This window comes from Mobula birostris, chromosome 5 (assembly GCF_030028105.1).
Source record: "Mobula birostris isolate sMobBir1 chromosome 5, sMobBir1.hap1, whole genome shotgun sequence".
Taxonomy (NCBI): Eukaryota; Metazoa; Chordata; class Chondrichthyes; order Myliobatiformes; family Myliobatidae; genus Mobula; species Mobula birostris.
In genome coordinates this window covers 167,335,041-167,407,129 of record NC_092374.1, presented here as the reverse complement: position 1 = coordinate 167,407,129, position 72,089 = coordinate 167,335,041, and positions in this window count along the sequence as shown.

The following is a 72,089-nucleotide window of genomic DNA, read 5'->3' as shown; positions in this document are numbered from 1 at the left end:
CAGTGATGGCCACAATATCATACCTGCCAATCTGTAGCTGTACGACAAGATCATCCACCTTATTCCTTATGCTGCGTGCATTTAAGTATAACACTTTAAGACCAGTATTTGGTACTTTTTGCTTTGGTTGCACTGCAACTCATCCCAATGGTTGCAAATTTGCCCCATCACCTGCCTGTCTCTCCTGCTCACTATCTTAGATTTATTTCTGCTTTTCCCTTCCTCCGCTCTTTCATTCTGGTTCCCATCCCCCTGCCAAATTAGTTTAAACCCTCCCTAACAGCTCTATTAAACCTTCCCACCAGAATATTGGTCCCCTTGGTGTTCAGGTGTAACCCGTCCATTTTGAACAGGTCATATTCCCCCAGAAGAGATCCCAATGATCCAAGGATCTGAAGCCCTGCCCCCGGCACCAGTCTCTCAGCCACGCATTCATCTGACTGATCCTACTATACTTGCCCTTGCTAGCATGTGGCACAGGTAGCAATCCCGAGATTACTATCCTGGAGGTCCTTCTTCTCAGTTTCCTTGTCCTGGAAATCTCTCTTCAGGACCTCCTCCCTTCGCCTATCTATGTCTTTGGTACCAACATGTTCCAAGACAACTGGCTACTCGCCTTCTCCCTTGAGAATATTCTGGACCCGATCCGACTGCATTGGACTACATCCGACTCCAGCAGACTACTCGGCAGGAGTACAGAGTCTGCTGCGCTTCCATTTTCACGGAAACGTGGCTTAGCGACAGAGTTCTGGATGCCGTCATTCAGCTCGATGGGCTTGCTTTGTTTCGGGCTGACAGAGATGCAACTCTGTGTGGTAAGAGTCGCGGTGGGGGCGTGTGTATTTACATCAACACGGAATGGTGCAAGAACTCTGTGCTGGTCTCCAATTACTGCTCATCGCTAGTGGAGTTTGTGACAGTAGATGCAGACCATTTTATTTACCACGGGAATTCACCACTGTCCTTATAGTTGGTGTGTACATTCCCCCAGCGCTAATGCTAAGGAGGCGCTCTGTGAACTGTATGGGGCTATTAGCAAACTGCAGAACGCACACCCTGATGGACTGTTGTCGCCAGAGATATTAACCACGCGAACCTCAAGTCAGTGCTTCCCAAATTCCATCAGAACGTGGACTTTGCAACGAGAGGGGAGAACGTGTTGGACCTTGTTTACACAAGCATCCCTGACGCTTACTGGGCGGCGCCCTGCCCCCACCTCGGTTACTCAGACCACATCTCTGTTATGCTAATCCCAGCATACAGACCGCTCGTCAGGCGCTCCAGACCAGTTCAGAAGCAGGTGAAAACCTGGCCAGCAGGAGCCATCTCTGCTCTTCAAGACTGTGTTCTGCACACTGACTGGAACATGTTCAGGGAGGCTGCAACCGATGGTGACTCTACCAACTTAGAGGAGTACACGGCATCAGTGACTAGCTACATAAGCAAGTGCATTGATGACGTCACTGTGGCCAGACCATCACTACACGCTCTAACCAGAAGCCATGGTGACCGTGGAGGTGCGTGCGCTGCTGAGGACCTGAGACTCCGCCTTCAGAGCAGGCGACAAGGCAGCCCTAACAACAGTGAGGGCCAAGCTGTCCTGGGCCATCAGAGAGGCAAAGCGTGCACACGCCCAACGAATCCACAGCCACTTCCAGGACAGCGGCGACATGCGGCGCATGTGGAAGGGCATTCAGGACATCAACTACAAGACAACATCACCTGCCTGTGCTGGCGATGCCTCCCTCCCAGATGCGTTGAACAGCTTCTACATTCGCTTCAAGGTGGAAAATGACGTGGTGGTGAGGAAGACCACTCCTCCTCCAAATGACCAGGTGCTGTGTCTTACCATGGCCGATGTGAGGAAAACTCTATGCAGGGCCAACCCACGGAAGGCTGCTGGACCGGACAATACTCCTGGCAGAGTGCTCAGAGGATGTGCAGACCAGCTGGCAGAGATTCTCACTGACATCTTCAACACCTCCCTGAGCAGCGCCGACGTTCCTACGTGCTTCAAGGCCGCCACCATCGTCCCTGCGCCAAAGAAGTCTTCAGTGTCCTGCCTCAATGACTACCGTCCCGTTGCACTCACATCCATCATCATGAAATGTTTCGAGAGGCTCGTTATGAAGCACATAAAGACCCTGCTACCCCCCTCACTGGACCCCCTGCAGTTTGCATATCATCCCAACTGCTCAAAAGACGACGCCATTGCCACCACCCTCCACCTGGCCCTCACCCACCTGGACAAAAAAGACACGTACGTTCGAATGCTGTTCATAGACTTCAGTTCAGCATTCAACACAATCATTCCTCTGCACCTGATTGGAAAGCTGAAACTGCTGGGCCTGAACAGCTCCCTCTGCATCTATATCCTAGATTTCCTGACTGGGAGACCTCAGTGAACTGAGCACGGGGTCACCCCAGGGCTGTGTGCTCAGTCTACTGCTGTTCACTCTCCTGATCTGCGACTGTGCTGCAACACACAGCTCGAACCACATCATCAAGTTCGCAGATGGCACGGCCGTGGTGGGTCTCATCAGCAAGAACGATGAGTCAGCATACAGAGAGGAGGTGCAGCGTGTCTCTGAATGTGAAGAAAACAAGAGAGATGGTTGTTGACTTCAGGAGAGCATGGAGCGACCACTCTCCACTGAACATTGATGGCTCCTCTGTAGAGATCGTTAAGAGCATTAAATTTCTTGGTGTTCACCTGGTCGCTCAACACCAGCTCCATAGCCAAGAAAGCCCAGCAGCATCTCTACTTTCTGCGAAGGCTGAGAAAAGTCCATCTCCCACCCCCCATATTCACCACATTCTACAGAGGATGTAGTGAGAGCATCCTGAGCAGCTGCGTCACTGCCTGGTTTGGAAATTGCACCATCTCAGATCGCAAGACCCTGCAGCGGATAGTGAAGGCAGCTGAGAAGATCATCGGGGTCTCTCTTCCTGCTATTACAGACATTTACACCACACGCTGCACCCGCAAAGCTAACAGTATTGTGAAGGACCCCACGCACCCCTCATACAAACTCTTCTCCCTCCTGCCATCTGGCAAAAGGTAACGAAACATTCGGGCTCTCACGACCAGACTGTGCAACAGTTTCTTCCCCCAAGCCATCAGACTCCTCAATATTCAGAGTCTAGACTGACATCTACATCGTTTATTATTATATTGTAATTTGTCCTCTACTGTGCCTGTTGTCTTGTTTATTAGTTATTGTACTGCCCTACACTGTTTTGTTCACTTTATCTAGTCCTGTGCAGGTCTGCAGTCTAGTGCAGTTTTTATGTTGTTTTACATAGTCTCATGTAGCCTTGTGCTGTTTCACATAGTCTAGTGTAGTTTTGTGTTGTTTCATGTAGCACGAGGGTCCTGGAGGAACGTTGTTTCGTTTTTACTGTGTCCTGTACCAGCAGCTTATGGTCGAAATGACAATAAACTTGATTTGATTTGACCGTTTATTGCTGTGTATTTTAGTCCTGTGTTTTCACCTGTTTGTTGCCAAATTGTGCCAGTGAATTTTCCTGAGCCTTTCCAGCATTTGTATCTGTACTCTGTTCGTCTGAATATCGACTCTGCCTGTTTCCCAATTCTGGTTTTTGGATTTCTCTGGAATTTTTGTTCTCTGCCTGAAAATTGACACCGACTTGGTTTGCACCTCAGGATTTGCTACTCAATAAATATCACAGTGTGCACAGTACTTGGTCTGCGATCGGGTCCCTGCTTCAGCACCCTGACATATTCAGAGTTGGTTTAAACAATTTGAATTAAGAAAAAAAATCCTAGCATCGATAATAGAGAGAGTAAACTTAACAGACAACCATAAAACTCAAAGCAACACACACAAAATGCTACAGGAACTCAACAAGTCAGGCAGCATCTTTGGAAATTAATAAATAGTCAATGTTTCAGCCTGAGATCCTTCTTCAAGAGATGCTGTCTGACCTGCTGAGTTCCTCCAGCACCTTGTGTGTGTTGCTTTGGATTTCCAGTATTTGCAGACTTTCTCAGATCCATCAAGCGAGGATGAAGTGTTTGGCGGGAGCAGGAGTAGCACAACGCGCAGGTGTCCAACCTGGTGAGACGAAGGAGGGGCCAGGCCCAGAGTCACCCCATAGTGCCCGGAACCTCCAAGTGTTGCAAACTAATCCCTCTAACATGAAGTCCAACAGGAGGCGGATCAAATGGCCTGCAGCTAACATGACTTCACTGTGGAAGCAGTTTGATGAAGATGTTAACCAAATTCTGGAGGCAACAGCGAAGGGAGGGGTTGATAGGAAGCTGCAAGCCATAACAACAATTATTGTCAGTCAGCAACTGTCAGCAGACTGGATGGAGAGTGAGGTGTCTCCCAGCGGAGGTTGGTTGTAGGGGATTCGTAGCCCATTCTTTAGTTAGAGCCTTCAGCATTTTGGGCATCGAGGGAGAGAGGAAGAGGAGAGCCATCCGCAGTACCACCGATGCGGCAGAGAGGGCCTCAAGATGGCTGTGGCTCAAAAGAGGGGAGCCATGGAGTCATAAGTAGCTAGCCATCTGGACACAAGCTGGGGTCTGATCAGCCCTGGCTGGATCACCTGGAGGAGGTTGTATGATGTTGAAAGACCCGAAACATCTGATGATTCCAGGAACATCACTGAAGATGTGTCCAGAAGCAACAATAGATGTATGTACACTGCAGGTTTGTACTATAAAACCCATCTGAATTATACATCATTAGAAGTATGGAATTACCTATTACTTTTCCCCTGGGCACTCATCTGTTGCAGTATCAGATGCAGAGAGTCCTGTACCTTTAATTGCAGGGCTGACAATGGTAGGTGAGTTGGGGTTGTCTGGTAAGAGCACCTTCCTCCTTAGCTTCCCATTAGTTCTTCAGGGTGGGTATCAGTGACTCTAGATGTGGAGAGGGTCAGCAGCTTTAAATTTCTGGGTGTTACTATTTCAAAGGACCTCTCCTGGGCCCTGCATGTTAGTGCATTTGAGAAGAAAGTACAGCAGCAATTCTACTTCCTTCGAAGTTTGTGGAGATTCGCATGGTATCTAAACCATTATCTGTAGATGTGTAGTGAAGAGTAGATTGACTGGTTGTATCACAGCCTGGTATGGAAACACTAATGCCTTTGAACAGAAAATCCTCCTAAAAGTAGTGACTTTGGCCCAGTACATCACAGGTAAAGCACTCCCAACCATTCAGCACATCTACATGAAACACTGCCATAGGAAAGCAGCATCTATCATCAGAGATCCTCACCACCCAGGCCTTGCTCTTTTCTCACTGCTGCCATCAGGTAGAAGGTGCACGAGTCTCAGACTTGCACCAGCAGGTTCAAGAGCATTTACTACGCAACTTCACTTGCCTCATCATTGAAAAGTTCGCACAACTAATGGTCTCACTTTCAAGGACTCCTTATCTCATTATCTTATGTTCTCCTTATTTATTGCTATTTATTTATAATTGCATTTGCACAGTTTGTTGTCTCCTACACTCTGGTTGATCTTTCATTGATCCTGTTATATTTACTAATCTATTGATTCATTGAATATTCCCATGAGAAACTGAAACTCAGGGTTATATATAGTGACATATATGTACTTCGGTAATAAAATTTACTTTGAATTTTGAGCAATAGTCTGGTTAGTTGGCCCCAGGCATAGCCCCACAAGCCACTGAGTTCTACCTGTCCGCCACACAGAGTCCCAGATAGAGAGTGTCCACTGCATTTCCAAGGGGTAAATAGGATAGGCAAGTAATGCTGGCAATTCCAGCAACATCCATATTCTATGAATTAATAATAAAACATCCCATGAATTCTACACACTTCCCTATTTGAACATAAGAATGTAAGAACATAAGAGATAGGAGCAGAAGGCCAGCTGGCCTGTCGAGCCTGCTCCGCCATTCAATAAGATCATGGCTGATCTGGCCATGGACTCATCTCCACCTACCTGCCTTTCCCCATAACCCTTAAATCCCCTGCTACGCAAAAATCTATCCAACCTTGTCTTCAATATATTTACTGAGGTAGCCTCCACTGCTTCATTGGGCAGAAAATTCCACAGGTTCACCACTCTCTGGGAAAAGCAGTTCCTCCTCATCTCCATCCTAAATCTACTCTCCCGAATCTTGAGGCTATGTCCTCTAGCTCTAGTCTCTCCTACCAGTGGAAACAACTTTCCTGCCTCTATCTTATCTATCCCTTTCATAATTTTTAAAATGTTTTTATATGATCTCCTCTCATTCTTTTGGATTCCAGTGAGTACAGTCATAGGCGACTCAATCTCTCCTCAAAGGTTAATCCCCTCATCTCTGGAATCAACCTGGTGAACCTTCTCTGTACCACCTCCAAAGCCAGTATATCCTTCCTCAAGTAAGGAGAACAGAACTGCATGCAGTGCTCCAGGTGCAGCCTCACCAGTACCCTGTACAGTTGCAGCATAACCTCCCTGCTCTTAAATTCAATCCCTCTGGCAATGAAGACCAACATTCCATTTACCTTCTTGATAGCCTGCTACACCTGCAAACCAATGTTTTGTGATTCATGCACAAGCATTCCCAAGTCCCCTTGCTGCATTTTTTTACCATTTAAATAATAATGTGTTCTTTCATTTCTCCTTCCAAAGTGGATGACCTTGCATTTACGAACATAGTGCTCCATCTGCCAGACCCTTGCTCACTCACTTAACCCATCTATATCGCTTTGCAGACTCTCTGTATCTTCTGCACAATTTGCTTTTCCACTCAATTTAGTATCGTCAGCAGACCTGGATACACTACACTCGGCCCCTTCTTCCAGATCATTGTGAACAGTTGCAGGCCCAGCACCAACCCCTGCAGCAAGCCACTCACCACTGATGCCAACCAGAGTAGCACCCATGTATCCCAACTCTCTACTTTCTATCAGTTAACCATTTCTCTATCTATGCTAACACATCACCCCCAACTCTATGCATCCTTATCTTATGGATAAGTCTTTTATGTGACACCTTATCAAATGCCTTCTGAAAAACCAAGTAACCAACGTCCATCTATTCCTTTGTATCCATTCTGCTCGTCATATCCTCAAAGAACTCCAGCAAGTGTGGGTTTATAACTACCTTTAAAAATATGGACATTTAGAAAAATCCTCACTTGTGCAACTTCTGTGCGTTCAATTTATTCCTTGAGCATCCCAAAGCAGTCAGCATAATCAGAGACTCCTCTACCCACCTGGTTATTCTTCCATTGGGCAGAAAATAGAAAAGCAGGTACCATTAGATTGAAGGACAACTTCTAGCCCGCTGTTTTAAACCTATTGAATGGTCTCTTAATCTCACAATTATTATGGACTTTGCACCTCATTGTCACTGTGCTTTCTCTGCAGCAGATTATCCTACATACTTTTCCCTTGTACCACCTCAATGTACTGATGTAATAAAATGGTCTGTATGGATGGCACACAAAACAAAGTTTTTCACAGTACTTCAGTATATGTGACAATCATCAACCATCAACCAATTTACCAAATGTGTTGATGTGCTCCAGAGATGTTGCACAGCAGATAATGAGTCAGAGAATCATTATCAGAGAGAGCCATAGAGAACAGTTTCTTTGGTCCGTCTTGCCCATTATCTAAGAGCTATACTAATCCTAGATCTGAGTCAACTCAGTGTGGTAGGCTGGATACTGGGATTAGTATAGCTCAGAAGTTCCTAAAATAGGATGCATAGACAATGTTCCCTCTAAGGGGGTAGGTGGGTGGGTGGGGGTGTGTGTGTGTGTGTGTATGCGCACACATCTTTTGTTACTAGCGCACTAAGGAATTTAAACTGCACGCAAAAGGTTGCCAAACTAATTTGTTAGTATGTTAAGTATAGTTCATGATCATGCATAGTCACATTTCCTTTTCTGGTTTCTGATGCGGACGGTGTTGACAATATGGTGTTTGCGATGATTTGTCTGCAGATTTTAGAACCGGTTTATTTATACTGTTTCTATTGAAGAAATTATTGATTCACTATGTTGAATTCTGCTGGCTGGTGGTGTAGTGGCATCAGCACTGGACTTCGGAGCGAAGGCTCCCAAGTTCGAATCCAGCCGGCTCCCTTGCATACTTTCCATCCATGCTGGGTTGACCGTCGAGCTAGCAACTTGGTTTCATAAAAATAAGAAAGCCTGCTAAAAAAAAAATGCCGTCATGACAGTGTCCCGATGACTCCACTCAGAGTTGAAGGCTTTCTTCTGTTCTTCATGTCGAATTCTAAAGAAGCAAACAGCGCAAGTGCAAAACAACTGCTAGTTCGTTTAAAGTTGAATGGCTGAATGAAATAGTAGAAACTGCTACACTGTAAGCTCTTGAGAAAAGAAAGCGTGCAGCTACGAGAAATACTTATGTACAATACAGAAACTGGTTTCACCTGCGTGTATTGTCACAATGCAAAAGTTGTTGGAGAATTTGAAAATGCAAAGAAGTGGATTGATATTTGGAAACTTGACTTTTTAAAGTGTAATTTAGCAAGTAAATCACATATAGATGGTGTGCAAAAGCTTCAGTGAGAAAATCCTTCATAATCTGCTATAGTCCGCTGACATTTTTTGTGAGAGCGCAGATGAATGAAATTGAAAATGATCAAACCCAGAGGAGATCCAAGTTCTTATTGATGCTGTTTTGCTATCAGTTAAAAGAATACCTCTATATATAAAAATCAGTGCACACTTGTTGTCACTTGTCACCGGGCAAAAAAATTGCACAGTACAAGATTTTTGCGCACGCTTGTCATTACAGATTACAGGGAATGTTATCCATGGACACTTTGGTTAATGGTAGGGGTCCATCACTTAAGAAAGGTTGGGAACCCCTGGTTTAGGGGTTTCTTGATGGTTTGTAGCCTACTAAGCTTGATCATTTCCAGTACAAATCTATTTTCGTGGATATTCACAAACAGGATTTAAATGCCATGAAAATTAGATTTTAGCAATAGCACAATACAGTTCAAGATAAGGGCAAAAATAAGTTGGCATACATTTAAAGTAACGTAAGTCATATATAACTTGTGTGTGCAAAGTAAACAATAACGTAATCATGATTTTAGAGTAAGATTAAGAAAAGGAATAGAATTATATTCTGAGGCAGGGTTAAGTTTTTTCAGGTCAATTGAAGAACCTGAAGACAATGGGGAAAGAGCTATTGTTGAAGTGTGGGTCTTCAGGCTCCTGCTCCTCCTCCCTGTTGGCAGCATTGAGTAGAAAGCACAGTCCCTGATGATGGATGTCACCTTCCTGAGACAATTCTTGGCTAGATGCTTCTTAAATTCTCTGAAGTTAACATTCTCTGCTACCATCTCGGCCACATTAGACTAGTGGAAGTCCATGTGATAAAGACTAGAAAACTTATTCTAAAAACGCTGAAGTACTGATAGTGGGATAACTATTGGGCAACATATAGAAAATTGAGCAGAGAAGATAAAACAGTACAGCACAGTACAGGTCCTTCAGCCCACAATGTTTAACCAACCTTTTACCTTACTCAATTTCAACCTTCTATCTCACATAGCCCTCCACTTTTCTTTCATCTGGTGCCTATCTAGGTCTCTTAAATGTTCCTAATGTACCCCCAACCCTGGCAGAGTATTCCATGCAATTAACACTTCAGTGTGCAAGGGAGCCAGCTGGATTCGTGCTGGGTTGAGCGTCGAGCTAGCAACTCGGCCTTGTAAAAATAAGAAAGCCTGCTAAAAAAAATGTCATCAAATGACGGCGTCCCAATGACTCCACTCGGAGTTAAAGGCTTTCTTCTTCTTCTTCTTCCTCCACTTTCAGTGTAGTAGTAAAAAAACTACTTCTGAAATAGCTCGCACAAAATGTTCTATGTTCTAAAATGCTGGAGGAACTCAGCAGGACAGGTGGCATCTATAGAAAAGAGTACAGTTGATGTTTCGGGCCCAGCATTTTGTATGTTCTGCTTGGATTTCCAACATCTGCAGTTATTCTCTTGTTTCTGATATCTCTCCTGTACTTTCCCCCAAGCACCTTGAAACTATCTCTTCTCATATTAGACATTGCTACCATGGGGAAAAAAGCAATGGCTGTCTACTCTATCTATGCCTCTTATTACCTTATACACCTTTATCAAGTCACCTCTGATCCTCCTTCACTCGAAAGAAAAAAGCCCCAAAGTGCTCAACCTTTTCTCATAAGTCTTATTCTCTAATCCAGCCAGCATCCTGGTAAATTTCCTCTCTGTCTTCTCTGAAGTTACCACATCTTTCCTATAATGAGGTGACCAGAAATGAATACAATTCTTCAAGTTGGTGTAACCAGAGTTTTATAAAGTTGTAACATTATTCCGCAGCTCTTGAAAGCAATCCTTGAATAATGAGACCAACACATCATACGCTTACTTAACTTGTCTGGCAAATTTGAGGGATCTATGGACATGGATCTCAAGATCCCTCCGTTTCTCTACACAGCTAGGAATCCTACCATTAACTTAACCATATAACAACTACAGCACGGAAACAGGCCATCTCGGCCCTTCTAGTCTGTGCCGAACGCTTACTCTCACCTAGTCACAATCTACCTGCATTCAGCCCATAACCCTCCATTCCTTTCCTTTCCATAAACCTATCCATTTTTTTTTAAATGACAAAATCGAACCTGCCTCTACCGCTTCTACTGGAAGCTCGTTCGACACAGCTACCACTCTCTGAGTAAAGAAGTTCCCCCTCGTGTTACCCCTACACTTTTGCCCCTTAACTTTCAACTCATGTCCTCTTGTTTGAATCTCCGCTACTCTCAATGGAAAAAGCCTATCCACGTCAACTCTATCTATCCCCCTCATAATTTTAAATACCTCTATCAAGTCCCCCCTCAATCTTCTACGCTCCAAAGAATAAAGACCTAACTTGTTCAACCTTTCTCTGTAACTCAGGTGCTGAAACCCAGATAACTTTCTAGTAAATCTTCTCCGTACTCTCTCTATTTTGTTGACATCTTTCCTATAATTTGGTGACCAGAACTGTACACAATACTCCAAATTTGGCCTCACCAATGCCTTGTACAATTTTAACATTACATCCCAACTCCTATACTCAATGCTCTGATTTATAAAAGCCAGCATACCAAAAGCTTTCTTCACCACCCTATCCACATGAGATTCCACCTTTAGGGAACTATGCACATTTATTCCTAGATTCCTCTGTTCTACTGCATTCTTCAATGCTCTACCATTTACTATGTATGTCCTATTTTCATTATTCCTACCAAAATGTAGCACCTCATATTTATCAGCATTAAAATCCATCTGCCATCTTTCAGCCCACTCTTCTAACTGGCCTAAATCTCTCTGCAAGCTTTGAAAACCTACTTCATTATCCACAATGTCACCTATCTTAGTATCATCTGCATACTTACTAATCCAATTTACCACACCATCATCCAGAGCATTAATGTATATGACAAACAACATTGGACCCAGTACTGATCCGAGGCACACGACTAGTCACTGGCCTCCAACCTGACAAACAGTTATCCACCACTACTCTCTGGCATCTCCCATCCAGCCACCGTTGAATCCATTTTACTACTTCAATATTAGTACCTAACGATTGAACCTTCCTAACTAACTTAGTACACTGTCTTCAAGTTTGACCTTCCAAAGTGCAGCATTTCACATTTTTTCAGGTTGAACTCTATCTGCTACTTCTCAGCCCAGCTCTGCATTGCATCAATGTCCCATTGTAACCTATGGCAACCTTCCATACCATCCACAGCACCATCAAACTTCATGTCATCTGCTAGCTTACTGACTTACCCGTCCTCTTCCTTATCAAAGTCATTTACTAAAGTCACAAAGAGCAGGGATCCTGATACAGATCTCTGCAGAATACTTCTTGTTCAGACCTCCAGGCAGAATACATTCCATCTACTACCATCCTTTGTCTTCTTTGAGCAAGCCAATTCTGAATCCAGGTAGCTAACAGTCCCTGGATCTCATGCCTCCTGAGCCTACCATGGGGAACCTCGTCAAACACATAGACACTGAGATAATCCTCGTTCTTCATCAAAAGAGATCTATGGGATTTTGTACTTTGACCGGTGAGAGACAATCGGGTCTAGATTCTCCTTTGAAATGTGTCGATCCACCAATGGATCAACACTCCCTAAGTGTCTCTTAAGGAATCAACCTAAAGTTTAGGCTCTAGTGTTTGGATTGGGACATGAATTTACAATCTAGGTCAGAGGAAAGTATGAAGTATGACACCACTCAGTCATGGGCAGCTTAGAATATGCTGGATTCATAACCTTAGCAATGTACTCAAAATATCAAGCAGCATCTGTAGAAAGAGAAACAGTGTTCATGCTTTAGGAGAAACACGCTTCTCGTTTTCACAATCTCTTTCTTACCCTCCACATAAACAACGTATGTTTGAAACTCAGTGCATTTTCAGAATGAAGCTGCCACCTTATTGGCTCCAAACAGAGTCAGGAATTAGAGAAGAAACAATCTGTCGACTACAATTGTGCAGAGCCATTTATTAGACCCAAACTTGACAGAGATAATTTGATTCCATTTCCATATGCCTTCAAATTACAATCATTTACCCTTACCCTAACATTGTGGAATAAGTTTTAGCAAATTTCAAATAAATACCACATAAACGAGTCGACAAATGACATATTACATTTGTCATATGATTCACTTAATAGCTAGAGTTGATAAATCTTCCCACAATTACTTTGAATATCCGTGAAAGAAATGTATGCAATATAAATTCTGTCCAGAGGCACATTATGATTTCCCCAGTGATTATTAATCAACATAACTTGACAACTTCAAATTGAATATTGCAGTATTTAGAGGCTGCATTGTAAGGCTTCCACTTTTTTTTATCAGGAACTCTAGTTTCTACATAATAGAAAAACAGAATTTAAACAGAGTCCAGCTTTATCAAGGTATGCTAATCCTGGTGTAAAATGTACACCCAGTTCATATGTTAGGAAGTATAATTCAAGGAATTAAGTAACTTCCTGTTCTGCTTCAAAACTGCAACTTCCCACATAAAAGTACATAGGACATCTATTTAGCTGATGACTTTAAATGTAGCACTTCTTTTTAAAATTTTTTTTATTAACTTTTTAATGCATTTCTACAATGAGACTACAAAGGGAAAACCCGACAACAAAATGGAGATTTACACAGTGTGAAACAAACAAATCCAATATGTAATTCATAACAATAGGAAAAATAACCCAAAAGAGAATTATGTAAAATTAGTATCCACCCCAACCTCCCATTGAAAAAGAAAAACCCAGGCCAACCATTTCTGCATATAAAAGAAAAAAAAATCAATTGAAGCATTCAACCCCAGAGACCTGTAAATATTCGTAGGAGAAAAGAAAGTATAATGCCAACTACCAAAAGTATAATATAATTCACAACAAAGAAATGTATATAACTTACAAAAAAATGTATAACTTACAAAAAAAGCTGAAAGTAAAGGATTGTAGCATACAAAAAAAGGATGAACTTACCCTAAAGAAGAATTATGAAAATATTCAAGAAAAGGTCCCTACACCTTATGAAACTTTATGTCCGAATTAAGAAGTAAATAATTAGTCTTTTCAAGGTCTAAACAGGCCATAATATCACTAAGCCATTGAGCGTGAGTGGGTGGGGCAGTATCTTTCCACCTAAGAAGAACCAACCATCTAGCCAGGAGAGAGGCAAAAGATAATGTTCGACATTTAGTCGGGCTCAAGTGCTTATTTACTTCACCCAAGGTGCCAAAAAGAGCAACCAGAGGGTTAGATTCTAAATGGCAATTAAGAATATGAGATAGGGTTGAGAAAACTTCTCTCCAGAATTTCTCTAGACTAGGACAGGTCCAGTACATATGAATAAGGGAAGCCTCAGCCCCTTTACACTTATCACAGACAGGACTAATGTCAGGATAAAACCACGATAATTTAGTTTTAGACATATGAGCCCTGCGTACAACCTTAAACTGCAACAAGCAGTGGCGAGCACATAGAGAGGTTGAGTTGACTGATTTAAGAATTAAATCCCAAACCTCATCAGATAAGGAGATATTTAAATCTTGTTCCCAGGCAGTACTGATTTTATCGAAAGGAGCACGTCTCAAAATCACTAACTTATCCTGAATAGCAGATATTAAACCTTTACCCAATGGATTGATACAAAAAAACAAGTCCAGAACATTTTTTTCAGGCATCTCAGGAAAGTTTGATATCGAAAGATTAATGAAATATCTAATTTGAAGATATCTAAAGAAATGACTATTAGGTAGATTAAACTTTACAGACAGTTGTTGAAAAGTTGCATAACAATTATCTATGAAAAGATCTTCAAAGCGCCTAATACCCTTTCTATACCAGTCGTAAAATGTTGAATCCCGCATAGAAGGTAGGAAAAGATGATTGTGTAAAATAGGGCTAGAGAGAGAAAAACCATGAAGACCATTACATTTTCTGAACTGAGCCCATATTCTTAAAGTATGTCTGATAAGAGGATTGACAATAAGTCTGGGCAAATGACAAGGAAGTTTAGAACCGAGAAGTGCAGAAATTGGAAGATCCTTAGTAGAGTTCAACTCCATTGCCACCCATTTTGGGCAGTCAGACTTATTATGGAAGAAAGACCAAAAACTTAGACAACGAATATTGGTTGCCCAATAATATAAGCGAAAATTAGGCAAAGCCATTCCACCTTCCTTTTTAGATTTTTGAAGATGAGCTTTATTAAGTCTAGGGCGTTTACCCTTCCATAGATAAGATGAAATAATAGAATCTAACCCATCAAAAAAAGCTTTAGAAATAAAAATTGGTAAAGGCTGAAATAGATACAAAAATTTAGGAAGGATATACATTTTAATAACATTAATACGACCTACAAGAGACATAGACAAGGGTGACCATTGTGTCAAACTCTGTTTTGTAGAGTTTAGAAGATTGGTAAAATTTTCTCAAAAAAGATCCTTAAAGTTCCTTGTTACTGTAATACCATGATAAGTGAATTGATTATTAACTACTTTAAAAGGGAGGTCATGGAATACTGAAGCTTGTGCTTCTCTATTGATTGGAAAGAGTTCACTCTTATATAAATTAAGTTTATAACCAGAAAATTGACTAAATTTATTAAGAAGTGAAAATATTGAGGGTAAGGAGGTAGTCGGGTTCGATACAAAAAGTAGAAGATCGGCAGCATAAAGGGAAACTTTATGCTCAACACCTCCCCTCCAAATCCCCATCACTTCAGCACAGCTACGAAACGCAATGGCAAGTGGCTCTATAGCCAAATCGAAGAGTAAGGGACTTAAAGGGCAACCTTGACGAGTGCCCCGTTTAAGGCTGAAAGACTGGGATAGCTTAGAGTTGGTCAAAACAGAAGCAGTGGGACATGAATATAGCAATTTAATCCATGTAGTAAAACTTTGTCCAAAATCAAATTTTTCTAAAACCACAAAAAGGTACTTCCACTCGATGCTATCAAACACTTTGTCCGCATCAGGAGAAATAACACATTCAGGAATCCCAGCTGAGGGTGAATACAAGATATTAAATAAGCACTGTATATTAAAAAAATGGAAGACAATTTTTGATAAAACCAGTTTGATCTTCAGAAATAATTGAGGGTATAACGTTCACTAATCTACGAGCCAAAACTTTAGCCAAAATTTTAACATTGATATTTAATAAAGAAATAGGCCTATACGAAGAACACTCTGTTGGATCTTTACCTTTTTTGGCTAAAAGAATGGTATATGCCTAGTTAAATGATGCAGGCAGTTTATCATACTTAAACGAATCCGATAGAACTAAAAATAATAGAGACGAAAGCAGTGAAGAAAATGATTTATAAAATTCTGCTGAAAAGCCATCAGGTCCGGGAGATTTACCCAACTGTAATACAGAGATGGCAGATGATATTTCCTCTAATAATAGTGGTTCATTAAGTTTTGCTTTAAAATCGGGGGAGAGCGAAGGAATATTTAAACTATTTAAAAAATGCTCAACCGAGATATTCTCATTTAGAGATTCAGAAGTATAATGTAGAGAATAATAAATGTGTCATTGATATCAAAATAATTTGAAGTAATGTTCCCATTTCCCATTCAAATTTTTGTAATTTGTTGTTTAGCTTTAGAACGTCTTAGTTGGTTAACTAAAATCTTACTGGACTTATCCCCATGAATATAAAATCGGCTCTTGCTTTCAAGAAGTTGGCGTTCAACCGGGCGAGTGGAGATCAAACTTAGTTTGAAGTTCTATTCTCTTCTTATACAATTCAGGATTTTTGGTCTGGGCATATAATTGGTCTGTTGCTTTGATTTGACCAATCAAGTCTAAACACTCTAAATAGGTCTTTCTTTTCAGATTCACAGTATATGAAATTATTTGACCCCTCAAATATGCTTTCATAGCATCCCAGACAACCGGGGATGAGATTTCAGGTAACATGTTAGTACTTGAAAAAAAGTTATCTGGTCCTTCATAAATTTTACAAAAGCGTTATCCGACAACAAGGTCGGATTAAAACGCCAATGTTTGTTCATTTGAGGAGAGCCAGGGAAATTTATGGACAGGGTAACTGGGACATGATCCAAAATCATTATACTCTGATAATCGCAAGAGCGAACAGATGGAATCAGCTGATTATCCATTAGGAAATAATCAAGTCTAGTAAAAGTATGATGGACATGTGAAAAAAAGGAATAATCTCTCTCAGTAGGATGCAAAAAAGGCCACACATCAGAAATACCATAATTAGAAAGGAAAGAGTGAATAGATAAAGCAGATTTACTAGGGAGTCTAGGAACAGAAGAAGATCAATCCAATACTAGATCTAACCAACAATTAAAATCACCACCCAATATGAGGGAATATAAACTCAAGTCAGGCAATAAAGAAAAAAAAATCAAAAAAATCCACATCATCTGAAGTGGGAGCATAGAGGTTAGCCACGATTACTCTATTATTATACAGCACTTCTAACGTAGTACTTCTAAATGCAGCTTTCCCTCAGGAGAGTTATAAACATATCAGCCTAGGTAACTGAGGTAATTGTTGCAAGAATTGAAACCATGGTCTTCTGACCCATGGACAAGAGGGTTACAAAATCATCGAGTACTGCAGCACAGAAAAGGCTCTTTGGTCCATCTAGTCCAAGCTGGCCTGACCTCCTGCCTAGTCGCATCAACCTGCACTGGGTCCATATCCCTCCAAACCCCTCCTATCCATATACCTATCCAAGCTTCTCTTAAATGTTACTGGTAAATCCACATCTAGCACTTCTGCTGGCCTTTCATTCTACACTCACATCACTCTCTGTGATGAAAATGTTTCCCCACCCAGATTCCCCTTAAAGATTTCACTTTTCACCCTAAAACTATCACCTCCCGTTCTAGTTACAGGGCAAGCTACATCTGTGAAGGTAGGGTGGGAGTTTGGAGGGGCATTGTCAAAAAGAAGATGGGTTTTTCCTCACTGTTGAGTTGGGCCTTATCCTAACAATGCAGGTTTGCAGAACCAAGGCATGGTTTGCTACACAGATCACCCTTGCATAATCAAAGAGCAGAGTGTCTTTCATAGGAATAAACTGAAGAAAATCTCCAAACCTTTAAGGCATCCAAGATGCAAACTGACTAAACTATTACCAGTAGTCATTGCAATTGCACTAATAATTCAAATCAATCACATAACATAACTCCTCTGGCAAAGTCAGCATTTAAAACTCTCTGCTCATCTCAGGATGGACTTAGAAACATAGAAAACCTACAGCACAATACAGGCCCTTCGGCCCACATGCCAAACATGTTCTTACGTTAGAAATTACCTGGGGTTATCCATAGCCCTTTATTTTTCTAAGCTCCGTGTACCTATCCAGGAGTCTCTTAAAAGACGCTATTGTATCCACCTCCACCACCATCGCTGGCAGCCCATTCCACTCACTCACCACCCTCTGCTTAAAAAAAACCTACCCCTGACATCTCCTCTGTACCTACTTCCAAGCACCTTAAAACTGTGCCCGCTCGTGCTAGCCATTTCAGCCCTGGGAAAAAGCCTCTGACTATCCACACGATCAATGCCTCTCATCATCTTATACACCTCTATGGGATCACCTCTCATCCTCCGTTGCTCGGATTTGGGGCATTTCAGAGAACATTTAGCAGTCACACAGGAGAATTCACAGAGAGAACAGGTTAGGAGAGGATATCCAGCTTTCCTTCTGTAAAGAATGACAGTGAACCGGGTGGGTTAAATACTAAAAGACAATCTTATTGTTTTATGTTAATAATAGATCTCCCAGCTGAACTTCTACCTCTGGTTAATGAATCCACACTAGTCTCTGATTTACTAACTCTGCATCAGAATGACCACACCACTATGGACCAGACCACAGCATGATATAGTTCATTTCAAGAAAACTAGAGTGTAATAACAGGGATGTAAAGGGACAAAGGTGCGAAGGGGTTTAGGAGTCTTCATGCGAGAAGGTTAATTAAAAGGCTGAGTCTGTAGTAAAGAAGGCAAATGCAATATTGGCATTTATTTGAAGGGGAATAGAATATAAAAACATAGAGATAATGTTGAAGCTTTATAAGCCACTAGTCAGGCCGCACTTAGAGTATTATCAACAGTTTTGAGCCTCTTATCTCAGAAAGGATGTATTGTCATTGGAGAGTCCAGAGGACATTCACGAGGATTGTTCAATGATTATGGGAATGAAGGGGTTGACATATAAAGATCATTCGGCAGTTTTGGGCCTGTACCTACCGGAATTTAGAAGAATATGGGGGAGGGGGGAATCTCATTCAACCTACGGAATGTTGGTAGAACTAGATAGGGTGGATGTGGAGAGGATAGAAACATAGAAACATAGAAAGAAGGTGCAGGAGTAGGCCATTTGGCCCTTCGAGCCTGCACCGCCATTCAGTATGATCATGGCTGATCATCCAACTCAGAACCCTATACCAGCCTTCCCTCCATACCCCCTGATCCCTTTAGCCACAAGGGCCATATCTAACTCCCTCGTAAATATAGCCAATGAACTGGCCTCAACTGTTCCCTGTGGCAGAGAATTCCAAAGATTCACCACTCTCTGTGTGCTATTTCCTTTGGTGGGGATATCCAGAACTAATGGGCACAGCTTCAAAATTGAGGGGTGATCTTTTAGAACAGAGATGAGGAGGAATATTTAGCCAGGGAGTGGTGAATCTGTGGAATGCACTGTCACAGACTGCGGTGGAGGCTAAGTCTATGGGTATACTTAAAGCAGAAATTGATAGATTCCTTATTGGTCAGGGTATCAAGGGATATGGTGAGATGGCAGGTGTAATGGGTTAAATGGGATGTAGGATCAGTCATGATGAAATGGCAGAGTGGACTCAATGGGCTGAATGGCCTAATTCTGCTCCTATGTCTTATGGTCTTATGATGTACTGAAGAAAAGTTCTGGCCTGAAACATCAACTGTTTATTTCTTTCCATAGATGCTTCCTGACCTGCTGAGTTCCTCCAGCGTTTTGTGCTTTGCTAAGGATGTACTGCTGAAGCTTTATACACATTTGGAAAAGGACATGGTATTGAAGGCAGTTTTTGTATCCCAAAAGAATGCCCATCTGCTAACGATAAGATCTTTCCTTTTGAGGAACAGCAGGAGCCAGCATATTGGAGAAATCATCAGTGGAAAAAAAATGACTGGAAATACTCGACAGATCAGACAACTACTGACAAGAGCAGAAAAAGTTAACATTTCAGGCTAAGGTCTCTTTGTTTTACAAACAAGAGAAAATCTTGCAGAAGCTGGAAATTCAAGCAACACACACAAACTGTTTTATTTGGTTTATTTCATACTTCCTGCATCTGCAGAATTTTTGATTTCGACTTACTGATTCAGAAACAATTGTTCATAGTATGTTTTCCTACAAAACAAGGAGAAATATGGTATCATATGCTCATGTTCAGATATATATTCTGAATGTAGGCTCGTTGATCCATGGTCCTCTGATTTTCTTTCGATTAGTTTTTGGAGTTAAAGAACATAACTGTGATGATTAGGAAGTATTATAATAAACCTGAGCCAAATACCCACCTGTTGAAGTGCAGTGAGATGGTCAAAAGTTAAGAAGCAAGCACAGCACCTTTCTATTCGGATAGGGGGAGAGAGGAATGTCCAAAATTTTAAAAATAGCTCAGCATGCTTTTCTCTTTACAAGGGAAGAGAAATGGTCGAGTTAAAAAAGGGCACAAAATGGATGAAATTCACAGGTTCATAAACAATGAGTACTAGGTGATAATAATAAGTTTTAAAAAGCAGAAACATCAGATCGATTTACACATTCCATTATACACATAACAGGCTGATGCATACTGAATGAATCTTACAGCAAATGGAACAGCCAAAAAAGAAAAGAGTTCTAGTTTTGCTGTGATCAATTAGTGGAAAAGCATAGGTTGCTCAGAAGTTTGACTGCTCCAACCAAATCAGCTGAAATTAGCTTTGTTGATATCGTAAAAGTAATGTAGGAACATTTAGAACAGAAAGTATTTTTGATTAAAGAACGCTTTAGCTTTCATAAGCAGAATCAAAAGATAGGGGAGTCCGTTTCACCTCCGGAAACTGAATTGAAGAGATTGTCGGTTCAGTGCGAAGCTTAGTGATGCACTGCAAGATCACTTAGTTGTGGAATCTTACCAGAAAACATTCAAAAATAGCTCCAAACAGAAGAAAAACTCGAATTTAAAAGAGCAGTTGAAATCACTGTATCGATGGATACAGCAGCCAGAGATGCAGTTGAGTTGCAGTCAGAAATGAAAGTGAACGTGAACAAAAGTGCAATGGCTGGCTGAACAAAATGTGTACTATTGTGGCAGGGACTCACGTGCATCAAACCAATGCAAGTTTAAAGGTGCAATTCACAGAAGATACACTAAATAGGCCATATAGAAAGAGCATTTCGGGCAGACAAAAATGAACAGGGAAGAGAAAAAGATAAAAAGTCAAGTTGCAGTTTCAAAAAGAGCACTAATCTGCAAGTTGGTGATGAAAAATCTGACAATGAGAGTGACACAGAATTGGGTAGCCTTGAGATTTACAATATGCAAATTAACAATTGACACGCAATATGGCTTTCACCAGAAATGAATGGCAAATTAATTAAAATGGAATTGGATACTAGCTCGACTATTTCAGTCATTCCACAAAATTAGTTTGAGAGGCATTTCAAAAATGCTGAACTGAAGCATGCAGATATACAACTAAGATTTCATACTGGAAAAAAAGATAATATCTGTGGAAATGACATTATAAAAGTGAAATACAACAACCAAGATGTCACATTGGCCTTGTATGTGGTTTGCGTCATGATTAATTGAGACAACTGCAATTTGACTGGAGATCTATCAACAATTTGTATGTCACATCCCCTGCAATAGATTTAACTGAGAGCATGTAAAGATGATACTGGATGATGCCACAGCAGTGTTCAATGATGATATTGAAAAATTCAAATACGTCAAGTGTAAAATATTGCTAAATAGATACCTTTGCAATCTTTTCTGGGGGAAAACATTTCAGCAAAGTACATTTAGCAGAGGCAGGTGGAAATAGAAGAGTCCAAAGAGTTTCTCACCATATATGCTCATGAAGGGCTTCATCACTATAGCAGGCTTATGTCTGGAGTAGCATCTGTACCTGCACTCCAGCAGAAAGCAATGGACCAGGCACTCAGAATTATCTAGATGACATGATTGTTACCAGTGAGGATGACAAGGAACGTCTCCAAAATCTCAAGACAGTGTTAAAAAGGTTACAAAATTGTGGCTCAGAGTATAATGCAACAAGTGTGAATTCGCAAAACCAAGCATCACTTAATGTGGTACAACACTGGCGCACAAGAATTACGCAAGTGTGCTGAGAAACCTAATGCAGTGGTGGATCCCCAAGCCATTATATATATATCACAACTGCAGTCCTTTTTAGGATATGTCAGCTACTATAACGGTTCCTGCCAAACCTGGCTACTTTGCTCCAGCCTTTGAACTCGTTACTGCAGATTGGGGAGAGATAGCATTGGACAAAGCAGTGTGAGGTGGCATTTAAAAAGGGAAAGGAAATAGTGATGTCAGACACTGTACTCACACATTATGATTCATTCCTGTCTTGGATCCTGCTTTGTGTAGCTGGATCCTGGACTTCCTGTCAGATCACTGGCAGGTGGTAAGAGCGGGCATCCTTACCTCTGTCTCCCTGATCTTCAACACAGGAGCCCTTCATGCTGTGTCCTAAGCCCCCTCCATTATTCTCTGTATATCCATGACTGTGTCACCACCCACAGCTCCAATCTGCTAATTAAGTTTGCTGATGATACTACACTAATTGGCCTAACCTCAAATAATAACAAGGCAGTCTACAGAGAAGTCATCACCGTGACACAGTGGTGTCAAGAAAACAACCTCTCCCGCAATGTTGCAAAAACAAAGGAACTGGTTGTAGACTACAGGAGAAATGTAGACAGGTTAACCCCGATTGACATCAATGATCTGGGGTTGAGAGGGTGAATAGCTTTAAGTTCCATGGCATAAACAGCACTGAGGATCTCACGTGGTCTGTACGTACCAGCTGTGTAGTGAAGAAGGCACAACAGCGCCTCTTTCACCTCAGATGGTTGAAGTTGTTTGGTATGGCCTCCCAAAATCCTAAGAACTTCCTACAAGGGCACAATTGAGAGCATCCTGACTGGCTACATCACTGCCTGGTATGGGAGCTGTACTTTCCTCAATTGCAAGACTCTGCAGAGAGTGGTGCGGACAGCCCAGCGCATCTGCAGATATGAACTTCCCACTATTCCGAACATTTACAAAGACAGGTGTGTAAAAAGGGCCCGAAGGATCATTGGGGACCCGAATCACCCCAACCACAAACTCTTCCAGCTGCTACCATCTGGGAAACAGTACCCCAGCATAAAAGTCAGGACCAACAGGCTCCGTGACAGCTTCTTCCATCAGACCATCAGACTGCTTAATTCATGCTGATATGACTGCATTTCAATGTTATATTGACTGTCCTGTTGTACACACTATTTATTATAAATTACTACAAATTGCATATTGCACATTTATACGGAAGGATACAAGTCATAATAAAGTCAATTCAAAGTTAATTCAATCATCCTGTGAAGCTTGTCTATGAAGTCTCGCCTTAAACCATAGGTGTAATTGTGTCACATGTAATGAATGATGGCCTTTGCATTAAATTTCCTTACCGCTGTACAGAAAAATTATGCAGAAATTGACAGAGTGACCATGAGTCTTGTTTGGACTATAAAACACTTCAATCAGTACTTGTATGGGAGTGAGTTTACCCTCATCACTGATTACCAACCACTAGTGTCCATTTTCAATCCACTGAAGGGTATTCCATTATGCAGAGATGGGCTGCTCTTGGAGGGTGCAATTACAAAGTCGAATTCAAGAGGGCAAGCAATCATGGAAATACCTGAAAAAATTCACAAAAGAGGTCACTCCTCTTGACGTATCCTTCCTAACAGAAGTTGTAAGTCTCTCTATTACCGCAGAGAGACTCTATTGCAGTCTATTACAGAGAAGACCCATGCAGTCTCAGTTCTACATGCAACCTACAATGGCAGAAATGTGTATCAGAAGTGTCAATTTCCCCCATTTTTACCTAGTGCCAGAATGTACTTGCCCTTCACGGGTTTACCTTATATGGGGACTGAAAGTTGTTGTACCATTCAAGCTAGAGCTGAAGTGTTGGAGGAGCTACATGCCGGTCATCTAGGCATCATAAATTGAAAACTTTGGCTCAAAGCTTTGTCTGGAGGCCTGGGATAGATCAGCAAATGGAGCAGCTTGCCAACCACTCTATGGGGAGCCAATATGTCTATAAGGTGTCTAGAGTAGCGCGTCTCCATCCTGGGATAGCCTATGTTGCCTTTGTAGAGGGTTCTTGTGGATTTTGCTGGAGCATTCATGGGCACAAATTTCTTGGCAGTAGTGGATGCAGCTACAAAGAGGCCAGAAGTGTTCCCGATACCCTCCAAAACAGATTCACACATCACTGATGTGTTGAGAAGCCTCTTTGCAAGAACTGGTGTTCCAGAACACTTTGTCAGTGACAATAGACAACAGATTGTTGCAGAACTATTGCAGTCATTTCTGAAAACAGATGGAATAAGCAGAATCAAATCAGAATCAGAATCAGGTTTATTATCACCAGCATGTATCGTGAAATTTGTTAACTTAGCAGCAGCAGTACAATGCAATACATGATAATACAGAAAGAAAATCAATGAATTACGGTAAGTATATATTGTTACGTACCCCGTAACTGGGTTGCCAAACCAGCAGAAATGGATCACTCAGTTGGAGAGTTGGAGTCTGGATTACTAGAACTAAGAAAGTTTTATTAAAGAAACAAGCAACACAGAACTCTAATCAAAAGGATAATGAATGGAACAGTTCAGCAATGATAAACATACATGTACACAGAATTAAGACAACAGGATCAGTCAAGCTCTATCGTTGTCTAGGGGTAAATGACCAGTTTCAAAGTGATGCAAAGTTCAGTTCAATTTAGTTCAGTTCAGTTCGCAGTAATCGCTGCCATGGGAGGTGGACCGTGTGGGGGGAAGGAGAGAGAGAGCAAAACGAATGAATATTCAAGGCTTCCACACAGACCTTCGCAGTCAGCTTTCGGGCGAGTCCTTTGTGATGTCAACTGAGGTCACCGACCATGACCCCCTCCGTTTCCAGATACGATCATTTCTCTGCGGTGAACCTGGCACCCAGGCAAGGGTGGACACACACCAGGTTCCCGCCGATCGTGCCTTTCCACCGACTTGTGAGAGATGCACCGCTTCCAGGGTCTCGTTACCTCAGGTGTCGTGTGTGTCCTGCCTTAGCGAACCTGTCCCTTTTTATCCCCCTGCTGGGGTATCGCCTGTCCATCACTTCAAACAGTTCAGGGTTCAAAGGGGGAGCCGACTCTTGACAGCTCTCCTTCCTTCATTAACATCTCCAAATGCTGCTCCATTGTTTTCCTTATCTCTCTCACTCCTGAAGATAGGTGGCAGACCAACTGCTGATCCCACTGGTGCCAGCCCAGGCCAGCTACATCTTAATCTATGTGTACTCTTGTCACAATATGTATATTGAATAAATTCAAAATAGTGCAAAGCAGAAATAATATAAAGAGAAAGTCGCGTAGAGTTCATGGATTCAATTTCCATTTAGGGATCATATGGCAGAGGGGACGAAGCAGTTACTAAATCACTGAGTGTGTTCTTTCAGGCTTTTGTACCTCCTTTCTGATGATAACAATGAGAAGAGGGCATGCTCTGGGTGATGAGGCTCTTTAATAATTAATGTCACCTTTTTGAGGCACTGCAACTTGAAGATGTCTTGGATACTACGGAGTCTGGTACCCAAGATGGAGATGACTAATTTTACAACTTTCTCTAGCTTCTCTCAGTCCTGTGCAGTAGCTCCCCCCTCCTCCCCCATACCAGACAGCGATGCAAACTGTCAGAATGATCCCTGTGGAACATCTGTTATATTTTCAAGTGTTTTAGTTGATAAACCAAATCTCTTCAAACTCCTAATGATATGTTGCCGCTGTCTTGCCTTCTTTAAAGCTCTATTGATATGTTGAGACCAGATTAAATCCTGGGAGATCTTGATACCTAGGAGCTTGAAATTGCTCACTTTCCCCACTTCTGATCCCTCTATGAGGATTGGTTTGTGTTCCCTCATATTACCCTTCCTGAAATCCACAATTAGCTCTTTCATCTTACTAACATTGAGTGCAAGTTTGTTACTGTGACATCACTCAACTAGCTGGTATATCTCACTCCTGTACACCCCCTCATCCCCATCTGATATTCTACCACCAATAGATGAATTATCAGCAAATTTATAAATGTTATTTGAGCTCTGCCTAGCCACACAGTCATGGCTATAGAGGGAGTAGAACAGTGGGCTAAGCACACACCCCTGAGGTGGACCTGTATTGATCGTCAGTGAGGAGGAGATATTATCACCAATCCACACAGGATTGTGGTCTTCCAGTTAGGATGTTGAGGATCCATTTGCAGAGGGAGGTACAGTGGCCCAGGTTCTGTAGCTTATCAATCAGGAGTGTTCAATGATGGTGTTAAATGCTGAGGTATAGTCAACGAACAGCATCCTGACATAAGAGCTTGTTTTGTCCAGGTGATCTAAGGCCGTGTAAAGAGCTATTGAGATTAGGTCTGCTATGGACCTATTGTGGCAATAGCCAAACTGCAGTGGGTCCAAATCCTTGCTGATATATTACGTCTACATCGTACCTCCCAGCCTGAAATGGCTTTGTGGAAAGGTGTGTCCAAAGTCTATAACCACTCTGCGAACAATGTCAGCAGAACACACTGCACTGATACTGAACCAGAAGCTCATGAATTTCCTCCTAGCATATCACAATGCAGTACACTCCACAACCAAAAACTCACCAGCTATGTTGTTCTTGGGTTGTCCCTTACGCTCATGCTCATGTTTGGATCAAACCCAATTGCAGAAGGAGTATACAGGACAAACAGCTGAGATAAACTGAGCACTCCTCGAACAAGGAGGTTCAATGTTTCACTCCTGGAGAAGTAGTCCTTTCGAGGGATTACAGAGGTGATCAAAAGTGGGTACTTGGGAAGATTAAGGACAGAACTGGACCATTCCCCCACACAATGGAGATTGTGTCTGATGTTATCTGAGACAACACCTTGATTAGTTTCCCCCGGGATCAACGAAGTATGACTATGACTAGTTGAGGAGAGCAGAGTAAATTGTTAGATAAGAAAGTTGTCCAGATCTGTCATAACTACTTCCTGCACTCCCAGTGTCAACTCCTACAACCACCACGGAGGAGGTCCCAGAACATCAGATTGTTTCACAGCCACAAGTCTCTCGTTCCAAGCAGAATGACACCCCCTACCACTTATCAGGAAAGATGTTATCCCACAAGAGCAAGGAATCCTCCACAGCGATTAAATCCTTATATCTGGATATATGTATACTGTAAATAAGTTGAGATGCATTCTAAATTGAGTTGAAGTTATAGCAAAGCAGGGAGGAATGTTATATATTTAATACGTCTTTGATTAAGCATTCTTTGTTTGTTTACATAATTCATTGCAGGTTATATGTAAAAGTACGCAAATGGTATACGTCATTACACCACTACGTCACATGTGCGCGCCTCACTAAAAGATAAAATGAATTAGGCATGTTTATCGCCGGACCCGTGTTTTACTTTATGGAGTTACAAACATAACAATAGGATTTTGAGTAGTCAGGGTTATGGGGAGAATGAAGATGATAAAAAAATCAGCCATGATTGATGGTGGAGCAGTCTCTGAGTGGTCTAATTCAGCTCCAATAACTTACGGACTTAATGGAGTGATTGAAAGGTGCAATAGGAAGGCAACTCCCCCATTAGTGAAGGAACTCTTTTCCCTAAGCCATCTATAAATACCGTGAAGCTTCTGAGAACCAGACACATCTCAGCCACAATTGATATCCCCCCCACTCCAGCTTTGACTTTTAGGTCAGAGCCATTAAATTGGTTTTCCTCTAGAGGACAATAGCAAAACATATGTGTTATCATCACAATCTGGTAGTTTTATGACTATCATTACTAAGTTTATCTTTTAAATTCCACCATTCTTAAATCAATTAATTACCAATGTCTAAACTTGCAACCTTTATATAGAGAACTGAAACTGAGCTTGCAGATTATTAATTCTGGCCCTGATTTGCTAGAATGGTAATTCAATTACAGTCCCACCTTTAAAAAAAGGTCAGTCTTTTTTTCATTTGTTAACATTTTTGGAAGTTAAGTTATCTACACTCAGGCATTAAAATGTCTGCAGAGACTGAATAAAACACTAGTGCAAATGTCGGGATTGTTTACACATCCTAGCTGATGACCGATTCTGTCTTTTAACTCTTCAATTAGGTGCAGAACTTTCTTCTGTGTTGTTAAATTGCACTGAGAAAATGCCTTGTTTCCAAGCTGAGAGTCTATTACATTGTACTCGGAGTTTCCTGTCACAAGCAATATTTCTTCAGAAGCACTGAACAGAGAAGCTACAGGAAGAAAAGTCAGAAGGATTAAACATGGGCTCTGCGAATATTTTGGCTTGATTAACTGGATGTTTGGAATTTGAGGTTGACCGCAATATGTGAACAAACTACTCCAAAAATGTCTTAACACCCCAGCAATACCTATATATGTCAGAGATACAGAGAGGCCCAGATCTGTGAAGCATAAAACTTTTTCATTCATCTCAATCAGTAAAAGGTATAGTATGTTTTTGTCCAGATTCCATTTTTATATAAATTCTGGTGAAAGAAGTGTTAAAGCTAAAATTAAATTGCATTTACTTATATTCCAAATATAATAACATGTGACATCAATGTCCTTTCAAAGAATCCAGAAGCAAAATTGTCCAGGATACTTGCTAACCAGACCCTTCCTTTTCCACTCATCTACCCACAGGGAGAAGATGCAGCAGCTTGAAAACAGATGACCAGGAAGGCGGCAGAAGCCAGAATAAGAAGGGTGGGGAAGGAGGAGGAGTAGTACAAGCTGGCAGGTGATAGGTAAGGGGGAATGTCGGTGAGGTTTGTGGTCCATTAAGAAAGAAAAGGAAGAGGGTGAGAGGGGAAGCAGAATGGGAACTGGAAAAGGAGAGAGTGGAGGAAGGGGAGAAATTACCAGAAGTTAGACAAATCAATGTTTATGTCAACAAACTGGAGGCTATCCAAATAGAGTATAAGGCTCTTCCATCTTGAGCGTAGCCTCATCATGGCGAGGAGGCCATGGACCAAAATGTCAGACTGGGAATGAGAAGTTGAACCAAAATGGGTGGTCACTGGGAAATTCCACCTTTTGTAATGGACTTAGAGAAGGCACTCAATAAAGTGGTCTTCATAAATCTCTTCTGCATGCTTTCCACTTTTGCTAAGGTATCGCTTCCAGACATAGAGATAGCAGTTGTAGTTGAGCCTGTATGTTAAAAATATTTCATCACGACTTCCAGGCTCTTACACTCAATAGCTCTGTCTCTAAAGGCCAGGATCATGTGTACCTTTATTAAATACTGTTGTGCTATTGCCCCAACCCTGGGTCACCTGAGCATTGGGTTGCACCACTGTGCTGCCATATTACTTCCTTATGTTTTTAACACCTCCATTTGTTTGCCTCAACCACTCCCTGTGGTAATGAGATCTCCACTACATTCTAGTAAGGAATTGATGTGTTTGAGCTCGCTGTCAATACTTTGTTACAGATACTGTGGGTGATCTCACTGTCTATAGAGACTACCATTTACCAGTTTGACAACTGCAATATGTCGGGCAGGAACAGTAAGGAAGCACTGAGAGGGTCAATGTAAAACATGCTGAAGAGTAACAAAACCTAAAGGAATTATTAGAAGCTGATCAACACTAAACCAATTAAATCAAAGTTCCTTTTTCCCAGAGACTGGGTGAAGTGGAGGGACATGGAACTCACTCCACAGCCATTAGAACACAGTCATTTGAGAAAATACGGCACAGGAACAGCCCCTTCAGCCCGCAGTACTGTGCAAAACTAATTAGACTAGTCATTAAACATAGAAATAAACTACTCCCTTCCACCTGTACATGTCTATATCGCAATAGTCTCTGCATATTCAGAATCAGGTTTAATATCACCAGCCTATGTCGTGAAATTTGCTAACTTGGCAGCAGCAGCAGTAAATTGCAATACATAACATAGAAAAAATATAAGTAGGTGAATTAGTCAGTATTTATACATTCATATTAAATACTTAAAATAGTTCAAAAACAGAAATTTAAAAAATGAGTTAGTGTTCATGGATTCACTATCTATTTAGCAATCATATGGCAGAGGGAAAGAAGCTGTTCATGAATCACTGAGTGTGTACCTTCAGGTCACTGTACCTCTTTCCTGATGGTAACAATGACAAGAGGGCATTTCCTGAGTGATGGGGCTCCTTAATGATGGATGCCGCCTTTCTGTGACTCCGCTCCTTGAAGATGTCTTGGATACTACAGAGGATAGTACCAAAAATGGATGGAGTTGACTAATTTCACAACTTTCTGTAGCTTCTTTTGGACCTGTGAAATAGCTCCCTCCCCACCCCCCAACCCCCCATACCAGACAGTGATGCAGCCTGACAGAATGCTCTCCATGGTATGTCTGTAGAAGCTTTCAAGTGGCTTAGGTAACACACCAAATCTCCTCAAACTCCTAATGAAATATCGCTGCAGTCTTGCCTCCTTTATAGCTACATCGATATGTTGGGACCAGGTTAGATCCTCAGAGATTTCGACACCTAGGAATTGAAATTGCTCACTCTCTCCACTTCTGATCCCTCTATGAGGATCCTTCATTCTACCCTTTGTGAAGTCCACAATCAGCTCGTCAGCCTTATTGACATTGAGTGCAAGTTTGTTGTTGTGACACCACTCAGCTAGCTGGTATATCTCGCTCCTGTACGTCCTCTCGTCTCCAGCTGAGATTCTGCCAGAGGATGCAGTAAGAATTGTGTGCAGTAGAAGCACAATCATGGAGCAGTTGAGCTGAATAACCTCCTCCTGTGCAGAACCTCTTAAGCGATTCTAAGAAGCAAAGAGTTTGACTACAAAACAACGGTGAAAGCAAACATAATTAGTTTGCTATCGGCCAGTCCTCATTGTAGGGGATCGGAGGTGGAGAGGGTGAGTGACTTTAAATTTCTTGGTGTTATTATATCAAAGGATCTGTACTGAAATCAGCACATAAGTGCCACCACAAAGAAGGCATAACAATGATTTTGCTTTTTAAGAAGTTTGCCTGGATTTGACATGTCATGTAAAATGCTGACAAACTTTGATAGATCCACAGTGGAGAGTATCCTGACTGGTTGCATCACGGCCGGGTATATAGCACCAATGTACAAGAACGGAAACTCCTACAAAAAGTGGTGGGCAGAGCCCAGTCCATCACTCTCCACCACTGTGCACATGTACGAGGAGCGCTGCCTGCAAGAAAGCAGCATCCATCATCAAGGACTCACACCATCCGGGCTGTACTTCCTTCCTTCGGCTGCATCAGGAAGGAGGTACAGGAGTCAGGAACAGTTATTACGCTTCAAGCATCAGGCTCCTGAAACACCATGGATAAATTCACACACCTCAACTCTGAACTGATTCCACAACCAAAGGACCCTTCAAGGACTCTACAACTCATGTTCTCAACATTATTTTTTTATTTTCACAGTTTGACTCCTTTTGTGCATTGGTTGTTTCTTCATCTTTGTGTGTAGTTTTTCACGTAATCTATTGTATTCCCATGTTCTTCTGCCAATGCCTGCAAGAAAACTAATTTCGAGGTAGTATATGATGACATATATGTACTTTGATAAGATAATAACTTTGAACTTTGAACTAGGAAGATATAACTTTGGAAGCTGGAATGAAATGGCTGAGGATTGAGCTAACTGCTGCCATCCAATCTAAACTTGCTTCTACATAGAAACCATAGAAACTACAGCACAGAAACAGGCCTTTTGGCCCTTCTTGGCTGTGCTGAACCATTTTCTGCCTAGTCCCACTGACCTGCTCACGGACCATATCCCTTCATACATCTCCCATCCATGTATCTGTCCAATTTATTCTTAAATGTTAAAAAAGAACCCGCACTTACCACCTCATCTGGCAGCTCATTCCATACTCCCACCACCCTCTGTGTGAAAACCACCCCCCTAATGTTCCCTTTAAACTTTTCCCCCCTCACCCTTAATCCATGTCCTCTGGTTTTTTTCTCCCCTTGCCTCAGTGGAAAAAGCCTGCTTGCATTCACTCTATCTATACCCATCATAATTTTATATACCTCTATCAAATATCCCCTCATTCTTCTAGGCTCCAGGGAATAAAGTCCTAACCTATTCAACCTTTCTCTGTAACTGAGTTTCTCAAGTCCCGGCAACATCCTTGTAAACCTTCTCTGCACTCTTTCAACCTTATTTATATCCTTCCTGTAATTTGGTGACCAAAACTGAACACAATACTCCAGATCTGGCCTCACCAATGCCTTATGCAACCTCATCATAACATTCCAGCTCTTATACTCTCAATACTTTGATTAATAAAGACCAATGTACCAAAAGCTCTCTTTACGACCCTATCTACTTGTGACGCCACTTTTAGGGAACTTTGTATCTGTATTCCCAGATCCCTCTGTTCCACTGCACTCCTCAGTGCCTTACCATTAACCCTGTATGTTCTACCTTGGTTTGTCCTTCCAACGTGCAATACCTCACACTTGTCAGTATTAAACTCCATCTGCCATTTTTCAGCCCATTTTTCCAGCTGGTCCAAGTCCCTCTGCAGGCTCTGAAAACCTTCCTCACTGTCTACTACACCTGCAATCTTTGTATCATCAGCAAATTTGCTGATCCAATTTACCACATTATCATCCAGATCATTGATATGGATGACAAATAACAATGGACCCAGCACTGATCCCTGTGGCACACCACTAGTCATAGGCCTCCACTCAGAGAAGCAATTCTCTACTACCACTCTTTGGCTTCTTCCATTGAGCCAATGTCTAATCTAATTTACCACCTCTCCATGTATACCTAGCGACTGAATTTTCCTAACTAACCTCCCATGCGGGACCTTGTCAAAGGCCTTACTGAAGTCCATGTAGACAATATCCACTGCCTTCTCTTCATCCACTTTCCTGGTAACCTCCTCGAAAAACTCCAATAGATTGGTCAATCATGATCTGCCACGCAGAAAGCCATGTTGATTCTCCCTAATAAATCCCTGTCTATCCAAATGCTTGTAGATTCTGTCTCTTAGGACTCCCTCCAATAACTTACCTACCACCGACATTAAACTTACTGGCCTATAATTTCCTGGATTACTTTTCAATCCTTTTTTAAACAACGGAACAACATGAGCCACTCTCCAATCCTCCGGCACCTCACCTGTAGACAGCGACATTTTAAATATTTCTGCCAGGGCCCCTGCAATTTCAACACTAGTCTCCTTCAAGGTCCGAGGGAACACCCTGTCAGGTCCCGGGGATTTATCCACTTTAATTTTCCTCAAGACAGCAAGGACCTCCTCCTTTTCGATCTGTACAGTTTCCATGATCTCACTACTTGTTTCCCTTAATTGCATAGACTTCATGCCAGTTTCCTTAGTAAATACAGACACAAAAAACCTATTTAAGATCTCCCCCATTTCCTTTGGTTCTGCACGTAGCTGACCACTCTGATCTTCAAGAGGACCAACTTTATCCCTTACAATCCTTTTACTCTTAATATACCTATAAAAGCTCTTTGGATTATCCTTCACTTTGACTGCCAAGGCAACCTCATGTCTTCTTTTAGCCCTCCTGACTTATTTCTTAAGTATTTTCTTGCACTTCTTATACTCCTCAAGCACCTTATTTACTCCCTGCTTCCTATACATGTCATACAACTCCCTCTTCTTCTTTATCAGAGTTGCAATATCTCTTGAGAACCAAAGTTTCTTATTCCTATTCACTTTGCCTTTAATCCTGACAGGAACATACAAATTCTGCACTCTCAAAATTTCTCCTTTGAAGGCTTCCCATCTACCGATCACATCCTTGCCAGAGAACAACCTATCCCAATCCATGCTTTTTAGATCCTTTCTCAATTCTTCAAATTTGGCCTTCTTCCAGTTAAGAACCTCAACCCTAGGACCAGATCTATCCTTGTCCATGATCAAGTTGAAACTAATGGTGTTATGACCACTAGAAACAAAGTGCTGCCCTACACAGACTTCTGTCACTTGTCCTAACTCGTTTCCTAACAGGAGATCCAATATTGCATCCCCTCTAGTTGATCCCTCTATATATTGATTTAGAAAACTTTCCTGAACACATTTTACAAACTCTGAACCATCTAGACCCCTAACAATATGGGAGTCCCAATGAATATGTGGAAAATTAAAATCCCCTACCACCTCAACTGTATGTTTTCTGCAGTTGCCTGCTATCCCTCTGCAGATTTACTCCTCCAATTCTCGTTGACTATTGGGTGGTCTGTTTTACAATCCCACTAATGTGGCTATACCTTTCCTGTTTCTCAGCTCCACCCATAAGGACTCAGTAGACAAGTCCTCTAATCTGTCCTGCCTGAGCACTGCTGTAATATTTTCCCTAACAAGCATTGCTACTCCCCCACCTTTCATTTCTCCTCCATTCTGATGTTTGGTCTGAACAACCACTGAACCTCTTGACTATGTCTGCATGCTTTCGTGTATTGACTTGCTAGCACATGATTGGGTGATGAGATATTTTGTATTAACAAGTAGGAGTACAGTGTACCAAATAAAGTGGCCACTGAGTGTATATTGACTGCAGTAATCGATGTTGTGAGTTCTATGTTGATATTCTTTCACCTTTCCCATGTATAGCACATAGTCGCATGTGCATTTGTATTATTTTCCATACAGTGGCACGTAATAGTTTGGCAAGGTAGACAATTTGAACAGTGCAACCATTACTTCAAAATTGTTTTTAATTTGCCACTGGCAGTCTCTTAAGATGTGATTGTGCAATAAATCAGAAGCTTCTCCCTTTAAGTGAGGGGATTTAATCCCACATATTAATGAATCGTTTCTTAAATTCCACAAGGCAAAATAATAACGCCTTCGCCTGTCACAAGGAAATCTAATCATACATTATGCTTCACATTTAATACAATAGGTAGCATTCATTCTAAATAAAGCACTGACAATTCCTTGTATGAGAAGGATAACAGAATTATTGGCTCATGTTGAAGTCCCATTTGAGGATTTCAAAGATTCAAAGTATATTTAATATCAGAATGTATAAATAATACAACCTTGAGATTTGTCTGCTTACAGGCAGCCACGAAGCAAGAAACTGGACAGAACCTAATTTTTTAAAGAAGACAGACACCCGATGCGCAGAGAAGAGAATAAAACATAACTCATGCAAACAATAGAAGCGAGCAACAGCATTCCGGACCAGATGCCAATCCCTGGAGCAGCCCAGAGTAGGCCATAATACCATAAGACCATAAGATATAGGAGCAGAATTAGGCCATTTGGCTCATTCCCTCTGCTCCACCATTTCATCATGGCTGATCCAATTTTCCTCTCAGCCTTAATCTCCTGCCTTCTCCATGTATCCCTTCATGCCCTGACCAATCAAGAATCTATCAATGTCTGCCTTAAATATATATATAGACCTGGCCTCCACAACTGCCTGTGGCAAAGAATTCCACAGATTCACCACTCTCTGGGTAAAGAAATTTCTCCTCACCTCCATTCTCAAAGGATACCCCTCTATTCTGAGGCTGAGTCCTCTGGTCTTTGCCTCTCCCACTATAGGAAACATCCTCTCCACATCCTCTCTATTAAGGCCTTCCACCATTCAATAGGTTTCAATGAAGTTATCCCTCCTTCTTCTGAATTTCAAAGAGTACAGGCCCAGAGTCATCAAACGGTCTTCACATGATAGACTATTCGATTCTGGAATCATCTTTATGAATATCCTTTGAACCCTATCTAGTTTCAGCATATTCTTTCTAAGAAAAAGGGCCCAAAACTGCTCACAATACTCCAAGTGAGGCCTCACCAGTGCTTCATAAGCCCAAAGCCTCGGTCTCAGTTCATCATATTAGCAGGGCAAATTGCTTCGAGCTCACAGACATGAAGCATAGCAGCCGGGGCTGCCTTACAGCCTCAGCACAAAATCTGCCTAACCCTTGCCTCTGGTACCGACATCCTGACTTTCCAGTCTCTCTGGGCCAGAGTTTCAAATGTCCAAACAGTGCATCGTGCGTCACATTAGGACTTGTCCCTGCCACACCAAAACACTCCAGGCCTAGACCACACAGCCCAGCGATTTGCTCTAGGCCTAGATCTCGCCGCCCAGCTCGGAGCCATTCTCGGCCTCTCTGAATTGGCTCAATGCTTGAAGTGATCCAAACTCACATCTGATTCAATGGGACGGGCGTCGAACCTCTGCCTTGGCTCCTCCTACCCAAATCGCTCACTCCAACTTCAGCTGCATCAATTTTGCAATGCACCATCACGGCTCATTTCTCAAATTCCCTTTACCTTTGCTTGCCTCATCACTGTTTGCGGTGATAGCTTATCACAACTGATTGCAGAAAAGGTGCTGTTATTAATGTTTATAGTTGAATTTCTGACCTTTCGAGCCAACAGTAAACTGTCGCTGGGCTTCAGTAGCGCCATCTTAAACCATCAGAATTACCAGTTTCTCATGAAGGATCTGTGATTTGAAAGGTTAAATCTGTTCTTTTTCCCACATATGGAGACTCATCTGCTGATTTGTTTAAGCATCTGCTGTTTTTAGTTTAGATTTTCAGCATCAACATCTCTTTATGATTTTCACATGCACGATTTCTTTCTGAGTAGTTCTGGGTGTGAGCAGTCAGGTCCTCAGTATCATTCACAAGCCTCAGCTGTGGAAATGAGAGCCTGGCATGGAGCACAGCCCACGGAGAACCACTGAGGCACAGCAGGCACTACAAAAGCAGTCAGGATAGATCTATTCCCTCTGGAGACTTTGGCAGGCTAATTAGTTGTTATGCATTCTAAGAGACAGAGGAAACAACTGTTGATCAATTGAACTAACCTTCCTTTATTACCACAAATGTATATTCAATAAATTTGTCACTTGTATAGTTGAAGCATATTTCCAAGCGTTCTGTGACACTTACGACTGCTTCTTGAAATCAAGTTTTTCTAATTTCTCTACTCACTCTTTTTTTCCTCCTCTGCTACTTTTATACCTTGCCAACCTCCTCTCAGGCTCCAGCTAATGACATAGAGACAACGAATTCTTCCTCCCTGCAGAAGAATGCCAGTTCATCCCATCGAGAGCATCTCATTCCTCAAAGTGCTGCAAGTCAATATCTCAATGGCTGTTGAATCTATCTCATTTGAAAGCTCTGATGAACTTTGATCCCATCAAAGCTCTGATCCCATTACCCTTACAACTGCACCCTTCTAGCTCTCCAAATTTTAAATTCTTCCTCACTTTTCCTCCATATTATAGTTATCGTGTGATGCAGCACAGAAACAGGCCCCTTGGCTGACCAAATCCACTACATTTTTGCTAACACACACAAAATGCTGGTGGAACACAACAGGCCAGGCTGCTTCTTCCTACAGATGCTGCCTGGCCTGCTGTGTTCCACCAGTATTTTGTGTGTGTTTTGCTTGAATTTCCAGCTTCTGCAGATGTTCTCATGCTTACATTTTTGCTAATCCCATTTGCACACATTGAGTCAGTGAAGTTCTCTGTTTGCCTGTTTAGATGCCAGTCTAAATGCCACTTTACTGTACCATTTGTATTTGATTCAAACACATCTTCTGGTGTTTGGTTTCCGGTATTATTGGGTAACATAATTGGGAGAAATGTACATAATTCACAACATCTGACACTGAGGTGGGGCTTCACTTTAATCGGCTGTGCTGACATGATGACGTGGTTACGTAAAGAGTTTTGTCTGTAGGTCTTGGAGTTCAATAAAATGTGTTACGGGTTTCATTGAACATAAAACACGCTACTTTGTTTTATTTTCGTAAAACCACTTTGGTGACCACAATGCTCTAGGACAATTCAGTTATGGAATATGACGGCTAATGCAGTCACTTTGAAACTGCCGGAGCTTTGAGAGCAAAATGCCATTGCCTGGTTTGGACAAGCTGAGGCGCAGTTCGCTCTGTGCGAAATCATCACTGACGACATCAAATTCTACTACGCCGTAGCGTTGCTTGAACACCTGCCTGAACACGATAAATACCAATCGCTGAAAACTCACCTTTTGCAGACTTTTGGACTATCAGAGTCTGAACACGGCGAACGGTTGCTCTCCTTGCCTGGCCTCAGCGATTCTAGACCTTCTGAGCTAATGGACCACATGCTGTTTCTCTTGGGAAATCACCATGCTTGTTTTATTTTTAAAGAGCTCTTCATACGGCAAATGCCTGATCAAGTTCGGATAGACCTCGCTAATGCACCCAGGAAGGACTATAGGGAGTCTGCTAAAATGGCTGATAGTCGACACTCAGCTAGACAGCTGTGCATCATTCCTCCTCCTTTGTCTACCACCACAGTCCCGATCAGCAAGGCCTCTAACATGAGGTGGTCCACGGTTATGAAACAGACGGCACCAGGCCTATGTTTTTAACCACACTCACTTTGGTATGAACACTAGGAAGTGATGACCACCTTTCAGCTTTGACAGTGCCAGCACATCGAGACATCAAAGGTCTGTGAACACTGCGGGTTCAGCTGCCAGGGTCGACTGCTGTTCTTTATAGACACCCTTTCAGGGTGATGTTTCCTGTGTGGCACGGGTGCTTAAGTGAGAGTGCCTCCAGTATCGCCTATTGATGAGAAGGCAAAAAATGAGGGAACCTCGCTGGAGGTTGCCAACAGCAGTGAGATCCGGACTTGAGAGTGGGTGACACTCAGCTGCAGAGGGCAACGTTACACATGGGACTTCATCCTGGCTAAAGTGGCTAGACCTCTGCTTGGTGCAGATTTCCAGTGTGCCCAAGGGCTATCAGTCGATCTTAAGAACTGCTGGCTTGTGGATGTCAAGGGCATTGGTTCATTACCCTGCTCCCCCAGTAAGTTCTCCATAACAACTCTGTCAAATGCATGCACCACCACATGTGAGCTTACTCGACTGGTGGGTGATCTCTCAGACCTCAATATGCCCACATTCTCTACTACAGTCGCAAAACATGGGGTTGAGCACTACATTCCCACAATTGGCCCGCCAGTCCATGCCTGGGCGCAGACTGGACCCAGAAAAGCTGGCAATCATGAGGACTGAGTTAACCAAAATGAAAAGACTTGCACTGTATGCCTGTCAAATAGCCCCTGGGCTTCCCCCCTCCATATGGTCCCTAAGTCCGATGGTGGTTGCTAACCATGTGGTGATTACCGTTGCCTTAATGAGGCCACCACTCCCAGTTGTTATCTGGTCCTGCACATTCAAGACTTTTTGGCACATTTAAGTCTATCCAGTTAGTCACTAACATCAGGTGCCTGTGTGCTCAAAGGAGATTCCCAAAGCAGCTGTGATAACCCTGTTAAGTCTTTTTGAAGTACTGCGCATGCCTCTAGGATTGAAAAATTCAGCACCGACTTTCCAAAGACTGATGGACTCTGTATGAAAAGAATTTGATTTTCTTTCTGCTTACCTGGACAACAAACTTGTTGCCAGTGCATCCAAATCTAAACACATATCTCATTTCCGCACACTTTTTGCGCGCTTAACCTGACACAGGTTCACTATTGATCCTGTAAATGCCAGTTTGGTTTGTCAACCATTGACTTTCTCAGCAATTCTATCTTCCCAGAAGATGTAAAACCCTCCCATCAAAATAGCTGCTATTATGGATTTTCCACCACCCTGCAATACAAAAGAACTATAGGAATTCCAAGCACATGTACAATTAAATTTACTACACACAACAGAAAATGATATTTCAGGGCAATATACTTTTCAGAGGACATCTGAAAACAAAGGGGAGATTTGATCACTTTAGCTGTGCTTACCTGGGCCATTTTTCATGACTTCTATGTTGGAAGAAGGGAGCAATGGGCAATGGTTCTGCAAACATGCTCAGTGAAAGATCGTCAATAATCATCAAACAATGGAAAAAGTAAAGATAATTCAAATCTCTGGAAACTGTTTATCTGCACAATTTTAATCAATGTTTATAGTGCTGATCGATCTACAGTACATTTCCAACAACTTCTGCATGCATGTTAGAGCTTTGAGATAAGAGGCACATCACTATCACAACTGGATTAGTTCAAATCCCTCTGAGGGCACTTTGAGATAAGCAGATGTCACTTATCCAATGGAAATAGAATAAAAACCTGCAGATGCTATAGATCTGAAATAAAATGAGATAATACTGCAAGCACCCAGCTCCTGTAGAAGTGAAAGAAAATCATTTAATGCATCAACTGAAATGCGGGTCTCGCTTCTGTCACCACTGATGGTAACTAACCTGTTCTGTATTTCTAGCGTTGCTTTTTTATGACGATAACTCAGACGTAGAACCTGGTTTCTCATCCAAAAAAATGATCCCTTTGCCTCTCATTTGCTAAACTCCTGAATTGCTACTCTAAATTCTCCACCTACTTGCCTTTTTCATCTCCTTTAAGAGATGACTTAAAAACCTTGATGTAAGCTTCCTACATCGTTACCACTCTCCTCCCTCCTTCACCTGCCTGACAGCCCTTCCCCTAATCTGGATCCACCTATCACCTCCAGCCCTTGTTCCACCCTTACCCTCTATATTTTTGTACTAGCTACGTCTTCTGTTCCTTTCCAATCCAGATGAATGGTCTCAACCTGAAATATCTGCTATGCCTTTCCCTCCATCCACTGAGTTCCTGTGGCTTCTTTGTGTATCATTTAAAACCTACCTTTTTAACTACAGTACTGTATCTCATTATATAGCTGGGAGCTAGATTTTTTGTAAAGATTACCAAAAGGAATATCTTATGATATTAAAGGGAAGTTATTGAATCCCAAAAGAATATCTATCTGCCGATGGCAGGAGCCAGTATATTGGAGAAATCATCACTGAAATAAAAATGGGAAACTTCCACGGGTCAGGAAGTAAGCATGGGGAGAGAAATAAAGTAATATCTACAAGCTGAAGACTGTTTTATTGCAGATTATTACAGAGCAGAGAGCAACTTGACCTCACATCTTCAGTCTGTATTCTCAAAACTGAAAATATGTTTGGAGGAGGCAGGACTGTAGAATTAATGTGCTTACTTTAATAAACTTTTCACTTTCTGATGCTTTGCAACTTGTTGCTTGGCTAACATTAACACTTTTTCTAACAGTTGAACTCAGCACCGTGTGTAACACAAACTGAACAAGGATGGGGATGAGGCAGTGATGTTTGCATCACTGTAGAGATGTTACATTTCCATACCTGAGTAAGTTCTCATTCAGAGCTTGAGAGCAGCTTCGGGCTGGGCAATGGAACCTGGGCCTAGTGCAAGTCGCTGAGCGCCATAGCCTTTCAAAGCTACGGTGCCCAGCTCCTAGTGCGAGGTACAATACACTACTTAGACAATTTAAACGCTGGCCCAGATCAGAGGAGAGAGCCAATTTTGCTCAATGTCCGTGATCTTCACTCCTCTGTCCAGGGCACTGGAGCATTTAACTGTTCAATGGAGCATTTCATTGTTGGGTTAATTTAAACACCGGCCCAGATAGACGGAAAAGACAGGCTGTCAGTTGGGACGAGAGCAGATTTTGTTCGTTCTCTGCAATGGTCATCTCCATGTCACTGAGGCTATAAAGACTACCCCGGCCATTGTGCTGTGTGCCCGCTAATATGATAAACTGATCAGTGAGGTTTTTGGGCCTACTCCAGGCTACTCGGGGTTCGGATCTGAGGACTCAGTTTTGGCTTGGAATACTGTTGTTCGCTTCAATTGTTTGCATGATTTGTATTTTTTTTTTCTTTCTCTCGCATATCAAGTGTTGGTCTTTTTGCTTCAGTTAAGTTCTTTTGGGTTTCTAGCTTTGTGGCTACCTGTGAGCAAGCAAATCGCAGTGGTGTATAGTTTATACATTCTTTGATAATAAATAGACTTGGTTCTTGAACCTTGAATATTTTCGCACAGGTAACAAGTTACCAATGCAGGAAATTAAGATGGGCACTTTGAGATGGTGATTTTGTGCAGCTAAGTTGTTATTGATTGGACTGTGGGATATACTATAACTCCCTGTCTGGCCTTACAAAGAGGTGCTGAGTTACCTTTGTTACATACCATGTGGGTAACTTGTGACTGTCTTAGGGCCATGATGTAATGGTCTTGTGATGGTGGGGTGATGTAATTTTCCCGCTGATGTGAGGTCACGTGATGACATGTTCCCAAAAGGTATAAAGGGGAACCCTGTTGTGACACAGTTAGGTTTTCAGTTTAGTTTGTCAGTTACTCAGTTATGCTGCGTATTCATCTCATGACGCAGTTTCGTTTTGAAGTGGAGTTCTACTTTCTATTGTAAGGTAAAATCATTGTGCCAGCAGTTTCACCAATCGCTGCCAGCTTTGTTCGGTGTACCTAGGATTTACCTTCTACAGTAGTATTGGAGAGTGAAGTCCTTACTAAAGTATGGGAACCTTGAAGGATCGAATGAAGTTGGAGTCACTCGGCCGTTTAATAAAGGATCGACCTTATTGAGTATTCATTCAGAAATGGTGACCTGTATCTGAGTTAACTCCTGCAAGAGCAGGGAAGTTTGTGCAGTGTTCACTCGCCAGAAAAAGGTCAATTCCTTTAAGCCATTTTATTTCCTTCGTTGTGAATCCTTTGGAGACTCAGCAGTAACGTCAAGTCTTTGAAGAAATTCGTTTCCAGAGAAGTCTCTCCTTATTGACTGTGTAAATCATTTGGACTTTCGAATTTACCCTTTTAAGAACTTTTTTTGAATTTACCCTTTTAAGAACTATTCCAGAGTTGCTGTTTAGCAGTTAACTTCCGGTTAAGTTAGTCATTGGAATACTTCTCTCTATTGTTGAGCAGAGTTTAATAAATGTTTGTTTTTTATAAAACCTGACTCAATTGATAATTCATTGTTGCCGGTCATGTGACACCTTCTGCAGGGAGAGCTCTGAGAGTGCAATGAGGCAGGAAGATCCAGAATTATGACAATGAAAGAGTCAGGACAGTCCGTAACTTGATGAGGATTCATATTTTTGAATAACTCACTGAAATATACAGTGACTCTCTTGCTTCTCTGTGCAACCCCTTTCCTTGGGCAGAAGATACAAAAGCCTGAGACACATACTACCGGGCCGAAGGTCTACTTCTGCCCTGCTGTGTTAAGAGTTGACCACTTATACAATAAAGATGAACTTTCAAACTTTCAATCTACCTCACTGTGGCCTTGCACCTTATCGTCTGCCGGCACTACACTTTCTCTGTAACTGTCACACCCTATTATGCAGACTGCTACTGTTTCTCCCTACTCGCTGTATTGATGTTGGAGATGATCTTTATGGATGGCATGCAAAACAAAGCTTTTTTCCTAATATATCTTGGCACATGTGACAATACTAAACCAAACACAACTGCAGAGTTCTTCCACCCACAACCCGTCATTAAGGAATGTCCGGGGAGATCTGTAAGACTCTATGGAGACCAGTGCTGCATGTACTCCTTGGAAAGTTGAGAGCTGCTGCAAACTCCAGGGTTAAGTAGAACAGTTTGAACAGGCTGAAGAGCAAACACAACTTCACTGGTTCTTTCCCAATGCAGCCTCCAGCCTTATATCCCTGAAACCATCAGAGATGTGATTACAGTCACTGCCTTCATCAGAGACACGGAGAAAAAAACCAAAAAAAATATTGCAGGTGCCTCAAGAAAAGAAGATGAGAGAAAAAATGCCTCATATGTTTCCTTTAAGAAGGAAGCAGGAAGAGAGATATTTAGCAGATTTGGACGTGAAAAAGCTGACTCCACCCAGTGAATACAAATCCAACAAACCCATTGGCTGCTATTTGCAAAGGTCTTGCAACTGGGCCAGGATTCTCTCATTACTTCACCATAATAATGTCTCACGGGGGACCTAGCTCGGAGAAGCTGCTGAACCTACAGTACCCAGCATATTGAAAGATATCTTGATGGACTGTATCAGGCGTTTTGGCTAGGTTTCCATGTAATTGAAATCTTGAGTTTTAATATTTTAAGACTGCTTTTACATCGTATGCAATCCATAATATTAATTCTTGACACCGGCATTGAAAGGACACCTCGAATTCTGTAGAACACTTTCTGCAATCTCTGGCAATTCCAAGGCATTTGACAATTAGATACCTTCTGGATCGTGGTCACTAGGAACGCAGAAAGCGTAGCTATTGAATAGTACACTGTGAGCTCTCAAAAGCAGAATTGTTATAAATGGCTGTGTGTGTGTGTGTATATATATATATTAGTGTGTTATTTGGGGGACAATGTTTGTCCTAAAATTGGGCTTGACTGTTTCAAGAAACAGCCCCATGTGATCTTCACCTGAGAAAGGATCACTGTATAAAATCTTAGTTGTGTAGCCAATGAATCATACAGTGCTGAAATGACCCTTTGCTCCAAGGTGTCAACGCTGACCATCAATTATCATTTATACTAATCTCATCTATCATCAATTGATCAATAGATTTCAACAGCTTGGTAATTCCAGTGCTGATCTACTTGCTACTTGACAGTTGTGGGAGTTCTACATCCACCAGTCCCTACCGCAAAGATTTCCAGATTCCAACCAACTTTGGGTGAAAAAGTACTTCCTCTGATCTTCTCCCAATCCTTTTCCCCTTACCCTAGATCAACACTCAATTTGATGGAAGCTCTATGGGACCCTCTCTCACTATTACAGGCACAGAATGCTGAGGAACTCAGCAGGTCAGGCAGCATCTATGGAGGGAAATAAACAGTCAATGTTTCACGCCTAATGGAAGGTCTCAGCCTGAAAGGTCAATTGTTTATTTCCCACCATAGATGCGATCTGAGCTGCTGAGCTCCTTCAGCATTTTGTGTGTGTTGCTCAAGATTTCCAGCATCTGCAGAATCTCTTGACTCTGATTTACTAATCTCCCTCTGTAACTAGCAGGGATGATGGCAGAACAGCAATGGCTGGAGTTACTGGGGAAAATTTGGAAAGTGCAGGAGAGCTACATCCCATGTAAAAATGAAGATATATTCTAAAGGAAGAATGAAGCAACCATGGCTGACAAGGGAAGTCAAAAACAGCAGAAAAGAAAAAGAGAAGGCATATATAGCAATTATTAGCTAGAGGATTGGGAAACATTTAAAAACCAACAGAAGCAATTAAAAAGCCAGAAGGAAAAAGAAGATGAAATATAAAGGCAATATAGGCAAAAATATAAAAGAGGATAGCAAAAGTTTTTTCGGATATATTAACAGTAAAAGAGATGCAAAAGTGGATATTGGACTGCTAGAAAATGACGCTGGAGAGGTAGCAATGGGGGACAAAGAAATGACGGACAAACCTAATAAGTATTTTGCATCCATCTTTACTGTGGAAGACATGAGCAGTATGCCAGAAATTCAAGAGTGTCAGGGGGCAGAAGTGAGTGTAGTTGCTATTACTAAGAGGAATGTGTTTGGGAAGCTGAAAGTTCTAAAGGTAGATTCATCACCTGGACCAAATGGGCTACACTTCAGGATTTTGAAAGAGGTAATTGAAGAGAATGTGGAGGCATTAGTAATGGTCTTTCCAGAATTACCAGATTTTGGAATAGTTCTGGAGTACAGGAAAATTTCAAACATCACTCCACTCTTTGAGAAGGGAGGGAGTTAGAAGAAAGGAAATTATAGGCCAGTTAGTCTGACTTCAGTGGTTGGAAATATGTTGGAGTCAATTATTTAGGATGAGGTTTTGGGGTACTTGGAGGTACATGATAAAATAGACCATATTCTGCATGGTTTCCTTAAGGTGAAATATTGCCTGAAAAATCTGTTGGAATTCCTTGAGGAAATAACAAGCAGGATAGACAAAAGAGAGTCAGTGGTGGTTGCTTACTTGGATTTTCAGTAGACTTTTGACAAGGTACTGTTCCTGAGGCTACTTAGCCAGATCAGAGCCCTTGTATTGCAAGAAAGATACTCATGTGGATAGACAATTGGCTGATTGCAGGAGGCAAAGAGTGGAATCAAAGGGGCCTTTTCCGGTTGGCTGCCAGTTTCTAGTGGTGCTCAGCAAGGGTTAACATTGAGACCACCTCTTTTCAAATTAAGTGTCAACTATTTGAATCATGGAATTGAAGGCTTTGTGGCCAGATTTGTGGATGTTACGAAGATAGATGGAGGGGCAGGTAGTGTTGATGTAGCTGGGAGTCTGCAGATGGACTTAGACAGATTATGAGAACGGGCAAAGAAGTGGCAGATGGAATATAGTGTAGGGCAGTGTATGTTCATGCACTTTGGTAGAAGGAATAAAGATGTAAACTATTTTATAAACAAGGAGAAAATTCAAAAAACAGAGCTGTAAAGGGACTGGAGAGTTCTTGTGTAGGATTCCCTAAAAGGATAACTTGCAGGTTGAGTTGGTGGTAAGGAAGGCAAATGCAATGTTAGCATTCATTTTCAAAGGACTATAATTAAAGAGGAAGGCTGTAATGCCGAGGCTTTCTAAGGCATTGATCAGACCGCATGGAGTATTTTGAGTAGGTTTTGGCCTCTTATTTAAGAAAATATGTGCTGACATTGGAGATGATCCAGAAGAGGTTCATGAGAATGATTCCGGGAATGGAAGTGTTAATGTATAAGAAACATTTGATGGCCCTGGTCGTGTACTCACTGGAATTTAGAAGTGTGAGGGATGATGTAATTGAAACTTATCGAAAATTGCAAGGCCTAGATAAAGTGGACGTATAGAGGATGTTTCCTATAATGGGGGCGTCTAGGACCTGAGGACTCAGTTTCAGAATAGAGGAACGTCCATTCAGATTAGAGATGAGGAGGGACTCCTTTACCAGAGGGTGGTGAATCAGTGTAATTCATTGTCACAGATAGGTGTGGAGGCCAAGTTATTGAGTATATTTAAAGCAAAGGCTGATAAGTTCTTAATTAGTTAGTGTATCAATTGTTATGAGGAGAGAGAGAGGCAGGAGAATGGGGTTGAGAGGAATAATATATCTGCCATGGTGGAATGGTGGAGCAGACTCAATGGGCTAAATGGCCTAATTATACTCTTATGTCTTATGATCTTAGGTAATATTTGCTGTTTTATACATCTTTCCATTTCCAGCTCTTGCTCCACCCCTTCCATCCAACTCTTCATTGTGGCTATCACCTCTCTATATTTCCCACCAGCTGAAGCGTCTTGATTCTAAACGTTAACTGTCCATTTCCCTCCATATATGCTGAATTGACCTGGTCAGTTTCTCCACCATCTTGTTCTTTGCTCCATATTTTACACCTGCAGTCTTTTGTGCATTTATTTTCCAACAAACCACCCTGTCTGTGCCTCTCCTAATTTTGTATTTCTTATCTTCTCTGAAGGCCAGCAGCACATCCTGAAATGGGATTTGAACCTGAAGCACTATAGTAGAGCCACAAGAGTGTTATCCATCAGATGAGAATAGCATGGAATTTGAAAACCAGCCCAGATCAGCTGGGCCAAATGGCTATTTTCTGAGCTGCTCTTTCTATCATCATTTTTTTTGTTTTAATTTTAATTATTTATACTGTCAGTAAGGTATTTTATGTCTTCACAAACTTTTAGGTGATGTAAATTACAATTTTTTAAATGTGTTTATTGATAGCAGAATCAATAAAAGGTCAGAGGGCAAACTAGCCATTGGCCTGGGCTCATTACAGCTTACAACAAAGTCCATCTACTCATTTAATAAGATTTATTCATCAAGTGATTGCAACAACTGGACTGGCAACACACTTTTGTCAATGCCCATCAAGATTCTCACCAAAGTCATTGTCCAACAGATTACAGATGCTGTCGATGTGTGCTTGAGGATGGAGCAAGTTGGCGTCAGGAGAAACAGGGGCTGCATTGATTAGATCTTCACTCTGCATAACACTATAGAACAGTGCACAGAATGGCTGAGACAAATGTATGCAAATTTTGTGGACTTTGAAAAGGCTTTTGCTAGCATTCACAAGGAGAGCCTCTGCCAAATTCTTAGTTCATGTGGGATCCCTTCCAAAATTGTGCAGCTTATCCTGAGTTTTTATGGTAATTTCACCTGCACAGTTGAGTACTGCAATTTGAGGTTTGAAGTCAAGATTGGAGTCAGGCAAAAGTGTGGATGTTGGTGATAATATTTAACCTGGTGATTGACTGGGTTATGAAGCAAACAATGAAAGATGAGCAGAGAAGTGTCAGATGGACTCTATTCTCTATTTTAGAAGACCTTGACTTTGTGGATGACCTTGCATTGCTATCACATATGCACCAGCACATGCAAGAGAAGACCTAAATACCTGTGGTGGACAGGTTCGACACTGACTCAGCCATAGGAGTACTGAGACCATGAACCTCAGTGTAGAGTCTCCTCCTCCCATCAAGGAATATGACATCAACTTGTCCAGCACCGGCAGATTCACCTATCTGGGTAGCATCATTTGGCAGGATGGTGGGGCCAAGGACAACATCCAGTGCAGACTCAGCAAAGCTAGAAACACCTTCAGATCAATGGATAACATATAGAGATCAACCAGGTACAGGATCTACACCAAGGTGAAGCCATACCAGAGCTGTGTTCTATCCACACTCTTGAATGGGTCAGAATGCTGGAGTGTGACAGACCTTATCACGCTGTCGTTACTCCACACCATGAGCCTCTGGAACATCCTCCACATTTGCTCACCAAGAAAGATCTTCAACCATGCTCTACCCCTTCAGTGTCATCAAGAGGACACGACCACAATCATCGTGAGGAAACACTGGAGATGGATTGGGCATGTGATAAGAAAAGACGCCATCTCCAATATCAAGACAACTTTTCACTGGACCCCTAATGGGTGGACAAAACACAAGTCACCAAAGACAACTTGCCACTGTACCATAGAGGCAGAATTGAGGAGCTTGAACCACATCCGGGGCACAATAAAGAAGATGGCTCAGGACGGACAGAGATGGAGGATCTTCTCTGCTGCCCTAATCTCCAGTGGCATAACAGGCATTTGATGATGACGATTCATCAAGGGGATGATCTAAAGAAAATACGACAATCTTTTCCAATACCACCTGAGGAACATAAACAGGAACACATATTGAATAGTAGGTAATCATAGATGGATAAAAATGTTTACTTATTCTGCTTTGTTGTTAGCAATGCATCTGAGAAACTCCTGTGTGGTAACCTTTCATGATGGTTATTGGGACCCAAGGGGAAGAAATGAGCTGAGTTCAACAATGGCCCAGTAGTCAATAATTAACGGGAACGCTATTGGCTGAAAGTCAGCATGCAACCTGGTCTGCAGACTCCATACATAATGCGCAATAGATCAATGATCTGGAATGATTCGGCTACGATTAGGGATTCTGCAGGTGGTGCCTGTAGTGTATCTAATATTTCAGTAATAGCTGGGTAACATTGTTTGATTAAGTTTTCTTTGTTTGTTTACATAGTTCATTACAGGCTATATGTAAGAGGTACATGAATGAAGTGTGTCTTTATGGTATCATGTCATAGAGTCATAGAGTCATAGAAAAATACAGCACAGAAGCAGGCCCTTTGGCCCACCTAGTCCATGCCGAACCATTTAAATTGCCTACTTCCATCGACCTGTACCTGCACCCCTCTGCTTAGTCTTTCACATAACCATAATCCCTTCTAGATCGTTTAACACTTTACTACACTGAGGACAGTAACAATAGCCAGTTGTTGGATCCTGATGTTTTTTAATCCAAGGTTGTTTTGGAAGTCAAGAAAGAGGCACAAAACTTGTTGCTTCATGATCACTTTATTCAGCGATAGTAAAACAAAGAGAATTGGAAGCAGGCAATAGAAAGCAGCGAAAGTCTAAGAACAAAGAGGAAACGAAGGGAAAGATGGTGGGGCAACATGGTTGATCTTTCTTATACCTCATAGATAAGAGACATTCCATTCAAATTTATAGATAAAAGTTAACCAATCAGATAGCCCCTATTAAAATAATGTGATAACCAAGAATCTTCCAGAAAAAAGACAGAATTGTAACCAATACGGGACAAATTGAACAATTGCATATACAGACTGTGACCACTAGGAAACATACTAAAAGGTCACATGTAAATAGGCAGTTATGTAAAATACAAGCTGGCATAAATTCTTAAAGTTCTGAGAATATATCAATTATACAGTCTAATCCAACACAGTTAACCTATAAACATGACTCTGAGATATAGGTGGAAACCATGTAATCATGGAGAATGTGCAAACTCAACACAGAAAGTTGCCAAACTCAGCTCACCATAGATATAAAGCAGAAGCACTAACTAATTTCATTGTTTCATCAAATGCCGAAGACCAAAGTCATTGTTCTCAGAACTTGTTACAAACACTGATCTTCTATCTGGTGATAACCTCATTTAAAATCAGATTTTGCAGATGCTGGAAACATTTATTTATTTGTTCAGGGATACAGCATTGAAAAGGCCCTTCTGGCCCAACAAGCTGCACTAGCCCACAACTCATCTATTTAACACTAACCCAATTACAGGACAATTTTCAATAACCAATTAACCTGCTAACTGGTACATCTTTGGGCAGTGGAAGGAAACCCATGGATCAAGGGTAGAACATACAAGCTTCCTGCAGATAGCGCCAGAACAGGTCCAAACTTCAGAACATCGAAAGGTGCAATGGCATTGCACTAACGCTGACACTGCTGCAGCACCCATCTTGAGTAAGCAGACAAAAGCTCTAAGAAAGCATCAAATCAGACAGCATCTATGGAGGGAAATAAACAGTCAATGTTTTGGGCTGAGACCTTTGATCAGGACCAGAAAGGAAGTGGGCAGAAGCCAAAATATGAATATAACGGCGGAGGGGAAGAGTACATGCTAGTGGGTGATAGGTGAAGGGGAAGGTGGGTGGATATGTGCTTGGATCTCATTTCCAAACTGACTATTAGAGGTCTATTTGGGTAAAAAGTTAGAATCCATATTAAAAAAGTAGCTGACTACCGCCAGCCTGAACCCAAAATGAGGAATTATAACTTTTTGTTGTCCGATTCAGCCCCACCATCATCATCCAGAATCTGCAGCCTTTTGTGTCCCCCCTCTGCATCCCTGTTCTCCTTTAAGAGGCTCCTGCCTGACCAAACCTTTGCCTTTCTGTGTTAATGTAACACGTGGTGCAGGTACAAATTTTGCCTGATAATACTTGTGTGTGCACTTGCGATATTCTGATATTTAAAATACTTGAAAATAATTATTATCATTTAAATTGGGTGTCATAACAAATTGTTGCCAACTTTAGGAATCCCAAAGCAATCCAACAGTATCTGAACATTCTAGGTTTTATCAACCACAATCTCAGCCTGCAAACCCTTTCTGAAATTCAGAAGACCATAAGATCTAGGAATAGAATTAAGCAGGATTTGACCCACAGTGTCTGCAATGCCATTTCATCATGGCAGAACAATTTCCCTCTCAGCCCCAATCTCCTGCCTTCTTCCTGTATCCTTTTGTGCCCTGACTAATCAAAAGTCAATTAAACTCTGCCTTAAATATGCTCAATGACCTGACCTCCACAGCCGCCGGGGAAACAAATTCCACTGATGCATCACTCTGGCTAAAGAAATTCCTCCTCATCTCTGTTCTAACTCATAATAGCTCTGTGAATTCCTGTCCACATTGTACCCGTGCCAGTGACTTCTTTTGGTTATCAAAATGTCGTAACCAATTTGTTGAGTTCAGAGTAAATTTATTATCAAAGTACATATATGTCACTAAATACTACCCTGAGATTCATTTTCTTGCAGGCATTCACACTAGAACAAAGAAGTACAATAGAATCAATGAAAAAACTGCACACAAGCAAAGATTGACAAACTGTGCAAATGCAAAAAGAAGCAAGTAATGATAAATAAATAAATGCATCATTATTATGTGCCGTGTCATATGATGAAGGAGGTCAAGGTCTTTGTCCACGGTTGTTCTTGGCAAATTTTTCTACTGAAGTGGCTTGCCATTGCCTTCTGGGCAGTGTCTTTACAAGACTGGGTGAGCCCAGCCATTACCAATAATCTTCAGAGATTGTCTGCCTGGCATCAGTGGTCGCCTAATCAGGACTTGTGATATAAGTAAATAAATACTGAGAATATGGGTTGTAGAGTCCTTGAAAGTGAGTCCATAGGCTGTGGTCAATGACCAGTTCAGTGCTGAAGAGCTCCACACTGGTTCAGCAGCCTGCTGGCCGAGGGGCAGTAACTGCTCCCGAACCTGGTGGTGTGGGATGTAAGGCTCTGGCACTTCTCTCCTGAAGGTCATATGTGTACATCTCACTAAAGAAAAATTAAATAGATGAAACATATCCTGGCTTTTGTGCTTTTCTTTTGTTTAATTTCTGGAGTTATACAAAACATAACAGTGGGATGAGAAAAGTTTAAAACAAACTTGAGACGACTACAAACCTATTGAAATATAGCACATTTTTTCTTCAGAAGGGGAGAGGGAGACGCATTCAAGTTTAAATACAAAGTGTCACCCATTTTTTCTTTGTAAGGGGAGCAAGGTGTTTGAGTTTATAAAAGGAAAATGGTCAAAATTCATAGGTTCATAAAAATTATTATGCTCTGAATAATAATTATAAAAAAGCTGAAATGGCAGGCTACATTGGAAAGATAGATGTGTCTGATTGTGCAACAGATAGCTGGATGATGTATAAAGAACAGACTGAACAGTATTTTGAAACAATGAAATAGCCAATGCAGCAAGTGCCAGTGTTACTGAGTTTAATAGATGAAAAAGCATATAGTTTGCTTAAAAGTTTAACTGCTCTAAACAAACCAGCTGAAATTATCCTTGCTGAACATAATGCCGAAACATATAGAACCAAAACTATTGTTGATTGCAGAATGCTGTCAGTGGAATCAAAAGAAAGCGGAGTCCATTTCAGCTTATGTGACTGAATTGAAAAGATTGCCCAGGCATTATGAGTATTTGGCTTAATGATGAACTGAGAGATCATTTAGTTTGTGGAACAATGGTTACTAACTGAAGCACAACTGACATTTAAAAGAGCAGTTGAAATCTTTGTATCCATGGAAAAAGCAGCCAGAGATGCAGTTGATTTGCTGTCAGGAATGAAAGTGAGTATGAACAAAATTGTAATGTCTAAACAGAGACCTGCCTTGCCACAAAAATTGTGTTACTATTGTGGCAGGGGCTCACACATACCAGACCAACACAGGTTTAAAAGCGAAACCCGCAGGAAATGCAACAAAGTAGAATGCATACAAAGAGTTTGTCAGATAGACAAAACACAGAGCAGAGAAAAAAGATAAAACGTCAAGTTGCAGTTTCCAGAAGAGCACTGATCTGCATGTTGTTGATGAAAAATCTGATAATGATGAGAGTGACATAGGACTGATTAGTTTTGAGATTTACAATGTGAAAACTAACAATCGACAAACAATATGGCTCACACCAGGTTAATTAATTAAAATGGAATTGGACACTGGCTTGGCTTTTTCAGTCATTTCACAAGATGATATTGAATGACATTTTAATGATGCAGAACAGAGGCCTACAGATATCCAGTTGAGAACCTATATTGAAGAAAAGATTAGTCCTGTGGGAATACCATTCGTAACAGTGAAATGCAACAACCAAAAAGCTACATTGTGCTTGTATGTGGTCAAAACAGATGGGCCAGCATTGTGGGGATGTGATTGGCTGAGCCAACTACAACTTGATTGGAGATCCATCCACCATTTGTGTGCTACATCCACTGCAATAGACTCAACTGAAAGTGAATTAAGAAAAATACTGGATGATGTCACAGCAGTTTTCAAGGCTGGCACTGGAAAAGTCAAATAATATCAGGTTTAAAATAGTGTTGAAAAGAACTGCTACAGCTAACTTTTGCAAAGCCTGTCTGATTCCTTATTTTGTCACGTACCCCATGACGGGTTAAAGAACCAGCAGAAATAGAAAACACTTTGGAGTCCAGTATTGCTATTAACTAATGGAATTTATTAGTTACTACGCAATACAGTAATATAAATGCAGATAAATCAAACAGGTTAGCAATGATTATATATAAATAAGTGTGGAAATATATGAAAACATAGCTTCTTCATGTCTAGGGATAAATAGATAGTCTTACAATGATGAGTAAAGTTCAGTTCAGTTCGTGGTATTGAGTTGAGTAGTGATGGAGAGAGAGAGAGGGAGAGATTTGAGTCTTCAGGTGGGCTGATGCCGTCGATCTTCCCGTTGTCCTCTGAAATCCTTTAGAAGTCACCGACTGTGACCACCACAAAAGGGACCATTCTTCTGTGGTGGAATTATCAACCCAGGCGAGGGTAGAACACACAAATAACTCCCCACCAGTCACTCCCGTTTCACACTGCGGGAGCCACTGATCAATCCACCTGATCAATCCTCCAAAACCCACTTTTTCTGTGGGTACAACAAAGCTCATTCAGTGTCCAAAACCATGTGTCTCCAGACCTAACAGCTGACCTTCTATTTATCTCACTGTGCTGAATACTAGCTGTCCATCAAGCAGCTCCTCCCCTCTCTCTCTGTAAGAACACAGAAGCTGCCAGTGTCCTTGCAAAAGTGTAAGCAAACTGTGAGCAGTCTTCACCTCTCTCTCACTCTCTTTATCTCTCTTTTTATCAAGGTGTCTGTGTTCCACGACTCTCTCTCTCTCTTTTCAAAAGTAAAATTCATAGGGGTAATTCAGGACCCCATCACAATATCATCTGTGATAAAGTAGCCAGCAAACTAGATAGCATGGAGATTGGATCCAAATAGATATATAGATAGATACTTTATTGATCCCAAAGGAAATTACAGTGTCACAGTAGCATTACAAGTACACAGATATATAAATATTAGAAGAGAAGTAAAAGATATCTTAAAGAAGTTATCTCAAACAGTCTAATAAGAGGGAATTATCTCTTCCTCAGCTATGGGTTGACTCATTATAGAGCCTAATGGCTGAGGGTAAGAATGACCTCATATAGTGCTCTTTGGAGCAGTGCAGTTGTCTTAGTAAATTACTAAAAGTGTTCCTCTGTTCAACCAAGTGGACATGCAGAGGAATGGAAACATTGTCCAGAATTGCCAGGATTTTCTGTAGGGTAGATATCCAACACTAGTGGTTCCAGTAGCCAAGAAGGGTGGGTCTGTCAAGATCTGTGGTGATTTTAAGGTCACCATAAACTCAATAATGAGAGTAGATCAATACCCTCTGCCAAGGATAGAGAATATCTTTGCAAACCTTTCTGGAGGAAAACACTTCAGCAAAGTGGACTTAGCTGAGGCTTACCTACAGATAGAGATGGAAAATGAGTCCAACGTGTTTCTCACCATAAGCACTCGCAAAGGGTTTTATTGCTATGAAAGGCTTATTTTTGGAGTAGCATCTGCATCTGCACTCTGGCAGAAAGCTATGGACCAGGTGCTGCAAGGCTGCCCAAGCACTCAGTGTTACCTGGATGACATCATTGCTACAGGTAAGGATGATGAGGAACACCTCCAAAATCTTGATATAGTGTTAAAAGCATTAGAAGATTACAGATTCAGAGCATGATACAACAAGTGTGAATTATTTAAGCCAAGTATCACTTACTGTGATTACACCATTGACGCTCGACAATCACACAGTGTGTGCTGAGAAAATTCATGTAGTGTTGGATGCCCCAAGGCCAAAGGACATGTCACAATTGAGGTTCTCTTTAGGTTTTGTTAATTACTATAACAAATTTTTGCCAAACCTGGCTACTGTGTTCTACCTCTTGAACCCATTGCTACAGATCAGAAGGAAATGGCAATGAACAAAGCAGTGTGAGGTGGCTTTCAAAACGGTAAAGGAAATGGTGAAGTCAGACACTGTATTCACACAATATGATCCACATCATCCAGTGAAGCTTGCCTGTGAAGCTTCTTATAGTATACTGTGGGTGCAGTCATGTCACGTTTTATGAATGATGAAAGTAAATGCCCCATAGCCTTTACATCACGCTCCCTTGCCACTGCAGACAAAAATTATGCACAGATTGACAGAGGGGCCTCGAGTCTGTTTTGGGGTGCAAAATGTATCAACCAGTACTTGTATGGGAGAGAGTTCATTATTGATCATCAATCACTGGTGTCCATTTTCAATTCACAGAAAGGCGCTCCGCTATCAGCAGCAGCATGAACACAGAGATGCTCTCTGTTTCTTGGAAGGCACAATTACAAGACAATCAATCATGGAAATGCTGATAAATTGCCCCATTAGCCCTGGAAAAGGAATCACCCAAGAAAAGTTTACAAAAGAGGACACCCTTAACTTAATCTCCCTAATGCAAACCGAAAGTTATGGTAGAGTTTATTCAAAGGAACTCCGGAAAAGACCCCACATGATCTCAGGTCTACCCACAATGCTGGAAGGTGCAGCAGAAATTCCAGTTCCCCATTTTTACCATTGCAGGATGAACTTGTCCTTTGCAGAGGTTGCCTTATGAGGGGATTGAGAGTTGTTGTACCATGCAAGCTGGGAGCAAAACTGTTGGAGGAAGTACATGTTGCTCATCTAGGTGTGGTGAAAATGAAAGAATTGGCGCAAAACTTTATCTGGTGGCCTGGAATGGATCGGCAGAACAAGCTGCTTGCCATGTACAGTTCGAGATGCCAACATATCCAGAAGAAAGGCATTCAGAGCTATCAGAGCCATTTCTTGCAGTCCCTGTGTCAACTCCTACAACCACCACGGAGGAAGACACAGAATGTGAAACTGTTTTACAGGCACAAGTCTCACCAGCAAAACTTTTTGTCAGAAAAGACGTTATCCACAAGAGTAAGAAATCTTCCACTGCAATTAAATCTTCAGGTATATATATACTTGTATTTGAGACTAATAAGTTGCATAATTGGGTTGTGATGTATTCTATACTGAGTTGGAGTTTATAACTAAGCAGTGAAGAGTATAGTGTTTTTCATATTTGAGTGATGTTGTAAATATATTGTTCGATTAAGCATTCTTTGCTTGTTTATGTAGCCCACAGGTTCAGCCAGCATGCATTTGTCTAGGGGAAGACAGCCTCTGGCACAGCCAAACTGAGAAATCTCGTTTGTGTGGATGCTGTGTGATGTGTTGCCCGGTTATAAATCCAAATCGCAAAATATCAGACAGTACACCATATGCAATTAAACGATTGAACTTTATAAATCTTAATCTGTCTAGAGGGTTAATAAAGAAAATAAAAAGAAACAGGGCCCATTTTAATGAGACAGTCTAATGTGCATATTGAAGCTCACGGTTCCATCCATTTGTTCCCCATCGACCTCCTCCTCCAAGCGTCGTTGACCATTAGACCCTCGCTCCAAGTCCACTCTGTCTGCTGGTCTACCAGCTCTCTCCACTCGCGTCTTCTCTCTTCATCTCTTGCCGACAAAAGACTGCGAAATCCCTGCTCTCAGACCCACAAAAAAGAACAACATACCTCTCATTGGATGGTGCACATTCCAAATCCCATTATCTCTAGTCATAATCCAAACACTGTTGCTACAGAGAAACCATTATGTTAGCAGTGAACATTACAGAGAGGCTATTACATTATCAGTAAAACCCCATAGCGTGCTACATTTATATAATTAATTACGGGTTATATGTAACAAGTAAATGAATGACATAAGTCATTACACCACTACGTCATATGTACGCACCTCACTAAAGAGAAACTAAATAGACAAAAGTCATCCCAGGCTTCAGTGTTTATCCTTTAATTAATTTCTGGAGTTACAAAGCATAACTGTGCCTAGATTAGCAACATGGTTGATGGTGAGGGAAAAGCCTTTAGGCTGCAAGAGTACCAATGGCTTTTTCAAGAGAACACAAATGTGATCAATGAAAGTAACCCGGTCAAAAGGTTTGCTAATTATTGATTTAGTATCATTGTCACATGTACTGAAGTACAATGAGAAACTGACCTTGCACTCTGTTCACACAATTAAATTAATTACATTGAAACATAGAAACACAGAAAACCCACAGCACAATACAGGACCTTCAGCCCACAATGCCGAGCTGAATATGTACTTACTCTAGAAATTACCTAGGATTACCCATAGCCCTCTATTTTTCTAAGCTCTAGGTACCTGTCCAAGAGTCCCTTATAAGACCCTATTGTTTCCACCTCCTCCACTGTCGCCGGCAGCCCATTCCATGCTCTCACCACTCTGCATAAAAAGCTTACCCATGACGTCCCCTCTGTACCTACTTCCAAGCACCTTAAAACTGTGCCCTCTCGTGTTAGCCATTTCAGTCTACATCAGCATTGAGGTAGACCAAAGGAAGACAATAAACAGAACATAAAATAAAGTTAGAGGGAAAGTGCACTGCAGACAGACAAGAAGATGCAAAGTCATAACAAGTTCAATTGTGAAGTCAAAAGTCCTTATCATACTAAGGAACCATTAAGTAGTCTTATAGTAGTGGGAATTAAGCTGTTTTTGAGCCTGATGGTATGTGCTTTAGTGCTTTAGAATTCTTTTCCTGATGGGATGGGGTAGCGGGAGAATGTCTGGGGCAGGTGGCATTGTTGTTTATGCTAGCTGATTTACAGAAGCAATGAGGAATGCAAATTGTGTTCTTGGAGGGGAGTCTGGTTTCTGTGATGTGCTGAGCTGTGTCCATGGCTCTCTGAAATTTTTCTTTTGGTCACATGCTGAGCAGTTGCTATACCAACTCGTTATGCATCGAATAAAAATTAGTGCGAGTCAAAGGGGACATGCTAGATTTCTTTCGCCTCTTAATGAAGTAGAGGGACTAAAATGACAGGTAACGTATTTGGGGAGGACAAGCAAGGCAAAGTAATGTGCAGTACATAGTGGCATACTGAGAAGATCTTGAGATGCATGTCCATTTATCTATGAAAGTCGAGCACAGGTAGGTAAGGTGGTAAAGAAGGTAATGGATTTGGGTTATCAGATGGGACATATAAAACACATAAGTGTATAAACATCTAGAATCTGAATTTGGTTTGTTATCACAGGTATATGATGAGAAACCTATGTTTTTATGCAGCATTACAGTACAAGGACATAAAAATGTATAAGTTACAAAAATAAAGAAATCGAATGATGAGGTAATGTTCATGGGTTTATGAACCATTCAGAAATGTGATGTCGGTAGGGAAGAAGCCGGTTCTGAATTGTTGAGAGTGGGTCTTCAGACTTGTGTACCTCCTCCCCAATGGTAGCAATGACAAGAGGGCATGTACTGGATGCAGAGGATGCTTACCAAAGGATGCCGCTTTTTTGAGGCACAGCCTCTCAAGGATGACCTCAATGGTGGGGCAGGTTGTGCCCATGATAGGAATGGCTGAGTCTACAACCCTCTGCTGCCTGTACCTGGATTGGGTGCTCTAATGCCCAGGATCTCTAATGTGATCCCAATAGTCCCTGAGCCAGGACCCCAAATTTGGGCCACCAGTACCATCTGGGGGGAATAATTCTTATCATGATTTTTGGCAAGGTATACACCCCTAGTGCTAGAAAATATGTGATAGCATTGCAGCGGTGGTAGATTTCTGTGAGGGGGACTGGGAGTTGCACCTCCATGTTATAAGAACCATGATCCCATGGTGCTTTTCCTATGATAAGATGAATTATGCCAGGTACCTGTCCCCTTACTTTGCTCAGATGATGAATCTCCCAGAGAAGAATCCTTCTGTGTATGAGGCCTTCAAGACAGGCCAATTCTCAGTGCAGCTGTCAAGTAACAACCCCTTTGGGCAGATCCCTGTGGACCAGGCTATTGAAGCCACAGTGAACAAAGACACATAGGCTCCTGGAGGTACATCACGGTTTAGCTGGAGCTATCAAGCGTTACTACGTAACAGCTGAGCACCACAGTGCATTCCTGGGACAGTTAAGGGAGATGGTGCAAGGCAACAAATCAGACCTTTGTCATGCGGAGCTACAGCGGCCAAGAATCCAGAAAGATGAGGAAGCTGTTCAGCAGTGGCTAGCCTCATACATGAATGGGTCAACCCATTTGCAGAGAAGCGGGACCTCATCAGCATCTTTACGGCAAAGGCAGCCCCCAAGGACATTGCCTCTGAACTGATGAAGGCATATGAGATTGGTGAGCAATGCTATGCAGCCTTCAAGGATGAGAGACTAGAGGAAGACTCACCAGCAAAGAAATTCCATGACCCAATGAAAACCAACAAGCTGAAAACATTCAGTGACATGTGTAAGAAGAGAGAAGTGAAATCAAATGGGAGGGAGATCATCTTGAAAGCAGACAGGTCTTTATTTGGACGCATCATAGTGATGGCACAAGGGTGCAGTCTATGTATGGAGGATATCTTTTCTCATCCCCTTGGACCATTGCCCTGGGCCCAGTCCACACCAGAAGGATTGTTGAGAAAGACAAATAAAGCTACTTTAGCCACAACCTTGCAGAAAAATGTAGCAGTAGAAGAGCAACTCCTGGGAAACTCTGCTACAGTGGTTGATGGAATGAACTTGGTCCAAAGAGTGAAAGGTGATCAAGTTACTTTCAGAAATGTTGCCACAACAATTCTGGGTATGGCTCTGAGGGAAGGCAGTCAGAGTAGCAGAATAGATGTTGTGTTCGACACATACCAGGAGAACTCCATCAAGAATAGTGAAAGATCTCTACGGGGTGAAGAGACTGGTCATGAGTTGCAAGGTATCACAGACACACAGATGGTGAGGCAGTGGAGGAGCTTCCTGACCAAAATCAGTAACAAGAATAGTCTCATTAGCTTCATAGTCTATGATTGGAGGAAGGCAGAGTACAGAGCAAAGCTACAGGAGAAGATTCTATGTGCAACTGTGAATGACAAATGTTACAGAATCACATCTCAAGACAGTGAGGAGGTGTCAGCTCTTCGGTATCAACAAGAAGAAGCAGATGGCCGCCTACTTCTCCATGCTACCCATGCCACAAGAGAGGGATACCAATCTGTAGTGATCTGCTCAAAAGACACATATGTCTTTATCATGTCTTTAGCATCTTGTGACAAGATTGAGGCCCCATTGTTCCAGAAATGTGGCACCAGAACCCATACAAGGCTTGTAGACATCAGGAAGGTTGCTGCCACTGTTGGCATTGAGGTTTGTAGGGCTCTCACCAGGTTGCATGCATATACAGGATGTGACACTGTAAGCACTTTTGCAGACAAAGAGAAGACAAGTGCCCCAAAACTTCTGACCAGCAACAGGGAGAATCAGGACACATTGTTAGAGTTAGGTCAGGAATGGGACCTCTCCACAGAACTGATGGACAAACTGGAGGTACTTGCATGTCTCCTGTATGCCGCAAAAGCATCAACCATCAAGGTCAATGAGCTCAGGTATCACCTTTTCTGTGCCAAAAAATGTGAAATCGAAAGTCATCAACTCCCACTATACAAGGACTGCTTAACAAAACATGCACAGCGAGCCAACTACCGGGCTGGAATATGGAGAGGATGTTTGGAGAAGGACCCACAAGTGCCAAGCCCTGTTGGCAGAGGATGGAAGGTGGAGAGAGAAGGCGAAGCTGAACAGTTGGTGGTGCACTGGATGGAAGGCCAGTCAGCACCCAATACCGTCCTGGATCTACTGGCCTGTAGCTGCCCAAAAAAATGTTCACTCTCAAGATGTGTGTGTGTTGCAAATGGCCTCAGGTGTACTGACATGTGTAGACTGGCAGATTGGAGAACCAGGCATCCACCTCAGAGAGTGTGGAAAGTTCAGATGAAGACGTGGAAGACGTGGAAGACTTGGAAAATTATTATGATCAGTAATAGGTTATGAAAGTATGGAAAGCAGTCTTTAATTAAATATATTCATTTTACAACCAAATAGGGTCTAGGTTATGACCGTTTGGAACCCCACATTTGAATTATTGTACTGTAATTCTATATGCTATAACAAAAGCTTAAGATTGTTTTGATTTGATACAACAATATGGAAAATATCATGACATTGATAAAACTCCAGAAATCTCTTCAAATGAGGTTATTTTTACCTTGGGGCGGGGGGTAACATTTTCTGCTGTACTGATGTTAATACGGAATATATAGAAAAAGTGATTACTTATCTGAAGTAATAAATCTGCCACTGGTGCAATGCTGTCACATATTTTCTAACTCTAGAGGTGTATACCTTGCCAAAAATCACTATGAGCATTATTCCCCTCAAATGGTACCGACCAACCTTACTGGCTCACGGACTATAAGTATTGGAACCACCACAAGAGGTAGAGTATCAAGTACTGTCTGTCATTGCATCTCTAAAAGGACAGAAAGCTGGAGAATTATAGCATTGAGGAGAGGCTGAGCAGGCAGAGATGGTTTACTTCGGAACAAGGAAAACTTGGTGGTAAATACAGAAAATGTTGATAACACTCTACAAGTCAGGCAGTACATGTGGAAAGAGAAACAGTTTGACGATGTTTACTAAGAAGGAGAAAAGAGAAATGAAATACAAATTAGTTTTAAGATGCAGAGGAAGTAATTCATTCAGTCTATTGTTTGTTCGTTATGTGCCAATTTGGATGATGAGGGAGATCATGGTCTTTCCATGACCATGATTGTTCTTGGCAAATTTTTCTACAGAAGTTGTTTGCCATTCCCTCCTTCTGGGCAGTGCCTTTACAAGAAGGGTGACCCCAACCATAATCAATACTCTTGAAAGATTGTCTGCCTAGCATTAGTGGTCACATAACCAGGACTTGTGATATGCACCAGTTGCTCACACGATCATCCATCATCCACTCCCATGGCTTCACGCGACCCTGATCAAGGGGCTAAGCAGGTGCTACACCTTGCCCAAGGTGACCTGCAGGCTAGCGGAGGGAAGAAGTGCCTTACACCTCCCTTGGTGGAGACGTATCTCCACCCCACCACCCTATTCAAACTCTAATTGAATGGCTGTGTACACATTTTTCTGTTTTGCAGTGTTGATTTTCAAAAATGAGAGGATATTTAATCAGGGTGTATAAAAAGATGATTTGACAAGAGTCTATTCCCAGAATAAAGCAGTCAATAACTATAGAGCAGAGACTTAATTGGAAAAGAGATTGCAGGGGAGTGGAGATGAAAATATTTCACTCAGAGATGAGTGAGAGTCTGGAATTCACTTCCTCAGAGGATGGTAGAATCAGAATATGCCTTCATACTTCAAATGTCAACAGTAAAGTTATAGATCGAAAGCTAGGAGTGGGATCAAACTGAAAGAATCATTTTTTTTTAAATTGCATAATTCAATAGGCTGAATTGATTACTTACTGTATGCTTTTCCAAATATTTTTTAAAGGTATGAAGGTTGTCATACATTTGTAAATATATATATTGTAGTATACTTTATATGCTATAATTATATTATATGCAGCATATTAAAATAATATTTATTATGTGTATTTGGCACTTAGGAGCTCAACACAGCACAGAATGTACTGAGCTACTTCTCTGAAGGATTATAAATGCAATTAACAGAAAGATATTATTCAAATATTAATGGCCTGTTTTACATTTAAATTATCCCTGTGATACACTGGCTGCACACAGAGCTTCTCTGAAAAATAGTTTCTACATCTCAAAGCAACCCAACTTGGTAAAATCAGCCAGGGGCTTTTTTACAGGCTCATGTTTTCCTTGTAATATAAATTGCAGGAATTTGTAGGCCTGTGATGAATTTTTATTGGTTGTCAAGGGTAACAGCACAAATTCAATAAGGAGGTGAGTTCTCAGTTAATAAGAGGGTGGGAGCCTGAAATCAGTCAGAGATTCAAACTATTGGAATTGATATTTACCCCAATACCTAAACTACAAATAGCTGGGTACTCACAAAAGTAACCACTGAGTATACTTAATCAAATAAAAGTGTGTCCAAAAGTTAATATCATGTTCTGCACTCTCCATGTGTCCCCAGTTCTCTATTGTTCATAGAACATAAAATATAGGATATTGCAACTTAGTACAGGCTCTTCAGCGCACAATATTGTGCCGACTTTTTAATCTTCTTTAGGATCAATCTAACCCTTCCTTCCTACATAGCCCTCTATTTTTCTTTCATCTATGTCCCTATCAAAGAGTTACTGAAATGACCCTGGTGTATCTGCCTCTACCATTGTCCCTGGCAGGGTGTTCCATGCACCCACCACTATCTAACTTTCCTCTAACATTTCCTATTTATGTTCCTCTAATCACCTTATAATTATACCCCTTGGTATTAGCCATTTTTGCCCTGGGAAAAAGAGTTTTTGGCTATCCTCTCAACCTATATCTCTTATCGTTTTGTACACCTCTATCAGGTCACCTGTCACCCTCCTTTACTCAAAAGAGAAAAACCCTAGCTCACTCAACCTATTCTCATAAGACAAATTTCCTATGGGCAGATGGTGAGAAAGATTTTCACATTGAGATTAACCTTCACCAACACAAATTACTAAACATCACAGACTGTATTCTGATCAGTGAGTGTGTCCATTTTACATATATTGTGTGCACTTTATTTCAAGGGCAAGAGAACAATTCCGAGTGACGTTGGAGGCGACATCGGATGCATGTCAGGTCTGGAAGGGTTTGCAGGACATTAGTTCCTACAAAACGAAACTCAACAGCATGAGTGGCAGCAATGATTCACTACCAGATGAGCTTAATGCTTTCTATGCCCTCTTGGAAAGGGGGAATGTAACTACAGCTGTGAAGATCCCTGCTGCACCTAGTGACTCTGTGATCTCTATCCTGGAGGCAGATATTTGGCTGCCTTTAAGGAGAGTGAACCCTCACAAGGTGGCAGGTCCTGATGGGGAACATGGTAAGGCTCTGAAAACATGTGCCAACCAATTGGTTGGTGTATTCAAGGGCATTTTCAGCTTCTCACAGCTACGGTTGGAAGTTCCCACCTGCTTCAAAAAGGCAACAGTTATACCAGTGCCTAAGCAGATTAGTGTGAGTTACGTTATTGACTATCGCCCAGTAGCAGTCACATCTAAGGTGATGAAATGCTTTGAGAAGTTGGTCAGAGCTAGAAAGAACTCCTGCCTTGGCAAGGAACCTGGACCCATTGTAATTTGCTTATGGCTACAATAGGTCTATGGCAGACACAATCTCAATGGCTCTTCACACAGCCTTAGATCACCTGGACACATCAAATACCTATGTCAGGATGCTGTTCGTTGACTACAGCTCAGCGTTTAACTCCATCATTCCTACAGTCCTGATCGATAAGCTATAGAAACTGGGCCATTGTCTGTCCTCTGCGCTTCCATTTAAGATATTTTATAAAATATCTTCGAAATGCATGTCATTCTAGTGTAACGTGTTAGTAATATTCTCAAAATATCTGGCATTGTAGCAAATCTGTTTGTAGTAGAACAGATTGTATTTTCCTCTGAAGAACAGATTAAGCAGGTTTAACATGATATAACCAATGCAGATAGTGTTCATTAATTTATCAGTTGGATTACAACTGCCTTGCATTATGGAAACACGTTGTATCTGTATATTAAATATGTAAAACACTTTATTGTTGTAAATATATACTGTAATTACCGTATATTTACAATATAATGTACATATTGGCACATGGCTATATCATACTCTGTATCTTAAACATACCCACATTAGACATCCTTCTCTACCCCGCACCGACACTATTTTTCAAAGTGAAAGGTTGCTCCTACTCTTTGTTCCCAGTAATGATGCCTGGCCTACTAAATGTTTCACCACCCCTCCATGGACTTTGTCTACACTTCCTTCTGCCTTGGTAAAGCAGCCAGTATAACCAGTCGCACCATTCACCCCAGACATTCTCTCTTCTCCTCCCTTCCATTGGAAAGAAGATACAAAATCCTGAAAGCACGTACCACTACATTCAAGGACAGCTTCTACTTCATTGTTATAAGACTATTGAATGGTTACTTAGCATGATAAGATGGACCCTTGGCCTTATAAATATTATGATCTTGCATTTTATTGTTCACGTGCACTGCACGCTCTCTGTAGCTGTTACATTTTATTCTACACTCTGTTACTGTTTTACTCTTTTCTGCCTCAATGTAACTCCCACAATTTAGTGCAAGTGACCGTGGACAATTTTCTTGTGTGCCTGCCTTCCCATTGTAAACTCTTCTCCTGTTGTGCGTGCACATTTGATGCATTTCTGTCCAGTGTCGTTTTCATGCCTCAGGGACACCACACTTTCAGTGAATCTCAGTGAGATCTGCTGACCATTTGTGCGGACATTCTAGATGGGCAAGATCCTCCAGCCAGCCCCGGGGTGACTTGTCAGTGTTGGAGTCAGAGCACTTCAGCACAGAAAGTTGCACTCTGTCCCATCTGGTCTATGCCGGCCTGACCTTCTACGTAGTTCCATCCACCTGCACCTCTGTCCTTTCTCATCCATTACCTATCCAAGCTTTATCTTCCATTTCCATTGGCTACTCAGTCCATACCAGCACCATTCTCTGAGTGAAGAAGCTCCATCTCAGACTCCTTTAAGTATTGCACCTTTATCCATAAACCTTTGACCTTCAGTTCTGATCTCATCCAGGTTGAGGGTAAAAAGCCCCCTCATCAATACTCCTCATAATTTTGTATACCTCTGTCAGCCATTCCTTCATTCTCCTATGCTTCAGGGAATAATGTCCTAACCTATTTCACCTTTGCCCATAACTCAGGTTCTCCAATTCCCCCCCCCCACTCAACAACATCCCTTTAAATTTTCTCTGCACTCTTTCTAGCTTATACCTCATTAACAAACATTCAGCAACATACATCACTTCAGGGTACACACTCAGCCAGCGAGAAAAGATTTAACACCATCACATCCAGACTGAAAATTAAAATCCCTTGTTGCACTAATCATAAAACTGATTCTTTTTTTTTGGGAAATTTATTGCAGTGGACCAAGCAGCTAACACTCCGCTGAACATAAAACTCAATAAAGTTTGAAATGGCTCTTTTTGACATGGTGAAACATCACAATTTTGCAGGCAAAACTCCACTCATTAGTTAGAATTGATTCATGGCATGGGATGACAACTCGAACTGAAGTATTTTCGGGCAGCTCAGTGGCGCAGTGAGTGTCTCACAGCTCCAGCAACAGGACTTTTGATCCCATTTAGAATGTCACCAAAGATCCTTGCAGATTTCTACAGATATACTGACTGGCTGCACCAGATTCTGGTAGGGAGATTCCAATCCACAGATCGTGAGGGTTGTAAACTCAGCCAGCTCCATCGTGGGTATAACCCTCCCCACCACTGAAGGAATTCTCAAAAGGTAATTCCTCAGGAAGGTGGCATCAAACTCTAAAGACCCTTACCATTCAGGACATGACCTTTTCTCATTACCACCATCAGGGAGGAAGTACAACAGCCTAAAAGACCAAGACTCAGTGATGTAGGAAAAACCTTTTTCCTCTCCACCATCAGATTTCTTGAGTAAGAGCCTCCAATGAGATGGTTAGGGAGTTAAATTTGGAACTGAAATGTCACTGGAAGTGTTGATTGAAAAATAAAAGAAATTCAGCTCTGGGTATCAGCTGGATTTGACTGTGTCTCCGTATGCCAGCAGTCTGGCTGTTGCCTGAAAGCCCTCTGAGACAGGCAGGTAAATCACAGAGTTCAAGTTGAAGAGTGAGAATTTATTATTTATGTTCTGAATCTGAGCGAACACTTATTGCCCATCCCCAATTCCCCTTGAACTGAGAGGCTTGCTGGGCCATTTGAGAATCAAGCTCGTGTGGGACTCGAGTGCATGAGCCAGTCTGACCAACAGTGGATTATTTGCTCTCCTGACTGGCATAAGTGAACCAAATCGGTTTTTATCAATAGTCTACTTATTTGTGGTTTTCATTACAAATTACTTTCATTTCAAGATTCCAGATTTTTACCTTAATTAAAATTGCACAGCTACAAATAGAACACTGGATTTTTCATTGCCACTACATCTTGTTTTGGATACTCCTGTGAAAGCCCTCAAATGTATTAATTCACAGGGTAGTTCGGGGACTAATCTGGGGAGTGCAGGTCAAATCTAACCACTCCAAGTTCTAAACTCAAATGTGGAGTAGCAGCAATTTCAGCTATTCTCAGTTAATAGTGAGGCTCTCCAACAGAAGGCTTTTAAATGATGCTTCATATTGTGTGCATCAGATTTGAATCATATGTATAGGATATTATTTGTTCAGTCTCCTGGGAAGTGTGTCGAAGCCTTAATATGACAGCCACAGCAAATTATCCAAAGGCTACCACTAGGAGGATGGAAAATATGTAAAATGTAAAATGTGGAGAAGATAAAATTTGAAGAATAAGTGTAGAGAAGGGTGCATGTATCTTCACTGCATGAGGCTATGCTCATCCTTCACATACCAACCTCAATTTTAACCCCCCCCCCCCGATAATCATTGCCATCACTTTGTTTTGTCCTGAAGGTGAGAAGCTGAACTCATCTGGGCAAGAGGCTCTGGGATATGTTCCTGCATCACAATGTGACCACACTTCAGAAAGAGTCCACCGGCCTCAAAATACCATGAGATGGCTTCTGAGTATGGAACATCACAATGTCGTCACGTGCATGGAACATCAGTTTTTGGAACCTCACTCTTCCGGAATAAAGTCCACACTCTTGCTCAAAATTTAATGATATCCTGGGCCTGCTTCTATGGTTGAAGCCGATTATTTCTCCCAGGGTGGTCCAAGATCCAAGTGCTACTGAGTAAACTAGAATACTCTCACGAGGAGGTGCTGTTGGAGTAGCTGGGTATCTGCTCTACATTTTATAGATGGTAAGCACTGCAGTATAGTCTACTAGTGGCATAGGGATCTTGTATGAGTAGACTGTGTCTTAATCAAACAGATTTCTTTGTCCTGGATGAGCTGTAATTAATCAAACAAGTAGCTTTGGGATCCATACCTACCGTGCATCACAATGTGACTATACCTCAAGAGTAGTCTGTTAACCATAACAGCTTCTGGGGTGCCTTGTAGTTGTGAAATAAGCCACATCACTGCTTGCCATTCTTTACTTAAGTTTTACCCTTTCGGTCTTTCATGGCCTTTTGGCCAAAACCTTGTCACACAAACTCGAGGTACTTTTTGGCAAAGTTATATATTCCACCTGAATTTTTGACTTTTAACACCAATGAAATCCTCCTGGGTCAGGAAATCTGATGGACCTGGTCAAGATTGAGTCAGCTTTCATTTATTGCTTTGAATTAACACTCCAAATTTATCTTCCCATCTGCGCCTCAGACAAAATGTCTTGTTCTTCATACTCGAGGTCTTACTTGCTTTAATAATCCTTCATAGCAACACTACTTGTATGGATTAATATAAATAATTAATCCCGTAGAATGGAATATTCCTAAGGACAAGAGACATAGAACTGTGAAGGTAAGTATTTTGGTTTCTTATGTAGTGTCCATGAAGACCAGTTCATTTATTACTAAAATTTCATTGCCAGATCCATCAAGGAGAGATGCTCCCTTTGGATTCTGTGTGCATTATCTTTTTACACAAGGAAGGATCATTATAACCGCAGACCTCATTTACTGATTGGATTAGGAGTCTTCTGGGTCTTTCAATTCAGTACTCTAGTTTAGCTGAAAGCTCTCAGTATATTCTCATCATGTACAGTCTCCTGTGCACTCTGCTTAGTGGTTGCATCAGAGAAATCAGCTTCTCTGTCCAGGATTTAGAACTATTTATACTGCATCTTAAGTGCAGAGAGATTATCTTTTGCGCATTTCAGTGCAGCTTTATTCATTTCTGACTGAAGCCCTATCCACCAGGATGTTGGTCCAGTTGTGATTCAGCTCAGGAAGGGCATCAATTCCCTGGTTCCTATTGCATAGCTGGTGATGTCATAGATGTCAGCAATGCATTATTCGCAACTGAAATGTGTAGCAGCGTTTTTTATTCACTGTCCTACTTCAAGTCACCACCCACGAGGGAATTATTATCTCTCTGCTGGAATCCGGATCTATTGCTGCACCACTGTGAGGTTGAATGCCTGTCAGCAGGTATTCACTACACAGATCACTGCTCTGATCTCCGGCTGTATTACACTCCAGACCTACTCTACTTGATAGATCACAGAGAAAAGGAGGCATGCCTGGTTATGATTATGGGAAAGGGCTGGGGGAGGGGGGGATAAGGCTGGAAAATGGAGGAGTGAAGACGTGCACCCCTCCTCCCCTTCCCCACATTTTCCCTTTTTGACTTTTGAACTCAGTGCCTCAACTAATAAAGAAAAGCCCTCCCCGCACAAAAAAATGACAGAACACCAACCCCCAAGCACCCTTCCCTTGCACAACAGAACAGAAAAGGAACAGGCAATAAAAAAGCACCGAATATAAAAGCCACAAGTCTGAAAAAGTCCACATTCCATAAACGCAGTATACTCTAATCCATAAACACAAAACCACAATACCATCCTACGATATCACCGACGTTCATGGAAAGAGAGGGACGCCACATGAGCCAGAGGGGCCTACTCTCCTGCCACAACGAGCCACACAGCGATACGCCACTCTCAGACTCCTTCTCCGGCAGTGATCGAAAGGCAGGCAGTTAGCAGTGAAACTCTCGCTTGCCTTTTGCATTCGTCTCAAAGTCTCAGTCTTCCTTGATGCTTTAATCGGGCTTATTGGATACTTGAAACAGCGAAACCGAGTTGAACGTCGGTCGCACCCCGTCTTGAAGTTTCTTCGCATCGAGGCCATCTGAGTATGCGCTCACTTCCTGGAATCTTCTTGGAGCCAGCAAAGCACTGGATCACTCAAACAATCTCCAAACTGTAAATAGCAGGCTCTGACAGTCCTAGAAATACATTTAAGGTGTAAAATAGACGTAAAAGAAGTAAAAAGAAAATCCATTTTTGTTTGCTATACGGAAGATGTCAACAGGGGGAGCACTGTACGTTGGTGCCACCTTGAATTAATTCTATATTCATCAATCACCCTCATCACATCATCAAAAAACTCAATGAAGTTAGTAAGAAACAACTTGCCTTGCACAAAACCATGCTGGCTTTCTTTAATTAAGCCATGGTTTTCCAAATGCTCATAAATCCTATCCCTAAAAATTCTCTCCAGTATCTTCACTACCACCGATGGAAAACTTGTTGGTCTAGAGTTTCCAGTTCCCTTCTTAAAAAATGGAATCACATTGCTACTTGTCAGTGGTTAGAAATGACATAAAAATATTGATTGAGGCCCCAGCAATCTCTTCTCTTGCCTCTCTCCATAGCCTGGAGTATAACCCATCAGAAAATCCCATGGGTCTTACCCACTTTAATGTTCTTTAAGAGAGCTAACATGACCTCCTCCTCAACCTCAAAATGCCCCAGCATATCAACACTGATCTCCCTATCCTCCATGTCCTTTTCCTTAGTAAATCCTGATGTAAAGTACTCATTAAGGACCTCATCCACATCCTTTGCATCCAAGCAAATGTTACCCACTTTATCCTTGCATGCTCCTACCCTCTCCTGAGATATCCCCTTGCTCTTGATGTATGTAGGAAATTCCTTGGGATTCTCTTTAATCCTACCTGACAAGGACATTTCATGGCCCCTCCTGGCTTTCCTAATTCCCTTCTTGTGTTCTTTTCTGGCTTTTTTATAATCCTCATGGGCTCTGTTTGATTCTGGCTTCCTAAGCTTTACATACTTTTTTCCTTTTTCTTCTTGACTAAATTCATCACCTCTGTTGACATCAAAGGTTCTTCTACTTTGCCATCCTTGTCCTTTCTTCCGACTGGAATATACCTTTCCTGTACTCTGTGTAATTGGTCTCTAAACACCCTCCACATGTCAGATGTGATCTTGCCAGAAGTCGGCTGTCCACAATTAACTCTCCCTAGTTCCTGCCCAATGCTCTCATAATTTGCCCTGTTCCAAATTAATACTCTCTCACAAGGTCCATATTCATCATTATCTAAAGCTACCTTGAAACTTAAGGAGTTGTGGTCACTGCTCCCTAACTACTCACCCACTGAAATGCTAATCACCCAACACCAGGTCCAGTACAGTCTCTCCACCTGTTGGGCCATTTACATGTTGAATTAAGAAACCCTTCTGGATGCACCTAACAAATGCTGTCATCTAAACTACTTGCAAAAAGGAAGTCCCAATATATATAAGGGAAGTTGAAGTCCCCATCACAACACCCTTTTATTTTTATATCTTTCCTTAAGCTGCCTGCATATCTGTTCCTCAATGTCCCAGAGGCTATGAAGGTGCCTTCAGTACAATTCAATGAGAGTGATTGCACATTTCCTATTTTTGAGTTCTACCCAT